This window comes from Lucilia sericata, unplaced genomic scaffold (assembly GCF_015586225.1).
Source record: "Lucilia sericata isolate MDLA Ls3-8-SP2 unplaced genomic scaffold, ASM1558622v1 Contig000201F_arrow, whole genome shotgun sequence".
NCBI lineage: Eukaryota > Metazoa > Arthropoda > Insecta > Diptera > Calliphoridae > Lucilia > Lucilia sericata.
In genome coordinates, this window is record NW_023994229.1 from 449,806 (window position 1) to 521,894 (window position 72,089).

The 72,089-nt window shown below is 30.7% G+C and overlaps 3 protein-coding genes across 6 annotated transcripts; all 3 read left to right on the plus strand.

Moving 5' to 3' along the window:
- The first annotated feature begins 1,375 nt into the window (after positions 1 to 1,375).
- Positions 1,376 to 20,024, plus strand: LOC119601942 (protein SCAI). Of its 4 annotated transcripts, XM_037953224.1 has the most exons (11): positions 1,376 to 2,647; positions 2,732 to 2,757; positions 11,878 to 12,019; positions 12,086 to 12,268; positions 13,430 to 13,660; positions 13,738 to 13,860; positions 16,306 to 16,449; positions 16,517 to 16,830; positions 16,898 to 17,152; positions 17,224 to 17,421; positions 19,176 to 20,024. In XM_037953224.1, the coding sequence occupies exons 3-11, from the start codon at positions 11,922 to 11,924 to the stop codon at positions 19,418 to 19,420; spliced, it is 1,791 nt and encodes a 596-aa protein (XP_037809152.1). In that variant the 5' UTR covers positions 1,376 to 2,647; positions 2,732 to 2,757; positions 11,878 to 11,921; the 3' UTR covers positions 19,421 to 20,024. The 4 variants fall into 4 exon arrangements, with proteins under 4 accessions (XP_037809152.1, XP_037809150.1, XP_037809153.1 ...); XM_037953222.1 differs by lacking the exon at positions 2,732 to 2,757; XM_037953225.1 differs by lacking the exon at positions 2,732 to 2,757 and having other exon boundaries at positions 16,321 to 16,449.
- A 6,046-nt stretch (positions 20,025 to 26,070) lies between these two features.
- Positions 26,071 to 27,515, plus strand: LOC119601945 (transmembrane emp24 domain-containing protein B). The gene is made up of 5 exons (XM_037953232.1): positions 26,071 to 26,284; positions 26,387 to 26,464; positions 26,534 to 26,797; positions 27,214 to 27,381; positions 27,448 to 27,515. The coding sequence occupies exons 1-5, from the start codon at positions 26,141 to 26,143 to the stop codon at positions 27,502 to 27,504; spliced, it is 711 nt and encodes a 236-aa protein (XP_037809160.1). The 5' UTR covers positions 26,071 to 26,140; the 3' UTR covers positions 27,505 to 27,515.
- A 4,695-nt stretch (positions 27,516 to 32,210) lies between these two features.
- Positions 32,211 to 55,341, plus strand: LOC119601946 (DNA-binding protein D-ETS-3-like; the record flags this gene model as incomplete). The annotated part of the gene is made up of 4 exons (XM_037953233.1): positions 32,211 to 33,439; positions 40,492 to 40,768; positions 40,832 to 41,157; positions 55,218 to 55,341. Coding segments are annotated over exons 2-4 (683 nt in total), but the record flags the coding sequence as incomplete, so codon positions are not given.
- Positions 55,342 to 72,089: the final 16,748 nt, after the last annotated feature.

Below are 72,089 nucleotides of genomic sequence, written 5' to 3' on the forward strand. Positions count from 1 at the left end.
GAAAACTCATAAACAAACATAAAACGAATACATTTTGAAATTAATTCTTACCGAGAAAAATTTCAAGATTAAGAATATTGAAAGGGAAATAGAAACCGCAACTATTAGACTAATAGGCGCTAGCATATTAACCTCTAATGATATAGATGTAAATATGGGAATATAATTGAAATTTTGTTGAAATATTTGAAAGATTTGATTTAAAGCCACATAAAAACCAAAATATTAAATATAACCGTCTATATTCATAAACTTATACATCGATTCATTAAAAAGTAGGTCCATATAAAAAAATAAATATATTCAATGTATTAAGTAACAACGCTAAAGTCTTGTCAACTATGCCAAACTTATAAAAACGACTTTTTTTTAAATAAAATAATTGTTGTGTTTATTTTTTTCTAAAAAAAAACTTTAATAATTTAATATTAAAAAATATAAAAATAGAGTAATAAAAATAAAACTTACCAAATCTTTTCAAATGAAATTATAAAATGCTGAAATATTTGTAGATCTAATAGGTGTAGAAAATCTGAAAATGAAAAGAAAATTTACAATTTTATTTTACAGTTAAGACTGAAGGGTTTTTAAGATAAAAAGTCTTTTAATAATTGATATTTAAAGTTATTAGCATATAAAATATTAGTAAAAAAATTTAAATATGAATTATTTTTCTTTTAAAAATAGAAAAAAAAAACAACAACAACATCAATTGTGATATAAAAAGCACATTATAATATTATATAGAGATAAGCAGGGGGGTCTGAACAAAATAAAAGTAGAGTATTTTGTAACTTAAAATAATAACATTTTAGACAAATATGGACCCTAAATAAACATTTTACAAAAGCTTAATACTTTATAACTTAAATAGTAATAAAAATCTTAAAGAAAATTTATTTAAATGAATTGGCAAATTTTGAAAAACGTAACGTATCATTAGTAAAACATTTGGTAGTTTAGTGTAGAAATACTTATGTATGTAATATTTAATTATATTTCTAATATTAAATAATAATAATTAAACCAAATATTTTGAAGCTGTGCAGATTAAAAATTTAGACAAAAACATTAAAATAAATATTTAAAATAATAAAATACATAAATGTGTTCATTAGTTGAAAATAATACTTAAAAAAGTGTTTTAATTATAGAGAGGGAGAGAGAGAGAAGTAGAACTTTTGAAAAATTAACGTTATTTGCTGTCAGTGACACAAGCAAATAACCAACTGTCATTGCTGAAAAGAGAGTAAGAGAGTTGCCATATTTTATTTTTAACACGCCATCTGTGTTATTATTTGGGCAAATGTCAAATGGAAGTAAAAAAATCAATAAACCACCCTTCGTTAGAAAATGTTAAGGGAAAACTCAATATATTTGACTGCACGTAGACGTAAGAACGTAAAAATTCATTAAAAAAATTAAATATCACTTAGAAAAATTAGTGTAGAATACTTGAAAATCCCCTCAAAGTGTTATTTAAGTGCCATTTTATATTTTTATTAAAAAAATCTTATGAAAATCCATGCTACAAGCAGATAAAATCGAAAATTTAAAACCGGCAAAATAATTTCCAATAAGCATATGCCAATTTCTGCTTCAGTTTCTACCATTCAACCTCAGTGAGTTTGTTAAAACAAAAAGAAAAAGGCGAAGAAAAAAAAAGGAAGGAAAAAGTTAAAGAAGGAAAAAATAATACACATACGACCGATGAATATACAATATTGTATATATGCTGCATGTTATTCTTTAGTTAGTTGCCACATAAAGGGGAAGTTTATAATGAAATGAAAAAAATACTATTTATTTAATTATTTAAAAAAAAATAAATATTAATAATAAATTAAAGTCGTGTTTGCTGGAGTAAAGTGCAGAGCAGTGCGTTAGAAAAAAAGTGTAAAGTGTAGCCCCCCTAAATATGCTATATTCCTTCAGTTTTTTGTGATTAAATTCGATTTTTTCACTCACATTTTATGTTTTATTCTATCCCAACAACGAGTAAAAAAATACAAAAAATTATTAAGAAAACGCATTGGTTTCGTGTATTAAAAAAAGTTTTTAAATTTAAATTAAAATAAATATATCAACAAAATAGTAGTGCAGAAAGAATTTTTACAACAATTACAGAAAAAAAAAACTAAAAAGAATTTGTGATTTTTATATATGAAATAAAAAATGAAATGAAAAACAACAACTCAATAAAACTGCCCGTTTTTTCTTCAATATACACTCACACATAGACACACATACACACAAAAGCCACGCACACACACACACACATACATACAAACTATATTGTCAATCACATCTACACAAAGAACAAAGAAAGGAGTCGGAGTAAACGAACCAGCTAACCAGCAAACAGTCATATAGTCAGTCAAATTGCCTAAAGTTGACTCCTTACTATAACATCTCATATGGAATGGAGTTTTTCCAACAATGTGTTTTCAAAACTATAACAAATTTAAATTAACTTAAGCAGCTAATTACAACAATAATAATTACAACAACAACTGCAACAAGCAACATCACAGCACAACACAACAAGAAAATCAACATCAACACCCCCCACAAGATCATTTGCAAAGTTTCGTTAAAAAAGAAACTTTAAGAAACATTAAACCATGAGTTACTGCTGTACACACAGGTAATTATTTCCTTTTAAAAAAGCTTACAAAATATTTTACAATTTTTTTTCCTTTCTTTATTTTTATGAAAAACTTTTATGTAGTAGTTACAATTTATGTATAAATGTTTGTAAGTAAACTCCTACACATTTTTTGTTGTTGTTATTATAGTGTTAATGCATGTCTCCTGCTCCTGTTTCTGCTCTTCGACAATACAGTTTTTTATTTCATTTTATTTTTTTAGTTATTTTACGTTAGAGTGCGCATTACTGGTTGCATAAATGTACATATAAATAATAGTACAATCAACACTAGTATTTGTGGATCAGTTTTCCCCACCCCAAAGAAACCAACAAATCGTTACAGCAGTATAACGACATAAGAAAGACAGCAAGCAGCAACAAAAACAAAGCAAAAGCAATATATAGTCAATAATTCGGTTCTGTTTTATGTTCTTTATCATTTACTACTATCATTTTTATAGCAAATACATACATACATACAAACTTAATATATATTCGTAACACACGGTCACACAAACATGTGTATTTTCATATACATACACAAAATAATATTAATATGCTGTTTGCCTGGTATTATTTATCAATATTTGATTCCCAGTACATTTTAAATTATATGAATGTGCTGCTGTTTGTTGCTAATATTATGAATTATATAGCATATGATTTTTTCTTTTAAATTATCAAAAAAAGATACATATTAACAATTTCCCTTATTGTCATATCTAAATAAAAGTCCCATATATGTAAATTGTGTGAGAACCTATAAAAGGAGACTTTTTGTTATTTTTTCCTTATTCAAAGGGTACATTGTGAAAACCTATCAACATGGACATTTTTGGTACTTTTCTCTTTAAAAAGCTCTTATTGAATTTCTATAACATTGAGCCTACACAGAGGGAAAAATAAATATACACGCCTGATACTAAATTAACACCAAATTTTCCAATAACATCTGTTGTCAAGTATATACCTACATACAACAACAACATGTAATGTTGACCACACACCATTATCAACATTGCAACAATTCGTTGTCGCAATCTAAATTTTATGCACATCCGTTGTCTAAAAGTTAACGAACGTGGTAAGCTCAAAATCCGTTGTCAGTAGTGAGATTGCCTTTTTGTTAACTTTTAGACAATGGATGTGAAAAAAATTTAGACTGCGACAACGAATTGTTGCAATGTTGACAACGTTGCGTGGTCAACATTAGATGTTCTTGTAGGTACTTGACAACGGATATTATTGAAAAATTTGATGTCAATTTGGTACCAGGCGTGTATATTTTTTCCCCCTTTGTGTAGACACATACCTTTTGAATTTTCTATAATATTTAACCTAGAAACATAAAATTATGCCTGTAAAGTCCAGAGTAAATGAGAATTTATAGAATGGGACTTTTAAGTACTTTTTCGTTCTTCAAAAGTAATTGGAATTTTCTATAATATTGCATCTAGAAACATGAAATTAGGCATGTAGAGCCCGTAGTAAATGAGAACCTTATAAAAGGGGACTTTTTGCAACAGATACTTTTTGGTTTTTATGCAATATTGAACTTAGAAACATACATATAATCAGATGGCGAACCGTTCGAATCAAGAACTTCTCTGGGTACCGAAACAATATAGCGGACTAAAAAAATCGGCTCCCTGGCACATATTGGTGTTTGATGGTCATCCTTGACCACTTGCTTGATATAAAGACTGACCGAAGGTCAAAGAACTTCATGGGCTTTGAAGGATAACGAGCACATTAGCTAGTAGATTGAAAATATCGCTCATTACGACTTGCATAATTCATATAACGATTACTGTAGAAGTTGGTCACAATGAGGGCTAAGAAGAGACCATTTTATTATCTGTGTGTTGCCCTGTCGTCTGTTAGAACTGTGGCCATGAGCAGTCCGATACCATAGAGCATAATGGTCTATTTAGAACTAACATTGATAAGAAATAATTTGTTCGTTATTCCGGATGGTTTGATCTGGCTCTAAATATGGCTTTATCAGACTTGATTAGCTTTTGAGTAATACAACGGAGTCGATATAAAAATAAAGCTTATTGAAATTTAACAGAAGCAATACGATAGAATATATTTTTGTATATAAGTCCAATCCGATTCTGTATTTTGATGTCCGATTTATCATATTAAACGTCTATAAAAAAGAAAAAGAAATAATAACACAAACAAAATTTAAACAAAGTCTATACCCGGAAACCAAAGTAAACTTTCTCTGAATCCGAATCAGACATCAGGTATTCCAGATATCGTGTCATAAAGCCTTTTTGGCCATATTCAAGACGCTATAACAGCGCAAAAATACCTTAGTTTAAATAATGTGTTCAAAATATACTATTTGCTTCGAGATATAGTATAGCGTCTTAAATATGGTATAAAACGGGTTTTTCAAACTTAATGACAGGATATCTGGAAAACCTGATGTTGTGGATAGAGTAGGTCAGCGCTGTTCAATCCTTTTGAAAAGTTTACTTTAGTCTCTGGGTTAAAAAATGTGTTGGTTAGAATAAGAAATGTGAGCTCCTTAACCAATGCCTCAGGTAGGAATCAACCCCCCACCTCCGGTCAGACTAGAACACTAACCTACCAGAGGTCTGCCTGTGTAATTTTCCAGAATGATTTTTTATAGGAGCTATATGACCTTATATGTGACTGTAAAGAATGAAGGTACATCGCGACCTTATGAGGTCATATATAAAAGTGAATATTATAAATGGCAAATATTACCAACTTTTTCGTGTTCTTATCACCGTAATATATACATACATATAAAGTATAAAAATAATAACATTTTATCAAAAAGTTTTCTTTTTATGTAGAAATTTTGCTATCATAAAATATAGAAAAATAACGATCACGCAATAATATGATCCACATTCACGTATCTGCATTGCATAGAAGTGTGTTTTGACAAACATACATACATATGTATATCTTTGATATATTCCAATCTCGTTTACCAAATTATAGTGACTTAACAGCTGTAAGTACTGAAATCAAATGTCACGCAATCTTGTTTTATATACTTGTAATATAACCTATTAATTAATTAATTACCTATAAATTTTACTTTGATAATTTTAACTAGAAAATACTTACAATTATATAAAACCTACTTTGAAAATGAACCGAAATAGTACTTATTTTTGAATGTTTAGGAATCTCAACAAATAGCTAAATAGGCCAAATGAATGATGATAAAATAAAAACATCAATGCTTTTTTAATATTGTATGCAAATTGAATTCTAATACCCAACATATACAATAAGAAAAAAACAAATCATATGAAATTGGTTTTTTTCTTTTATCCCTTTTGTTTTACGAGCCTATAGTTTTGAAATTATTCGTAACTAATATTTCTTCTATTAGACGCGTTGTTCGAGTTGTACCAATTTGTTTTGTACGAATTAATGTATGGACGTGTGTATTTTCAAAGATTCTTAACATGTGTGTTGGTAGCAAAATTTTGACCCAATTTCAACAAGACTCCCAACTGTCTGACATTTAAGATGCCACTGAATAACACCCCAACAACAACAACAAGAAAAGCTCATCCAAAGTTAACTACTTGTCATACGGCGGTAGTGTAGATGAAAAGAAAAAAAAAAAGAAAACATAAAAACCAGAACAGAACAGGAAACAAGAAAAATATACAAACTATACACACGACTACGAATAAGATGGATGAATGTGTCTGCCAACATAGATACAAACACACACATATTCACATATACACACACGTGAATTTGGAATTTCGCATGGAACTATTTCATCTTTTTTTTTTTCAAGAGCCAAGAAAGAGCTCATTTAGAAATCAACATCATAAGTACGAGTGGATGGATACAACCCAGATGTAAAGGAGTCTAAAAGTCTAGCTGCCACACAAACTGCTATTATATTTACACTTATACATAGGAGGAGGATCAGTTCTATTCTTTACCCAGTGATCGTGTCAGGCTGCTGGTAATTAAAAGATAACATGCATTTATATGCCGACTCCTTAATTTGTTGATAAATTTAAATCTCTCAAATGAGCTTTACGTTCTAAAATGCTTAACGAAACATAAATATTTGAACGTGTTACAACAGGAATGACAAACCAATTACTAAATCCATCCGCTACATGGTTTGAAAAAAAAGAAGAAAATTAAAACAACAAAAACATTATTTCATTCATCTAAAAATCTAAAAATAGGAAATTGCCTTAAGCTCTACTGGAAATATGCATAAAACGCTTGGAAATATGTATATACATATACAAACATACATTATTGTTCGAAACCTAAGCAACTTTTTCTTATAGAGTAAGCAAAGCTATATATAAATATCAAAATTTTAAACTTATTCGCAGAAACTAACACTGGATAAATGTTTTCGGCCTTATCACTCCCCTGGATACCCTATCATAATTGATAGATGACTGGACTTTGAGTGAAACAGAACTCAGCTGGTCAAATATCACCACTTTCAGAATATGGAGACTGCTCTGGCTCACTCTAGCAAATGATAGGACTAAGACTCTCTTGTCTTTAAGTAGGTACTCGATTAGGCTTCTCTCGGGTATAATTACTGGGCTCTGTATAATTGCGCATATGTCGGAACGTATGGACCACCCACGCTACTGTAGAAGTTGTTTGGAAGAATAAGAAGAGGGATAGGTACAACACCTTCTATGTGACTGTCCAGCCTTATAAGAGCATAGACTAGTCTATCTTGATAGAATTATTTTCCATGATCTGGGCTGTCTCAGAGATGCGTCACTAGTTGTTGTTGTTGTATCAGCTTAAACTATACAATTTTTAATCCGGGGGTTCGGTATTTAGATCCAAGCCAAGAAACTGTTCTACCTCAATAGGGTTAGTCCATAAATGCATTGGGCTAAGTGAAGTAGGGTAGGCTGGACAGTTGAATATGTGGTGGGTATCATGGGGACCCTGTCCACATGCTGGACATATTTTGGGGACGTCACGGTCTATGCGGGACCAGTAGGCATTGAGCCTGTTGCTCCATTCCGATCTCAATTGTGCCAGAGCAACTCTTGTTTTCCGCGGCAGTTTCTTCTCTATTTCTGCTATGGGCGGTGGGTGACCTCCAAAACCGACATTCATGCAATAACCTGAAACCGCGGTATTGATGGCGTCTCTATGAATGTCGTTCGAAGCTGCTGTATACGAACTCCTATCCAAAGGATCCTTCACATATCTTCGTATGCTCTCCTCGAAGGTCATTCACACATGCCACGGGGAAGCATCCAACTGTGTGAGGTTGAAGTTGGGTGACATCCCAGGAGTTTAGTCAGCATGACATTATGTTCCTTGACTGGGAGGACCTTCGTTTCCTCTGTAGGTGGTGCTCCGAGGTTATTTGCATGCAGCCCGTTACAGTCCGTAGGGCAGCATTTTGGCAGCTTTGAATATTTTTCCACTGGGTATCAGTCAGCAGCATATGTATGGAGCAGCATAATTGACCACTGACCGGCAAATTGTTTTATAGGTAGCCAACAAGGTTTATTTGTCCATTCCCCAAGTGCCGCGTCACTAGTAAATATGATCGATTTTATTAGGAACACCAGCTGGTTCTCATGGGGACTGGCGAGAAAAAATTGTGCTCTTTTGAAAAAAATGGCTTAGGATTCGCACAATACTGTTCTATTACTTATCTATGTACATTGTATGTTTATTCTATGTATTAAATTGTATGAATATGTATGCGTAAATATGTATGCTACACCGAGTTTGTCCTTAAATGTTTGTAAAGTTAAAAGTAAAAATAAAGTAAAATAAGCGGCTAGTTTATTTTCTATTCATTTTTTTTTGTTTTTTTTTTTTTTTTTTGTTTTATGCAAATACTACAAACAGTTTTATTATTGCGTGATGCTAAATTCGGATCTGATGTTAATAACAATGATGGGTTTTATTGTGACCCAGTTTCTCTATAGAATGAAAATCAATGTGTCCACCACTGTGAACTTTACACGTGCACATACAAACTCTACAAACACACATACACACACAAACAAACATACTTATATACAAAATACTATAAATACTAGACCTATCGTTTTATAGTTTGATATAAAAACCAACAATTATTTTATACAAAGGCGCCAACAGTTTTTCACTTTAACGAGTCCATGTGATTTATGTTATTAAAATATATTCTTCATCAATTTGCCATTAAAAGTAAAAGAGAAAAAACTTTTATCTTTGTCATGTTGAATGGATAAATACTGTGAGTAGTGGGAAAACTTTGAAGTTAACCAATTTCGGGTCATTAAAATTGTTTGTTAAGAAAATAGCAATTAATTTGTATTTTTATATTGTAACTAAGATCGAGTTTTTTTTGGGTTAATTTTAGGACCTAGCACAAAGGTGTTACTTGTCTCCTTTTAGGTCAATATTATGTTCAATATATGTATGTATATATCATTCTTTATATATAAAGTTTTCGATTTTTAAGAATTGGACTTCTTCAGTTATTATACCCCTTATCTCCGTAAATATGGTATTAATAAGTTTGTATATGTATATAGTCTGAATCTTTATAGAAAGTGAAGTAGATTTGCCGATGTCCGTCTGACCATATATTTGTGGAAATCACTTTTCTGAAGGCCCCAGATGTATTCAGTATCAAATTGGTTCGAAATTGTCGTATAAGAGATCAAAATTAAAACAAAAACATATTTCCCTATATTTTTGGATATGTAACAGGTTTGATCGTATAGTTGGGCATGATATACGATCACTATATAATACCCTACACATTTTAAAAAAGTGCTTTAATTGATTAGAACATCATCAGGTAGTTGAGGATCCAATATTTTTGTTTGTTTTAAACAAAATTTACAAAGCATAATATTCTCCACACTTTAGTAGTGCAGGAGTATGAATAATGAATGAATAAACCGAAAACCATGAGTTTTCAAGTTTTAGGTGAAGATATCCGGAAGATGAAAGAAGATATGCCTTTATTTTAAAGTTGACAGAATGGACTTTCAGATGGCATACATTTACATTTTATAAATAAAGTTGTCATGGCACTGTTATAACGTCTCAAAAAAGGGTAAAAAGGACACGATATCGCAAATATGCTTGATGGAGAAAATCTGAGGATTCGCATTCAGCGCAGCTCAATCCTTTAGAAAGGTTTAACTAGATTCCAGGCTTTCGACTTTTTTAAAATTTTGTCGACCTGTGTTATTAGAAGTTATTAACCAATTATACCAAGAATGATACGTCTATCTGTCATGGGCATCATTTTAGCAACTTGTAACAAATCGTACGAAAAATTTAAACTTATCAACAGATTTCTTTAGGAGAATATTTGACATCTTTTCCTACAGCACTATGACTTTCCACACTTTAATATGTTTTCATATTCTCAATAGTATAAGTATATAGTAAAGCTACTGCCAAACTAAACTCTGAAATAAATATTTACTTTAGTATTTTCATCTTATTTCTTTTTGATTACAATTTGAATGCCAAAAAAATATATGTATATGAATAATTCTTATAGAATTCATTTATTGAAATATTGTGTGTAATATCGATTACTTAAGGCTAAAGTTTATAAGAGCAACTAATTATTGGATAAGAATTGAACAAAGTAAAATGAAAAAAAAACTATATAAATATAAAATGCATAAAGATACTCTATAAGAGTGATTAGATTGTTATTAAAGATCTTAAATAGAAATACAAACAAACTAATAGGCAAACGTAAATGACAACAGACATACATATGAATGTACATATCTACATATTTAAGTACACAAAGACTTACGCTTAGTCAAATGGCCTGACTGTCAATCAATTTATTTTCTTAATCATATTTATATGTAAATCGAATACACCATTTCCTAATGTATTTAAGAATTCTTAAATGTAACTGAATTTGAAAAATGTTTAATTTTAAGACTTGTTATAGTAACAAGATAAGTCCAAGATTTCGAAAACGGCCAATATATAAATTGGGATTAAATTTTTCAGATACAAATATAAACTTATGAGTACAAATTGAAAATTCTAATTATTTTCAAAATTATATTGAAAACTAAAATGGAGAGGTATTGTCATATAAAGTCTGGTTAAAAAGTTCATAATTATGTTTACTCTGCTATTTTCTAGATTTTTATACTAAAAATTTACTTTAATCTAAAAGTAATCGATTAATTAAGAAACCTAATATTTCCATAAAGATACACAATTATATAGTTGTAGATGCTGTAACTGAATGTCTGTAAATACTGGCACATCATACAAAGAAACAATGTTGGAATAAAAAACAATCTGATATTGTTTCATATGATGTCATCTTTATCATCATCATCATCATCATTCTCTTCCACAACTCATACTAGTAGTACGTAGTACGTATACGTACGAGTGAGTACTTTTAAACAAAACAAAAAAAAATTATTGAATTTCATCTCAATGGGGATGAATGAATGAATCGTTGGTTGGTTGAAAATCAGTTTTAGTCTAGGCTGGTTGATTTAGTTTGTAGGTTTTTATATTTGTTTCTTTTTTTTTTGTGGCACCACCGATAGTGACTATTGAGGGACTTAATATTACAAAAAACCAGTGAGTAAGTGTAAAAGTGTGTGTGTGTGTGTAGAGTATATTTCAATAGTTTAAGTACTCAATCGTTTGTTGGCAATAATAAGTGCACTAATATTCTCGTTTATATCAATATCAAGTGTTTTTAGAGGCCTCTTTGGTAGTCATATGGTAACATGTGGAAATAAGCTTATGATTGTTTGAAAACAATTACAATCACAAAATACAACAAAAAAAAAAAACAGAAAAGAAAACCCCCAAAAGAAATAATAAAATCAAACTATAATCGGTCAATATTGTTTGCCAGATGCATTTAAAGTGGATAAATGAGTAAACATTCATATGTAGATAAATCTTTTTATTCAGTTGTTAGTGTTCTAGTACTGAGCGTAGGGCATAAAGAAAAAATCAATTCAATTTTAATAAAATTCAATCAAAATGTCCATTTCATTGTTAACAAAAGCTGTCTGTTTTTATTTTATTTTATATACATATATTTTTTTTAATTAAATTACTTTGGCCAATGTTTTATTAATACTATTTAGTAGGTTTTTATTATTCTTTGTGTTCGTTAACAATTTAAATAAATCTGCATTTATAAAATATTTATGCTACAACTACATGGATTGTTTGCTTTTTCATTGCAGTTCTTTAACGACAGCAACATAACACAACTGAATTAAAGAACGGTATGGTGAAAATGGAATCCACAGAAGAACAGGATAGAAAGTTGGTCTTGGAGTTTATACATTTGCTGGAAAAATCCAAACAACTATTTAATGGTTTAAGGTAAAAACTTTTTCTAATTTTGCTAATTTCTTTCTCCAATTTCTGAATATTATTTTTATTTTACAGAGATTTACCCCAGTATGGCCATCGTCAATGGCAGGCCTATTTTGGTCGCACCTTTGATGTCTACACAAAATTATGGAAATTTCAGCAACAACATCGCATGGTCTTAGATTCGAAATATGGCTTAAAGCGATGGCAAATAGGAGAAATTGCAAGCAAAATTGGACAGCTTTATTATCATTACTAGTAAGTGTGTGACTATAAATTGTGTTCTATATAAAAATTACGAAAGTTTAACCCTGACCCTGAAAAAAGATTTTTAATATTGCAACAACTGAATTTTGACTCAATCCAACATTTCAACGGAAAAAAGTCAGAATCCGAATATATATGGGTCATAAAGAATTATATATCTGAACTCCTTAGGACAATATTTGCTAGGACCAAACCCTGTATGACCAAAAAGTTCAACTTTGACCGCCTCTAAGTATGTCAGTTCTGGACCGATAGCGCTGAAATGTGTCTGGCCTACTATCCAATAATACTAACCTTGGTGCATATTTCGTCAAAATCGATTCTTTGAGTTGGGTCACTTGATATGAAATTGCCCATATACATAAGTTTTCGAATAGTTTCAGAGAACTAAATTGTTTACGCTGCCGGTTAAGCAATACTTATATCGTACAAAAAGTAAGCCTTGTATCGGAGTTATTATCAGTATTTGTCCGATCATCAGATAATCCTATAATTTGATTTCAAAACATTATAAGACCATTCTTGTAAAATTGTATTTCGATACCGACGTGAGACCTACATATGCCTAATTGTAGACCGATCATGAGACAACGATTTTTGTGTCTACGAAATGCATTTTTGTAAAAGTTTATCTGTAAACTTTAAGGGAATAAAGATCGTTGCTTTCCAGACGGGCATAGCTTAATCGACAATATAGTAGTGTAGCGTATACAAAATACTTCTGTTTTCGGATAGAATTGGTCCGGGAATTGAGTTCAGGACACACATGAGTAAGAGAATGCCTTGTTTATAGTTTTAGACAGAGACAAGTTATATATGTCTTTGACGTTTATAAAATTTTGAAACAACTTTTGTATAAGTAGATCTTAGAAAGTGGCGGTCTCATATACTGACTAGATTAGAGATGGTATCGAAATGCCGGTAAGGCTTACACTTGATTCTTGAAAGTATTCTTCTGAAAGCTCTTAGTTTTATATTTCCATATTTATCTAAAGACTAGAAAAAAAACTGTTGTTATGACAAAATCGACTAATAGTACCCAACAAAAGAGCTCTCTATAGATTTCGAGAAAACAAGAATTCTTAACAATATGTAATTTAGATTAGAAAGTATAAAAATTATAATTAAATTTGTCTTCTTCTCAAATTACAGTTTAAGAACCAGTGAAACGAATTACCTGAATGAAGCGTATCAATTTTATGCCGCTATTAGAGGTAGAGCGTATTATTCTCGAGCGATTAAAGAAGATCGACCCGATTTAATGGTGAAAAAGCTGCGTTATTATGCACGTTTTATAGTGGTTTGTTTGTTATTGAAGAAAATGAAATTGGTGCGCGAATTGGTAACCGAACTGGAGAAACAAATACAGGAATATACCACCACGTAAACATTTATTATTAAGAAAAATATATAACAAACATATAATAATATAAAACATTAACTAATTCTCTTATTTGCAGTTATGAACCTGAAGATCATTTAGAATGGTCCTTAGTTTTGGAAGAAATCAAAGGTTTTATTAAAGCTGAGGCTGCTGTAGCTGTTCTTCATGCGGATTCCAATCCCATCGTACTCTCACACAGGTATAATTTATTGAGACCATTATCTCTTTGCTACCAACAACTTTGCCCGTGCTTTCTTTGGGAAGGAAAAATTTAAAATATATAATCAAAACAACAATAATTCGATTTAAATTGATTTTTATGGTTTGTTTTAAATTTAACTTTTTATGTTTTGTTATGATTTCATTAAACTTTTCCAAATTGAAGAATGAGCAAAATTTTAAAAATTTTTCAATATGATTTGGGAGGTATACTAGTTTTGCTTAAGTTTCCTTAATTATTTGTTTTTTAATTATACTAATATAAGTTTATTTAACTATATATTTAATTTTTGTTATATTTATAACAAAATTTTAAGTTTAAAAATGTTTTGTTTTTATTTTTGTTGTTAATGGCAGTAAATAATATTGTGCTTATCACAGAAGACTTGAAACAATTTCACCCATTCACAAATAAACATTTGCCGTTACCAAACATTTTTATCGAACATTTTGAAACTAAAGAAATACATACACACACACACACACCCACCCACACTTAAACATATTCATACTCTCAAAATATTGATCATAACCATACATGGGGAAACATACATTAATATTCAGTCATTATTAGGGAGGCACTTAATTAGAAAAGAACTTTTTTTATTTTAACATTTGAGTTAAAATCTGATTTTTGGTGAACATTTTTATTATTCAGTGAAATTATTTTTTTTGTGGAAATTCTATTTTTTCACTAAAAGTCGAGTTTTATATCACTAAAAGTCAGATTTTTCACTTAAAATCCGATATTACACTAAAAGTCAGGTCTATCATTAAAATGAAGGGTTTTCCCTAAAAATCAAATAATTCACTAAAATCTGATATTTAACTAAAATTCCGATAATTCACTAAATTGTGATATCCACTAAAAGTTGAGTTTTATATCACTAAATGTCAGATTTTTCACTTAAAATCAGATATTTCACTAAAAACAGATATTTCACTAAAAGTCAGATCTTTCATTAAAATTAAGGGTTTTCACTAAAAATCAAATAATTCACTAAAAATCTGATATATCACTAAAATTCCGATAATTCACTAAATTCTGATATTCACCAAAAGATGAGTTTTATATCACTAAAAGTCAGATTTTTCACTTAAAATCAGATATTTCACTAAAAGCCAGATCTTTCATTAAAATTAGGGGTTTCCACTAAATAACAGATAATTCACTAAATTTTTACTAAAATTCCGATATTTCACTAAATTCTGATATTCACTAAAAGTTGAGTTTTATATCACTAAAAGACAGATTTTTCACTTAAAATCAGATATTTCACTAAAAGTCAGATTTTTCACCTAACATCAGGTATTTCACTAAAATCCGATATTTCACTAAAAGTCAGATCTTCCATTAAAATTAGGGGTTTTCACTAAATATCAGATAATTCACTAAAAAACTGATATTTTACTAAAATTCCGATATTTCACTAAATTCTGATATTCACTAAAAATTAGATTTTTTATTAAAAATCCGAGTTTTTACTAAAAATCCGATTCTTCACTATAAATAAGATTTTTAATGAAAATCTGAGTTTTCACTTAAAATCCATAATTTCACCAAAAATTTAATTTTAATAAGTTTTTCACAAAAAAATCGTATTATTTACAAAAAGTTCAATTCAAAGTAAGTGCCACCCCAAAAATCATACATACAAGAAACATAAAGAGAAGGTACGAAATATTATACTCAATATCAATATAATTTTTGCTACAATAAAGCATAACAGAACATCTTTCAAATAATTCTATCAAATCAAAACATCTGCCAGCTACTTCGAAATTTTAATGTCGGAACTGTCTCGACGTTGAACTATAAAGTAAACAAATTCAATGTCTTAAATGAGCAAAAAATGGGGCAGAGTAAAACATTGCCAATCAAATATTTAAAAATATATATATTGATACAACTCATGAGAGATTATGTTTTTTAAAAAATATATACATCTTAATGGTTCAATAATTACTAAATTGTTTAAAACTATTATGGCAAATTTTTTCAACATATACAACTTCTTTGAAATTTCACCAAATTAATCTAACGTGATCAATTTTTACCAGATCTTTTCTAAAAAACTCTAGTTCTTACCTTTTCACAAACACTGAATATTCTCATAATCACAACTACATTTAACATAATCAAATCGATACTAAAAGAAATCAAAATTCTTGCACGTTCAATATTTCATTTATGTTAAACTAAATAAAAAAAAGAATGAAAAAAGGTGTGTGTTTTGGATGTGAAATGCAAGGATTTTGCAAAAAAAAAAAAGAAGGAATTCACCAAATATCCATCCATCCATGTCCACCTAAAATCACAAATATCATTAGCATCTCTCACATTAATTAAATCAATTCTTCTGTGAAAGCACGGGCCTTTGCAAGAGCTTTTTTAAATAGTAAAACTTCACCCATTGATGATTAGTGGTTCCGGTTCTAGGTTGTCGCCGTTAACGACACCGCCATGTGAAAGATCGCCCCATATGACGTTAAGTCTGCAAGAAATACTTATAGTGGGCTCAGCATGTGAACAGGCCAAATTTTCCGAGTTAACAATGGACATGTTTAGGTAAGTAACTCCATAGAATAAACTTAAGCTTAACTTGTCACTTCAATATTTTCTTTACCATTTGCAGAATGTTACAGACCTTAGAGCGGGAACCAACTGAAACTACACATCCTATGAGTGCTTCACATGGCCTGCACGGGCACGATGCCAGTCCGGCGGCCAGTCGTATACCACCATATGGTGTTCCAGGTTCCAAGGGTTATTTAGAAAATAGCCGCCATTATCGAGACAATCCTCATAAATATTTATTGTATAAGCCTTCGATAAGTCAACTTCTGGTATTCTTAGCTAGTGGTTTTAAAGAATTGCCTCCTGGAGGCGCTTTACTTTTATACATGTCAGCAGATGGTTGTTTTTCAACCACTAAACATCCAGAAGACTGTTAGTTTTACTTAAACACAATTATCTTTGTAAAAACTTTTATCCGTTAACTTTTTTATATTTCAAGATGGTTATGAATTGGGTGGTTTGGCCACCAGCGTTAAACGTGACGGTGTGGATGGTGGCGGTTTGGCATGTCGAGGGAAATCTTATAAAGAAACGCACTGTTTATATCCCGGCGACTTGTATCCCTTCACCCGTAGACCGATGTTCATTATAATCGATTCTGATAATTCATTTGTTTTTCAACATATACCACGTTATTTTGGCCAACCTTTAGTTGTTCTCATGTCACCTCAAGATGTACCACCAGCATTTCAAGGTTGGTTTGTTAATATACTTAAGAACTTTTTAGGTTTTAGATAACATGTTTATTTTTATCTTAATTTTCAGCTGAAGTCCAGCATCATGGTTCATTATTTACTCTATTCCTGCATTCTCCTCTTACCGCATTGTGTTATATTTGCAATGTTGGCGATGTGCCCATACATCACTGGGAACGTTGTCAATCGTATGTGGATCATTTTATAACCGAAGCTTCGCGTTTAGTAACAAGATGTCGCATCGATGAAATTGACCAAGGCTATATAGGTAAAGTGATCCAATAAAACAATAAGTTATTGTCTTGAGGTGCCTGTAAGACTAACATCGTTTTTCAACATTTTGAAAGTATTACATTTCAATATTTCAATATTTATTTAGAGACTTTAAAGTCAAATTCATTACGACAAAATTGCCCAATCGAAATCTCTGTAGTTTTCAGGATCGGAGACTAATTGGGTTCATTATGATTTCTTTATATAGAGTAAAGAAAAAGTGTAAATATGCAATATCCATCGTGGTATTTATCCTCCAGAAATATAAATCTCTACAGTCGTATACTCTTCGTCATTCTTACATCCTAAAAGAATGGGCCGAATAACCGCCTACGCGATTAAGTAAAATTTATCATAAGCTTCTACTTCTAACGACCAAAGGCCTCTGACACTTGAAACTTCTGTTACTGTTCTATGATTGATTTGTATTGCTCCAAAACATCTTATATATAACTCTTTAGTAATCACAGATCTTCCTCTTGATCGGATTAACTCTCAAAACCAGATTTGGAAGTTCTTTTCGATTCGAATTTTAAGGCAATCATGTTATCCTTAGCCTCGAGGATGCTTCATTAAGAAAGACTTGTCTTGTTTATCTCTACAATGTAGACACCAGTTTTAGTATCCGTTCAATCGGTCATTAAACTGTATGTTATTATTCCAAAAGTGGGATCGTCTCACCCATTCTTGTAACTCCATTCTTGTTGTTTTTCTTATGAAAATTCAGTTAACAGTCAGCCCTCAGGGTTAACAGTCAGCCCTCAGGGTTGGCCGTGTTCAGGATCTCCTAGACCCTTCTACATAACTAATTTGAATAAGAAATCGTTTTAAATAAATTAACCCATGTCAATGGGTGATGTGATAGAGCAACTTATGCTGTATTCCTGTACCCGTTGAGTATCTTTTACTCTTCGCGTAGTAGGGCACCAGTATAGGTTGAGGAATTTTCAGGTTGACACTTGGTAGTTGCCTGTCATTCCGTAGATCGTTCATTTTGATCTGAGAATGGAACTGATGTAATTTGGTGAACGATCGGGAAAGACTCCTTTGCCCGACAGGAAACTAGTTAGTACTGATTTAGTCGACCTTTTAATTCAGGGAAGTTCTCGGTGCTGTTGCCATCTTAAGAGTATGCATATTGTTTCATGCTACGCGACTTATGGTTGAGACCTGCCATTCAACTTGTCGGGGCAATTATTGGGTTCGAATTGACTTTAGAAATTCCTACATCCTTTATCACATTATTGACTGGGTATTTCGGACTAGTGTGGTTGCGCGGGCTTTAAAAGGTTAAGGAATGCACTGGAATGGGTCATTAGTTGATACGGAATGCATTTTAAATAATGCAATCTTTCATGACATCAAAACGGTGGTCACCTTCCGGTGTACCGGAAGATTGATTTCATCTAATGTTGGGGCTACTATGACAAGAGATTAGATAGCTCGAACCGGTACAAATTGACACCTGAATTCTTCATAGAAGGATTCAGAGGCGCATGGTAGACCGTCACTAGTCTACCCAGTAGGTGAAAAAGACCACCGTGAAATAGGGCCGTCAAGGTCGGTGTTCACGTTAAGCACTTAGACATCTTGTCCCATGAATTCTTGCCCTTAGAAGTATTATGAAATCATCTGTATAGTATATTGGTTCTTTTCCCGGTTCCTTAGCAAACTATTAATCGTTGTTATTCTGATTAAAGACAAAGCTTTCCAAATAACTACAACATTTTTATCACTCTCCTCTTACAGATTCATCGTATGTCCAATTCTTTGGTGATGATTTTTTACGTACTCTAATCTTACGTTTTGTATTCTGTGATGTTGTACTACGATTACATCGTGGTTTTCGTGGCAGACATATGAGACCACGTTGTGAACCACCATTGCCATCCACAGATCTGCTGGAACATCCCACACTTTCACACATAATATTTCAATTGGCAACAGCGCTTGATGTGCGCGGTCATTTCTCCGATGGACCCGAATGCGACTGATGATTTACTGCAAATAGTGTAAAACACACAAACCAACAGCTTCTTGTTCTGATGCTAAGTCTTAGAATTTTTATACAAATTCAATATTATGATAATGATGAAAACTCTTGGAAACAAAACCACAATAAAAACAACAACAACAATAATAATACTCCCGCTGCAATAATAAGAGTATGGAACCTTCTTTGAATACTCTTTAATTTCAAAACTATAATTCTGATTTCTTATGTTATTATTTATTATTAAAAAAAAATTAACTTTTAACTTTTTTTATATTTTGCTAATAACACAACAACAAACATGACTTTTTTCAAAACAAAACCCTCCTCAAAAATATTAAAAATAATAAAAATGAAAGAGAAATTAAGAGAAATATACATAAAATTATACTAAATTAAATCTACTTATACATAACAAAAGGAATAAAAATTAAATTATTAATAACACATTAATACAACCATACAATACATATATACAACAACAAACATTAACATAGTATATGCAACAATAACAACAACAACAAGAACAACAACAAAAGAATATATAGTTGAATTATAAAAAAATGCTGAGCTTCTATTAAATGATGATGCAAAAATACATAAATACGAAAATAAAAACTTTAAAAAATAAATTTTAAAAAAGTTTAAAGTTACAAAACTATAGAGCGATACAAATAAAAAAAAATAACAAAAATAAATTCTGAATTTTTTATTAAAAAACTTCTTAATTTTACAGTTTTATTTTTAAAGCGGCCATACAAATCTTTTCACAAAATTATATATACATTTAATTAAAATTTAAAAAATAATTAATTTTCTACTCTAAAAAAAAATAAAGAATTAAAAAACATACTTAACAAAAATATAAAATAAAACATATTTATTACATAAATAAAAAATTAATATATATTTAAAAAAATATATACAATATATATTTTTAAATAACAACACGGAAGTGACTGATTAAAAATAATTAATTAAATAATATTAAAAAAAAAAAAAAAAACAAAACAAAATATTAAAATGGCCGGTTACTGCAAAATTCCGTTGTTGTCCTACCAAAATATACTCATTTTATAGTGTATACATACATATATTTTTGCCTAAAAATAATTAATAATAAATTATTATTAAAATTATTATAAAGATAAACAAATAAATATTTAAATAATTAAATAATAATAATAATAATAATTTTATACGAAGATACTTAGTCTAGACACCAAACATTTATGCAAACAAACACACTTTTGTAATGATCTTAAGAGATTATATGTTTGTGTGTAGGTTTGTATAAGTTAGAAGAAAAAACAACAACAACAAATACTTTAATAAATATAATTATAAAAATAAAAAAAAACAAAAAATTCATTAAATTAATTATATAAATATTTCATTATTTTTTTCTACTTTATTTCTTTCTTTCTTTGTTTAATTGATTTTATATAATTTATAAAGTAAAAATAAAAGATTTTAGGAATGTTTTAAAAAAGGATTGTTAGCAGGAATGACTTAAGTATATATAGAAGAAATGTACCCGGACAAGGACTTATTTCAACATTTTTATTATTTCCTCAAATTGTAGGAGTTAATAAATGAAAGTAGACAGTGGAGGCGTTTTTAAAGTTACCCATAAAAATCAAATATGGAATTATATTATCTTATATAGGGTCTGCCATTAAGAGCGATGCATAATGTTTTTTCAATCAAAAAATTTTTAGAGTAGTTGTGGAATTAATTTATATTTTAAATTAAAATGCAATCGTTTTGATTATTTACATAGGGGGTTCCAAAATTGGAGCACACAAATCGAACGAATTTTGGGTTTGCTGTTGACCTACAGCTCTTCTTCTACAGCTAGACCAAACAAAATAAGTCTAAAGGGTTTAAATCGCACATTCATCCATTGTTGGATGGTTTCGTTTACATTGTTTTGCGATAGAAAGTAAACTTTGAATAATTTGCAATCGTTCTGAAAGCGTGATAAAATGGCAAAGACCGACATTCAAAACTGTTGAAAAATGTTCCCCCCAGATCAAGAAATGTCAAAAACAAAATGACTCGTTCAGTCGAGTATTCAAATTTGATTAAAGAATGCGGAGAAAGTAGAAACAAGGGCTGGAATCTCCAATTTTTCACGTTCTATTATTTCAATTAATTCTTGCTAAGAAATGGAGATTACAGTATTTTTGCCTATGCCTTTCAAATGTCAAAGGCATTTATCAAATTACTTTGGTCATCAAAATTTCCCAAAGTTCCGGTTTAGTATTCTGATTCGTTAGGCTGCTTTTCAATTTTTATTTTTTGATGCTTGAATTTGAAAAAAATTGAAGCACCTAGATAACTGACTGATCGAGACCCGAATTTAAAGATTTTTTGGGGCAGCATACATGATCGAATAAGCTCTCTCTCTACCATTTTGATATCGATATTATGCTTAAATTTACTAAATTTCTAATACCATCTTCTTAAAAAGCTAAATTGTCAAACAGTTTTCCCGATTACGTAAGCGGAATGGTCAAGTACTTATTCATTTAAAATTGATTTTACACTTTTTAAAAAGGTTAAATTTTATTCTATTTAACTACTTTGTAAAATCACTGTCAAAAACTAGTTCAGTTCTAGCTCAGTTCTAGTTCTGTTCTAGTTCAGTTCTAGTTCAGTTCTAGTTTAGGTTCTAGATCAGTTCTAGTTCAGTTCTAGTTCAGTTCTAGTTCAGTTCTAGTTCAGTTCTAGGTTCAGTTCTAGTTCAGTTCTAGTTTCAGTTCTAGTTCAGTTCTAGTTCGTTCTAGTTCAGTTCTAGTTCAGTTCTAGTTCAGTTCTAGTTCAGTTCTAGTTCAGTTCTAGTTCAGTTCTAGTTCAGTTCTAGTTCAGTTCTAGTTCAGTTCTAGTTCAGTTCTAGTTCAGTTCTAGTTCAGTTCTAGTTCAGTTCTAGTTCAGTTCTAGTTCAGTTCTAGTTTCAGTTCTAGTTCAGTTCTAGTTCAGTTCTAGTTCAGTTCTAGTTCAGTTCTAGTTCAGTTCTAGTTCAGTTCTAGTTCAGTTCTAGTTCAGTTCTAGTTCAGTTCTAGTTCAGTTCTAGTTCAGTTCTAGTTCAGTTCTAGTTCAGTGCTAGTTCAGTTCTAGTTCAGTTCTAGTTCAGTTCTAGTTCAGTTCTAGTTCAGTTCTAGTTCAGTTCTAGTTCAGTTCTAGTTCAGTTCTAGTTCAGTTCGAGTTTCAGTTCTAGTTCAGTTTAGTTCAGTTCTAGTTCAGTTCTAGTTCAGTTCTAGTTCAGTTCTAGTTCAGTTCTAGTTCAGTTCTAGTTCAGTTCTAGTTCAGTTCTAGTTCAGTTCTAGTTCAGTTCTAGTTCAGTTCTAGTTCAGTTCTAGTTCAGTTCTAGTTCAGTTCTAGTTCAGTTCTAGTTCAGTTCTAGTTCAGTTCTAGTTCAGTTCTAGTTCAGTTCTAGTTCAGTTCTAGTTCAGTTCTAGTTCAGTTCTAGTTCAGTTCTAGTTCAGTTCTAGTTCAGTTCTAGTTCAGTTCTAGTTCAGTTCTAGTTCAGTTCTAGTTCAGTTCTAGTTCAGTTCTAGTTCAGTTCTAGTTCAGTTCTAGTTCAGTTCTAGTTCAGTTCTAGTTCAGTTCTAGTTCAGTTCTAGTTCAGTTCTAGTTCAGTTCTACTTCAGTTCTAGTTCAGTTCTAGTTCAGTTCTAGTTCAGTTCTAGTTCAGTTCTAGTTCAGTTCTAGTTCAGTTCTAGTTCAGTTCTAGTTCAGTTCTAGTTCAGTTCTAGTTCAGTTCTAGTTCAGTTCTAGTTCAGTTCTAGTTCAGTTCTAGTTCAGTTCTAGTTCAGTTCTAGTTCAGTTCTAGTTCAGTTCTAGTTCAGTTCTAGTTCAGTTCTAGTTCAGTTCTAGTTCAGTTCTAGTTCAGTTCTAGTTCAGTTCTAGTTCAGTTCTAGTTCAGTTCTAGTTCAGTTCTAGTTCAGTTCTAGTTCAGCTCTAGTTCAGCTATAGTTCAGTTTACCACAAATAGTTGAATTATTTTTAATTTACTTGCTTGTAACCCCATTAATTTTTCTATAGCCACGATATAAACCTTGTTAATTAATTTTCTTATTACATGTAAAGGGTTTTTGTCAACAAAAACTAAATCAAATTAAACTTTAATAATTTAATTAAATAAAATTTTAATACTTTAAAAGAAATTATTTTTGTAAAATAAATTATTTAAATAAATGAAATGTTGACATATGACCAAAATGAAATAGAAGTCGTGACGGACCACAGACCGAGTCAAAAGAGTGTCATACAGAATTATAGGCGCAATATTGAAAGTTAAAAAATAAAAAGGAAAGGTAAAAGAAAAAGAAAAATAATATTAATAAATATTAACAAATTACTGTATGTATATTATTAGCATTTGTACTCAAATAAAATAATAATAAAAATAAAAAAACAAAATATACATAAATTATATATAAACAAAAATTATATTTACATATAAAAATAAAAACAAATTGAACAAAAAATTTAAACAAAAGTTAAAGCTAAAATAAAATAAAAGAAAAAATAAAACCATACGTAAGCCAAGCATTATTTTACTATTTGTCCTTTTTACGATTTCTATTACTTAACAAACAAAAATCTAAAAGAAAACAAAAAAGTATAGCAAAAAAAGGCATAAAACAAAAATTTGGTTTATATTTTCTCTCCCCTACCCAGTTTATTAAATAAAATTTAGAATTTTTACTATTTTTCAATTTAAAGTTTAAAATAAAAAAATAAAAAAAAAAATGAATAAAAAAAATTATTCAAGGCTCACTTTATAAAATACTCATGTTATAAATTTTTTTTATTACAACTAGAAAAAAATTCATAATCATTTCATTAATAAATAATTTTAAATAATTTAATTTTGCTTTTTTAAAATATTGGCATTTCTAACGACTTTTTCTTTAAAAATAAAATAATAAAATACAATATTAAAAAATTATACCAAAAAAATTAACAACTATTTTCATTGTATAAATAAAGAATAATAAATAATAATACAAATATCAATCACCAACCAAATGCAACCAAACCAACAACAACAAATAATAATTAAATAAATAAACAAAATTGTAGTATTATCAACAAATTGTCAATCGCATCTTTATACATACAACAACAAAACATGCATAACAAATAAAAAATAAATATTCATTTTACACACAAGGATACAAACTCACACTATCACTTACACATACACACTCATACATTCATATACATACATACACACTTATAGGCAAAACAAAAAATAAACAAAACTAAACAACTTCATTCATGAATTTCAATCATTGATCGATAATCGTCTTGAACAAATTCATGATCATGACAGTGAAGAATATTTAGCAAAAATATTTAGCAAAGAAAAAAACCAGAAGAAACAACATAATAAAGATTCATTGAGCATAAAAGAATAATAAAAGCAAAAAACCAACATAATATAAATAAACAAAAAAACATAGCAATGCATTTAAATTATACAAAATAATAATAATAAATAAACAAAAACAACAACTATATAATATTAAAATAAAACCAAAAAAAATAAAAAAAGAATAGAAAAGTAAAGAAAAGAGAAGGAGATTTATGATTGGTAAATAAAATAAAAAAGCACATGTTTGGAAACAAAAAAATAGTAGCATTTTAAATGGGTTTAATTTTGGGAACTTCTTTAACACCTAGTTCCCATTCTGTTTTTGTTCTAGTACAAGTTGTAGTTTAGTTCTAGTTCAGTTCTAGTTCAGTTCTAGTTCAGTTCTGGTTCAGTTCTAGTTCAGTTCTAGTTCAGTTCTAGTTCAGTTCTAGTTCAGTTCTAGTTCAGTTCTAGTTCAGTTCTAGTTCAGTTCTAGTTCAGTTCTAGTTCAGTTCTAGTTCAGTTCCAGTTCAGTTCTAGTTCAGTTCTAGTTCAGTTCTAGTTCAGTTCTAGTTCAGTTCTAGTTCAGTTCTAGTTCAGTTCTAGTTCAGTTCTAGTTCAGTTCTAGTTCAGTTCTAGTTCAGTTCTAGTTCAGTTCTAGTTCAGTTCTAGTTCAGTTCTAGTTCAGTTCTAGTTCAGTTCTAGTTCAGTTCTAGTTCAGTTCTAGTTCAGTTCTAGTTCAGTTCTAGTTCAGTTCTAGTTCAGTTCTAGTTCAGTTCTAGTTCAGTTCTAGTTCAGTTCTAGTTCAGTTCTAGTTCAGTTCTAGTTCAGTTCTAGTTCAGTTCTAGTTCAGTTCTAGTTCAGTTCTAGTTCAGTTCTAGTTCAGTTCTAGTTCAGTTCTAGTTCAGTTCTAGTTCAGTTCTAGTTCAGTTCTAGTTCAGTTTTACATCAGTTCTAGTTCAGTTTACCACCAGTAGTTGAATTATTTTTAATTTACTAGCTTGTAACCCCACATATTTTTCTATAGCCACGATATAAACCTTTTTATTTAATTTTTCCCTAAAATATGCAACACTTGTTTCCATAGTCTTATTACTTGTAAAGGGTTCTTGTCAACAATAAAAACAATTGATGCCATATACCTGCTAACAGCGCCCTCTACCAAGTAGTAGTAATTTTACAAATAGCATTCGCTCAGTGTTGATACTTTTAAAACTACTTCGTGCATTCACCTTAAATTATTAACACTCATGCTACACTCATGTAATTTTTGTTGTTGTTATTCTGATTTGACAGTGAAAGTCAAATTTGTGTTTGTGTTGTTTATTAATCAAAACAAGACGAAAGGCAAAAATGCATATTTCTACGTGGCAAACAAATTCCCTTTGCGCAATTATTTTAATAATATTTTTAAAAATTGTAGCAACACAAATTGTTTCACAAGAAGTGCCCAAACCATGGTATGAAAATCTACCGGCTGTGGCCATGGACTACAAGGTAAATATTGCAACAAATGGAACATAAAGCCGAATATGTCAAATTGTTCATGCATGTTTTTTTCTATGTTTTATTCATTCATTGCATCCTGTCGTGCAACAGGTCCACATAGATGCCGGAAAAGAAGATTGCTACCATCAATATGTACAGCCTGGAGCAACATTTTATGTTTCATTCAGCGTAAGTTGTATAGAATTGGAGAAATATTTGTGTGCAATTCTTTAATTTCATTCAATATGTTTGTAAAAGGTTGTTCGTGGTGGTGATGGTATGGCTGGTTTTGCCGTTCGTAATCCAGCCGGTCAAATTGTAAAGCCCTATCAATGGCAAGCTACAGCTGACTACACCGATCAAGTATCTCCTGGCGGTTACTACTCTGTGTGTATTGATAATCAATTTTCACGTTTTGCTGGCAAACTTGTGAACATTTACATTACGGTGGTCAAATATGATGCCTGGGATAAGTACGCCAAGGAAATTGAAGAATTGCAGCTTAATATGGAAAACTTTACGGTGAGTATTAGATGATGATTAAAGCAGTTTTATAAAATTAAGAAAAATTTATGTTTTGGCATACAAGTAGGTACTAATAGGACTAGTCTATTAATTAGTTTGAGCTATCTACTATTTACTAAGTAGTATATGGACTAGTCTATGGGTTAGTATGTTGACCAGTTTAATGTTTAGTCTATGTACTAGGTTATTTGGAGACTAGTCTGTGGGCCAGTAAGTTGGTCCCTTAATTAGCCTATTGTGCTGTTTATTAACTTGTCTGTGAACTAGTCTATTAATTAGTCTAATATAATGCCGATCATCAGTTTGAAAGAACATAACTTTGGAATATTTATTTTCTAATATTATAAAATGTTAAAAACAATTCCTTTTTGTCAAAAATGTTACTATTTACTAATAATTATCTATATTTTTAGACAACCATTGGCACCGTAGAACGCAACATCAACGATATGTTGGCCTATCAATATCACAGTAGAAATCGTGAGGCACGTGATTATGCCCTAGTAATTGATAATAATTCTTACATACAGACATTTTCGATTTGTCAAATTGTTGTTATTATTATTACCTGTTCTGTGCAAGTAAGTTATAAGTTTTCATACAATTTCGCAAATATGTATTAACATTTAAAAACCAACTCTTTCCAGGTGTTCTTTGTTCGTAAATTGTTTAGTGTAAAGGAAGGTTCCCGTAGCCGTATTTAATGATAAAATCACAAAAAAATTCTCTACAGAAAAAAAAGAAATGAAAGAAAAGACTTTGCCATCATGAACATTAGAAAAAAATCTATCATTCATTATTTTTTTACTGCACTTTTCAGCATCCAAGTACTTCTTCTAATACTATTTGATCAAAAATAACTCTTCTTGGGAATTTCGGGCCTAAAATCTTAAACAAAAATTTTGCAACTATTTGAAGTGACTTAACCATTTTTATTAACTATGCGCATTTAATTTTAATTCTATGCATTTGCAATATTTATTTAAAATTTTGAATGTTTATTGCAACTTTAATCAGTATGTTGCCAGTGTGCTGCTTATGTTTTTATCTATTGATGTTATGTAGTCGTTGGTATGTTTATATTTGCACTCCATGTTCATTGTTCCATTAATTTTTAAATATTGATATTGAGATCTACTACATACTTATTGTATATTTTCTATTTTGCATCTAACGCAAAACAGGGAAGAAATGTATTTTTATAAAAAAACAATAAAAATAAAAAAGAAACATACTTTAAGAATAATCATTCAAGTTTTACTTTAAATCAGAAAATTAAAATGTTTTTTAATAAGTTGGTAAGTTGTGTTACATGGTAAAATGTCAGTCAAATACTCTATTGCAATTAAAATAAATTCAAAGATAACAATTTGTCATCAAATAAATTCTTTGGGCTTTTAAAATAATCCATATAGAAAACAATATTATTTTTCATAAGTGTGCTAATGTTTGATAAGATAGAAGTGTTTAAAATGTGAAGAAAAATAGATAATATTAGACATGATTTGTATTATTAAAAAATAGGGATTTACCACGTCACTTAAAGACTATCGAGTTTTGATTGTTTTATAATATTTTTGTTGTTTTAATATTCATTATTTTTCATTCAATTAAAGCTTGTGATGTTTGTACATTAGGGGTATAACCAAATTTTGGTCCTATCACTAAACGATAGCTAATACCTATGTATAAAAACTTTATCGAATTAAACAGTATTCTGGGCGGGCATTTGTATGGGGGCTGTGTGAAATCGTTGATCAAAACATCAAATTTCCATATGTGGTGGGTGTCATAAGGACCCTAACCTGGGGACGTCACGGTCTATACGATCTTAATTGTGCCAGAACTACTCTTGTTTTCCTCGGCAGGTTTTCTTCCGTGTCTGCTATGGGCGATGAGAGACCCCCCAAGTCACAGGATACCGACATTCATGCGGTATTTATGGCATTTCGCGACAGCCGGTTCTACGTACCGGAATGACCCGAATTATTCGCCCAAGGGCTGTCAACCCTAGCAACTCTCCCAATTGATTCTACCTTATTAAAGTTGTATCATCATAAAACTTTATAGAGTTAAACAGTCCACAATTGACCCTACCTCCTAATACAAGGCTATAACCCAGCAAAATATTTACTTATTTACCTACGGTAAGTAGGCAAGTAATATTGCAGCAAAGTGTAAGTACTTACTTTCTGGGTGAATAACTACTTATTTTTGTTCGAAGATGACTAACAAATAACTGATTACAAATGTGCTTACCCAAATTTTCCGGATTTAAAAACGGCTTTACTGTAATTTTCTATGTTTATTAGGATATTCTCTTACTCAATGCTCCATTCATAAGTTATTCTATCATTCTATCTTTTAAAAACTTCTAATATCGACTAGGGTTAGAACTGCTAAATAATTAATTATTAAACATACGCTATAAACAATTTGTTATGTTTTGATAACGACCACTCATTACCAAGTAATGTATGAAATAACTTGTAAGTAATACAATACTCATTACCAACATTTGAACACATTTTACTGGGAAATAACTTTTATAGAAACCAAAATCTCTCTACCAACGGATGACGGTATAATTGACACAATCCCACATATGTATGTATAAAGTACCTTTTAGAAAAATACTTTGACGTTCATAATAAATATGTTCAACATGGACCATATCTCTCTTACAAATGTATTGACCCTAACGCCCATGAAAACCCTCTTACAAAAACAGTTTATTAACAATATTTCGTTCTAAAAGTTTAGTATTATTATAATAAAAGAGGAACCACTCAATAATGACATTTCACATGTTTAGAGCTGAGGTGTTTTTGAGTTGATTAACAGTTGTGGGTGATCGAGGGCGGAATGGGGCCAGTGGGTAGCCCCTCAAAGTTAATCACCTTGGGTATTACATTAAAAAAAATCGCCAAAAATCCATTTAGCTGAAATTTAAAATATATATAACTACTCCTACAAAAAATATACAAAAACAAGTAAAAAAGCATATTCGGGCGTGGCCGACCATATGATACCCTACACCAGTTATAAATATTAGATGTGATTTATTTTTCAAAATAACCCTGTTTCCGATATATTTAATCAATTTATGGACTAAAAACTAATTTTCTGACAGAGGGTTTATATGGGAGATAGGGGCAAACATGGACCTATCCCGATACAATTTGTGATTAAATTTATATTTATATAATATTTATTTGTGCTGAAAATCATCGCGATATTGGTGTTTATATGTAAATTTTGGACATTCAAGTCGTTTTATAAAGGGGACATTATATGGGAGCTAGGGTCAATGAAATTTGGCAAGGTCATCAAGGATTGTATAAAACTTATTTGTGCCACTTTTTATCGAGATACAGGTATATTTAACATAATTATGAGCTCAAATGCCCTTTTCGGGGGTTTATGTTGTATGGGGGCCAGGTGAAATAATGGCCCGATTTTAACCATTTTCAATAGGCTTCGTCCTTGGGCCGTGTACCAAATGCCATCAAATTATATTGAAAATTGCTACCTGTACCTTGCGCACAAGGTTTACAATGTAAACTTTACATGGACAGCCAGCCAGCCAGACGGACGGACAGACATAGCTTAATCGACTCAGAAAATGATTCTAAGACTTTAAGGTGGGTATGGAACGAATATTTTTGTGTGTTATAAACATCAGCACAAACCCGATATTCTCCCCACTAAAGTGGTGGGGTTATCTCTTTTGCTTTAAGAGATATTTAGGTTTAAATTTTTTTATTCTTAAATTTTCCCTATCTACTTTTTTTTAATATCCTCTAGTTTTCTGACAAAATTCTGAATAAAACAAAAACAATTCCTTTATAGTTACATTGTCCTTATAAAAAGTTAGACGCATCCAAAGTTGAAATATGTAAAAAGGGCCGTATTTTTTAATATTTTCCCCAAAAATTGTTCTATATTCTTTAATAGAAACAAATTTTCTTCGGCTCATTGCGATATATCCAATAGTTCCAAAGATACCAAATTATTTCCGAAAATAAAAGTTTCTAAACCACTGTGCCACAGATAATAAACTGGTTCTTTTTAGATGAAACAATTAAATAATTATCCAAATTAAAATAAAAAATTTTATCCGGCGGCAAGAGTTAATTTTATACATAATTTTATAAATATTATTCTTTTCCAAAATGTTTAATATAGAATATGTTCCAATAATTTTGACCGTGTAATTCGAAGTTAAAAAAACACTATATAAATCTATTTTATAATAATACAGATTTTATATTTATTTAAATGATTATTGCAAAATTAGCGCAAACAGAAGTTTAGAAATATAAAAAAATTTAACTTTAATCCGTGTAGTCGCAAAATATTGCTGTGAAAATAAAATATTTTTAATTCGTTCTTAAGTGGAAATTATTGAACTTGTAAGAGAATCTCTTTTAAAATATAGGTTTTAAATATTTTTTGCATATTTTTAAATTTTTAACTAAAAGTATCTAAAAAAGGATGTGTAATGACTTTAAAGGAATATAAACGAGTAAAGTGCGTGACTCCGCCCACCATCAAGAGATAAACATCCATGATGTGCGCAGTCGCTTATCAAACCGCCAAACACAAACCGCACAAACGGCTGTGCCAAAGTAGAAGGATGACATAAAAAGGACATTTATTCATTCATCTAGGATTATTGAAAATAACAACAACAACAACAACAACAATAGCACATTGATATAACAAATGGTATGGGGTAAGAGATGTTTCTGTTAAATGCAACCACGTTGGTGGTTGTTCAAGCCTTGATAATCTTTATTACACACGTTTACTTTCATACACACGTAGATAAATATTCAAGTGAATATGAAATATTTTAGGTTGGAAACTCGTTACATTATACATCATGATGATAGGTATATACAACACTTGCATTCCAAACAGTTTTCGATTATTGTGGGAGGAGTAATTCATTATTGAACCACAAGTTCACACATACCAACACATATACACCACATCCAAATGACGCCATCTTTTAAATGAAATGGATGGATGATCTACCGTTTGCACGAAGGAATCGTCTACTCCATCATCATCGTCATACACCATTTTAATACGTGCACAAAAGTAGAATGCGTATTTCATTTTGTAAAATGTTAGAGTAGGCAGAGATGCTGTTATATGTATATGTTGTACTTGTTATAGTTCTAAGACAACAAAAAACATAATAAACCCGTTTAAAACAATTACGACTAAAAGTGGTTGTAGCTGGTAGTTGTTGTAATTGTGTCCTCTTGCATTAACACACATTTTGTAAAACATACATTCTAAATTGTACTTTGCGGTTTTGAAACTCTCCGAGATAAATTTTCTACAAATACAAACAACAACTCGCAACGTAAGTGTTGTCGGAGAAAATACCGTGAAAAAAAGAACAACAGAAAGACAAATATTTTTACCGCCCGCCATCCATCCTCCCACAATTTGGATTTGTCAAACAGACATTCATTATAAAAACAACCAGACACACAAACCTACACTCGTATACTCGTATGTGTCGTCTTCAGTGGTTAAAATAAAATCAAATAAAAAAAGAACCAAAAAAAAAAAAAAAAACAGCAAATGAGTAGAACAACTAGTCAGGACAATCCAATGCCAGGACATGTTTAAATAAATTTTAAACCTTTAACGGTCTGGTCGACAAAAAACTTAAAGTCTTAAAGGTGCGCTCGCTCTCATACGGTTGGTTTGTAGACGTGCAAAAAGAACACGTACCACGTACGAACGGAACTCTTTATTGTCTGTCAGCAAGTGGTCATATCCCATCAGACAACAAACTGCTGGCTGCACCACATTTGTTACCGCAATACGAAAAAGTTGGCCACTAGAGCTTGTTGCTTCGCGCTTCCTTGCAGAAAACAAGAAGTTGAACAGTTGACATTATATACTTTTTATTCGGCTTCCTCTTACTATTACTATTGTTGTTGTTGTCTTATTACTTATTTGTGTGTAGTGCCAGGACACATACAAAAAATCAAACCAAAAATAAAGTGAACAAAAAAAAAAAAAAAAATATCAAGAAATAATAACAAAAATATAAAACGACAAAGAAGTCGACGACGGCTACTTCCTTTATAGAGGAATCGGAAATTTTTAAGCGGAAATTATTGAAATTTTGTTTCAGTTTCATTTTCATTTCAAACTAATACACTTGAGAAAAAAACTCTTACCACAAACACACATACATAGCTATCCACATGCACCTGTAAGTGAGTGAGTGACGCGTCTTAAAGAAAATAAATAGTGCATACGTTAAAGGGCAAACAAACCTTCCTTTCCGCTTGGGTTTTTGTTTTGTTGTCTCTTAGTGAGTGTGTGTTTTTTTATTAGTCCCGTTTAGTTATTTGAATTTGTGGTCGTTGACAAATTACATGAATATCCGTTTCCAGTGAAAGTGTGTGAAAAGTGCGCGCAATTAAAATGCGATAAGTCGTTTCCTTTTTTTGTATTTAAATTGTTGTCATTGTTGTTTTTCAATCAAATCCGTCGGTTTTATTTGTTGAAAATTAAATAAAATTACAAGCAAATAATATTGCAAAGTGAATAATAAATATAAACTATATAAACTCTTTTGGATAAATCTATAAACAATACTTGGTAAGTGGAGTTTTCAAATACCTAAAATAATTTAAACAGAATTTTATTAATTCTGTTAACCGTGAGTTTAACTCATCCTTTGTTTTTAGAATTTCCTCATTCATTTACCGAATCTAAAATTTTAATACTACACTAAAAGCTTTTTATGACACCAACAGAAAATCAGGGAAGTCCATAATAATAAGATCTTAAAAACTAAGTATATACATATGTATATGTACCCAGCAAAACTAGGGTAAGCAGTTACCTATTAACATACTTTTCAATGTCTATTACATATGGTCCTGATTACATAGAAGTCGTCTAATAACGTCTTATAAATACTATGTTTTATAAATACTTTCTAATTCATTAGTCATCTTCTCCGTGAAGCTCATACGATTTACAGTGAATAATTTTTCTAATTACTTGTAAGCGATTGTGGGAACTACCTTCAATAACATCAACTTGTTATAAATATTCAAAATTCAATATTTCAATCAATTGCTGACCCAATAAAGAATCGGATAAACATTAATTTCAATAGTGATATTCCCCGATCCATTAGAAGATCATTAAAACTTTGATCTGTTGTTTGTTAAAACATCCGACGGAAGAGAATTAAACATATTATCACATTGGAAGATGATGAGTTTTCCTAACAATTGAACAAAGCACTTTAAATATAACAGTTCCTAATAAGGTATGCTCGAATATATGGTGAACAACACAAGCGATTTTAACAGTCGTAAATCGAATCTAAATTATGCTTACAAATTCGACGATAAATCCGTAGGAAAACAAACAAGCTAAAAATTGTTCTTAGGAAAATATGTCTAGTCTCTAAAAATAAGACTGTAATAAATAAGTAAGTAAGCCTGCGTTGAGACCAATGATTTCTGTTCGAAAGTTTTATCTTCGCAACTAGTTCTGTGGAAGCATTATTGTGTTGACACTCGTTCTATTAAACGGTTCTAGAACTAGTTCATTCCTAAAAGATTTTTTTGTATGAATTTATCATCCTCAAAACTAATTCTAGGGAATAAATATACCTTCTCCTGAAACGTGTTCTTTTCTGAGCGATTTTTTGTTACAAATTAGTACCAATTTTGAGAAAGAGTTGATGAATTACATTAGGCAACACTATTCCTTCACAAATTGAAAGTATGCCAGTAGTGTATTCAAACTCCCGAAGCATTTTTCGCTGCGAGGTCAAACTTTTACGCTATCGCTAATTGAAAGTTCATAGTGGGTTAAAAGGAATTTTAATACCCACTAACAAAAAAGATGAGGGATATATTGATTTTGTCATTCCGTTTGTAACACATCGAAATATTGGTCATAGACCCATAAAAGTATATATATTATGCATCATTATTAAATTTTCTGGCGATCTAGCCACGATAGAGTCCGAACGGAAAGAGCCATAGGTCCACGTTTTCGCATAGCCCCCCGAAAAACAGCTTTAACAGTGAAACTCGACATAAACAAGTTTAATATGAGCCAAATTCTCTCTACCGAATTTTATGAGGATCGGTCCATAATTGACCCTACACCAAAAAATTACTTCAAAGCCCATTACTGGCTTAAAAATACGAGCTTAGCGCTGAAATTCGCCGTAAGTAAGTTTCTTACGAGCAAAAATCTCTCTATCGAATTTTATGAGGACCGGTCTATAATAAGGTTCCCTTCAGAATTACTACCTTAAAAATAAAAGTATAGCGATTAAATTGGACACAAGCAAGTTTCTTACGAGTTAAATTCTCTCTACTGAATTTTATGAGGATCGGTCCATAATTGAACCTACTCCTCATATAAGGCCCCTTCAGAAAATTATTTTAAGGCTTTTTTACTTGGATAAAAATCCGAGTATAACGATGAAATTCAATATAAACACTCTGTTAAGCGATGAAACTCGAAACTTATCTACCAAATTTTATGACAACCGGTCTATAATGGACTCTACCGCAATTCGCTTAAAAAGATGTGGCGATGAAATTCAGCATAAATACATATTGTAAAAATGTAGATCCATTGACAAAATTTTATGAGAATCAGTCCACAAGGCATAGCTTTCCTAAATAGTAAAATTTTGAAATTTAACCAAAATATAATAAATTACACCGTCCGAAACACAAAATTAGACACCAGAACCAGATATTACACCATCTGACAAGATGTGTGTCCCTTTTAAAGAACTTCAAAGTTTTAAAAAGTATATTTTTTTTTAAATACTTATATCAAACAATGCCAAATTTGATTTCAAGAGAAGTGGAAGGGTTGGGAAATATTTTGTATTATTTTCATTTTATACTGTCAGGATAAAAAGATATCAAAAATGTATTTTAACATGTTTATCCTTTAATATCAATTTAGGGTTTCAATATTATGCGTACAATATAAACTCAATCATACTGTTGAAAACTAGATTCGGGAAAAATACAGAAACGAGGTAATAATTAGGTTATCGTAATTTTTCTTGCAGACAAATTAAATTTAGGTATTTTAAATATAGACCTAATGAAGTGTTAATTATTATGTATAATATTACAGAACAAGTATGAAACTTTATTTTAGTACAAATTGATACTCCTACACAATTTGTAAAGAACTAAATTTAATATGAATATATATATATAATGAGATAAATAAACCCTGATTAGCAAGCAGACTCTAAAGAAAAAATCTCTTAAGATAGAAAAATTAATGGAATTCTTTTAGCCACTTAATGTCATTTTGACATTATAATAAACTGTCTGCACACGCCTGTTTTATTTATGGTAAGAGACATAAGATTTGCTTGTATTTTGATATCAATGTGAAAAGCACAAGAAAAAGGTATGAATAGAAGTACGACAGAGATTATCACACAAATTGAAAAATAAATAGAATATACACAAAATAATGAGCAACATTACTCCCTTATTTAACAAGTTAAGAAATTAATATCATAAATTGAAATAAATCACTACTACACATACTTATTATTTCAGTTTTAGAATTTGTTGTGAAATTTTTGCAAATACACCACTATGTATGTTAAATGAATTTCGATAATTTGTTTTTATAAGATTTTAATTCATAAGTATGAAATGCATCATTGATAATACGTCCAAGTACATATTCATTGTATGTATAAGTATTATAATATTACCCGGCATAACGTATACGCAATGAAGATTCTTTGTATGAGAGTGTGTCTGGTAAGAGACAATGTATCCATTTATTGTTGGCTCATTTTAAATGGTATTGCCGCGCGTACCGGAAGTCCTTGGCGGATGGCTTTGCGCGTGTTACATAACGAGATCCCAAAATGAGACGCATATTGTTTGATAAGATGAAAAAAAAAAAAAATTAAACGAAACATGAAAAGAGCAATGGGAATGGGTTTTTATGTTTGTTAATAAAATGATTTAATCCCAAGATTATTGTGTTTACTAATTATCGACATACGTTTTCTCGTTTATGGATATTCTCATATAGTTACACAACAACAAAACATATTTTTTTGTTACATTTTAAGTAGATTTAATGGTTTGTAATTTGGTTATTTATATGCATAAGGGGCGTTTATAAGGGGAGGAATAATTTCATAGATTTATATCAAGTTCAAAGTGTTATTTATACTACTAGAGGGCGTGGCATACGACAAGCGTAAAAATGCAAAACGATTTTTGGAACACCCACCCAAAAAGTGATATGCTTAAAAGAAAACTGTGATAATTAAAATAACTCTTTAGTATTATGTTTGGATACACCGAATATGGGGCAAATCAGGAAAATTTTTCTAAATAAAACCTTCAGATCCTTAAAACTAATAAAACAACTTTTCAATACTTAGTCATTGACATTTTAACTCATTATTTGAACACAAGGGATAAGAGAAGTGTTTACCACGCTCACTTACAAAGAGCCAACAAACCAGGGACTTCGAGTTTATTATATAACAGTTGAACTCACTATACTCTGCAAAACCGAAAATAAGTGTTAATATATCATATTAAATGTATGTCATTACTAGAATCGTTATAAATTATGCAGTTGGTATGTAATTATCATTGAAATGCAAGTTGTGTAGTAAGAACAAGCCATTACCAGATTTTGGCTGGGTAAGAGGAAAAACTTATAACATTTCTAGGCTTGAGAACTGATCAGCTCAAAACAAATAGTTCAATGATGATGATTTTTACTGTATCAGGTTCTCCCCCGCAGCATGTTTCCTGTATGAATGACCCTCATATTGGTGAATTGCAATCCCGGGGGTGAAGAGGTGCTTCCAGTACCTCTAGTTTACCGGGACTATAAACTGGTGATGTCAAATGTATCCTCGGTCTTTCCTTGGAATGATTTGACATGGGATCGAACCGGAGAACCACATAATCTGGTACTACGGGCGGCCGCAGGATTTGTCCTGACTGGTCAGATGGTTGAGATTTCTTCGGAATCCATGTAGTGGCTGTGGTTTAAAGATTGATACACGGTGAAATATAATTTTCGGGATAAGTTTCTGTTACAAACCACAGAGTAAGGTTGCGGATTAATAAAATGTTTGATTTGAGCTGATAATGCAGAGATTGGGTATGAGTTGGTGTTCGATGTACCATGAATTGAATTGGAGCGATTCTGCGTTGTATCAAAGGTTAGTCGGATAGAGTGATGGTTGGAGTGGCAGAGGAGATGGTGTGCTGAACTAATGTTTGGCAAAACAGAGATGGTGGCGCAGTTGTTAATACCTTAATCTTTAACTTATCTGTGATTTTCTTTCATGGTTGAGTGTTTTGGATTTTACTCAACTTATCACAGTAGATCTTTGTGGCCACTGAAATATATAAGGAATTCACTGGGGTGCGTCTTAGATGATGAGAATAGGGATCGAAGTATTCATCACAACATCAATCGGGTTTGATGTTGCGTTGTCTATTGACTCTAAACTAGTGATTGTATTTTCCTTGTTGGGGCTAGATTAAACTTGACTCAAGACACCTCCAAATACTAGAGCAAAGTGCACGTATACAGATTCCTGGATGTAATTTCTTAGTATTTTCAAAATAGTATTCATGAGAGATGTAATGTCTGGAATAACATCAGATAAAGAGAATAAAAGTGTTTCAGAGTTTCACTGTCTTTTTCAAATCCGTAATCCGCCATTTATCTTGTGTGATCACTCAATTAATGGGCATATTAGTATTTATTAAAAAAATCATTCCCAATTTCTTTAAATAAGAACAATAAACAAGCAAGCAATTAATCAAATCAAATAAATAAATAATAATCAAAACATTTCTTTCAAATTAACTACAACAACACGTGCAGTTTAAATGCTTTAATAAGAATATTCATTCATTTCGATTTAAATTAAATTCCATGAAAAAACATATCAAAAGTTATCGCATAAAAAAATGTTGTTTGAAATTTTTGAAAAATGTGTTTCAGCAGACTCTGCAAACAGACAAGAATATAAAATTTTCTGAATCTATGAATATGTATTCATGAACGACCGTATGAAATCAAAAGTATGATAAACGTGTAAAATTCTGTGTGTATACATATACATACAAATGTAAAATACCACTGTATCATGGCATAAATTTAGAAACATAAATCAAAATGTTGGACTTCCGACACAAGCGCTGGTGTAGGACGAGTTAAATTTGAATAAGATACGTATTTTCAAAATGAACAATAATAATGTTTTACTGGTTATTTTATGTTTGTTTTTGTGTTGTATTTGTTGTTCATACAGATAAACAAAATAAACAACAAAAGGATGACTAAAAGTTTACGCAAATATGTGTGTGTGTACCAATCTGAATATAACAAGAGTACAACGGACTGATATTACAACAGAGGTACATGTTAATAAACAATAATTTCGATATTTTTTTTCTTGCTAGAGTATGTTTGGCCCATTCATTATTATTCTATAAACAGAAAATCTGAAGACTTATGTACATACGAATCTATGGAGTTTATAGGATGTCGTAGTGGGTGTATGTGCGTAGCTGATAATATACGCTTAAATAGTGTTGTACTTTAAATACTTACAATTTGTATAATACTATGTATATGGATTTCAGCCACTTTCAACCACTTTAATTTAGGTAAAACATTGTAGGTTTTTTGGTTGTTAATTAAGTCCTACACCAGTATAATGGGGAGGGTATTAAGGGTTTTTGCTGATGTTTCCAATGTATGGAATTTTCGAGACTAATTTCGAAATAATTTAATTTAAGATTTATTTTGGACCGATTGTACTGAGATTAAGATTTTCGTTTGCTGGTATTTAAATTTTTTCTCTCGTTTTCATTCATATGTAGCGATTAAGTATTCCTACATCAGATTCTTAAAAAATCAGTTCCTCGGATCCCCTAATGAAAACTTATAATTTACTATAAACACAAGAATTACGTTTCCCCAACAAATTATATAACGATAACCTATATATGACCCTATACGCTATATTAAGCGTCTTTTAAAAATAGTTTGTTCGGATATCGGATTTAATGTAAAATACAACATAAGAGCTATACTATGTATGATGAATGATCAAAAAGTATTCTTTTCTTGTTGTTTATTGAGGAATTTGTTACTACTTTTTGACCGAAGTTGTAGTTAGCAGTCTACAAAATACTACGCAATATTTCCAGTGCAACAGACACACAATTACTTTACCACACCAGTACATTATCTACCAGGTTGGTAAGCCAACCTTGTTATTTGGCTCGTAAATTATTTGAAAAATTTATGAAAATAATTTATATGTAATTATGTTGATTTGCATAAAATTTTGCAAGGTATTACAACTAAATGTTTGAACAAAAGCAAAATATTCCGAAATGTAATTAAAATATTTGCAATGGTAATAATTACAGTAATTTTTATAATACACTGTAAGGAATACAGTATGTAGGGATTTTGATTTATATGTTTATGTTAAATAAAAACTCTCCCACAGCTAATAACTCTTTGTGAAAACCAGGAGATATACATATCTACATGCATACATATATATTGTAGTAAAGATATGCCAAAATACACATTTTACCCCCAATTATTTTTTTTCTCTATTTCAGATTACTTTATTTAACCGTATAGTAACTCGATATATCAATTCAAAATGTATGAAAATTCATGTTCATATCAAACGGCCTTGGACCTGAAAAGGGTGTCACCACCCACTTTGGCACAAGTTAAAACAGAAGATTGTATAACTCTAGGACAATGTTCACCCGATTGGACCTCATATCGTTTTCATCAGTCCACCTTTGAGCAGTTAAAACAAAGTGTAGAAAAAGCCAAAGCGGCATTACAAGATCGTAGTACATTTTTTGGAGCTTCCAGTGCATTTAGGTAAAATTCATAATAATCAGACAAATTGCCGAAAATAATACTATGTAAATTAACTATTTCTAGTGATATTTATTCAACGCAACGTTTAAGTGACACTTTGGATACTCTGCCCTCTGTACAAAGTAGCAATACTGCCAATTGTATTGGCATTCAGGTGCATAATAGCGGTTCTGCTGCCATGGCACCCAGCTCTCAAAGTTTAGTTTTAAATGGCAATTGTATATCATCAGTATCGTCGTCTTCGAGTGCCCAACGTTATCGTTTGGATACTTTACAACCTGCAAATTGTTCTCCAGTACCTCAACATGGTGTTATAACTTCAAGTGCTGCACCGTCATCGTTAACGACAACGTTAATGGATGTTTCACATAATGATAGTAAAGGGAGGGGTAAGTAAGCCTTATGTGTTCTTTTTCTAAAAGTGGAAATTCATATAAAAAATACTAAAATTGTCAATTTGTAAAGAAAATTAATGCGTCCCTATAACTAATGTAGGCATTTAAGGAATGTATCTCTTATTTTAAAAGTCTAAGCGAAGCCTTTCTATATTGATTTTGTTATTCCGTTTGCAACATATTGAGACAAAAGTTTGCATATTCTGGATCCTTGTAAGATTCCAGAAGAAAAAAAACTATTGGAAGCTCGATATACCTAAACCTTGACGTTGTATTCTGAAATATTCTCTCTTGATAAAGTTAGATCGAAAATGTAATCTATTTTACGAAGCTCCCAAAATATAGTATAAAAAGTCAAAAATATATTCATCATGCAGAAATCTCAAAGTCCTCATATAAGAGGAACTAAATTGACCCTTCAACCACTAAGTAATCAAATATTGAAAAAATGTTATTCTTGAGTCAAAAATATTTTTTTGAAAGATATCCCACTCGCATCCCATTATGGGTCTATAAAGCCCTTAAAGGAAATTGTATAAGCTTTCTTTTCAGCAAAAAAAAAAAAAACATTTTGAAAAAAAAATGAAAAAAAAATTGAAAGAATGAAGAAAAAGCTACCTGAACTCCTATGAAAAATTTTTGCTAGGACCAATAGGTGAAAAGTTACACTTATTTGAGTAAAAATTAGGGTCTATGACCTTTAAATATAACCCAAACTTTGGACCGTTATTGCGTGTCACATTCAACTAGTTCCTTATAATTCGATCTATAATTAACCCACATCCACTTAAAAGCTCTTTTTACGAAAATGTTCCTATATTTATGATATTTATTGACTTCAAAATTATTTTCTAAGACGACTTTATGTGAACAAGTGGGGGCTAGATGAAATTATGGACCAATTTCATTTACGTGTACCAAAGTTCATAGAATTTTCTATAGAATTGCGTCTTCTCCTTTGATTGCAAAGTTTACATGGATGGACATAGCTTAATAGTTTAAAATGATTCTAAACCGATTGGTACCTATACATTAAGACGGTTGTAGGTCCTACACTGTAAAACCAATATTTTTGTGCGTTTCAAACATCATCACAAACGTATAATTCCCCACTGTTATGGTGTAGGGTACAATTATAAGTTAAAAAATATTGATACATACATTTGTATGTACATATCTAAATCTTATAATCTAAAAACTTATCCACGAAATTGTACTCGTATATAATCCGCAATCTACCTTTATTTAAATTTAATAACATTTCTTAATTATTTTGTTATATTTTAGTTGATTTTTATGACATTAACTTTTTATAACAATATTTCATATCTTTGCATTCAATTGAAAACACACTTCTTTGATTTTATTTGCTTTTACTATTTTGCTTTTCTATGCAAAAAACAAAAACAAATATTTAGACAAAAACAATAACAAACATTCTCTTGCAATTACTCAAACAAGAGAAACGTAAACAACGCAAAAGAAAAACACACAAACTGACAAACACACGCTTTAATTAGAACTAAAATTTTCATTAACTTTAAATGAATTTTACACTTTATTTTTTAACTTTCTTTTAAAATAAACTTATTAATTAGTTTCCTAACACTATTAGGAACATGTTTAAGTAACTTTAATATTAATTAAAGAATTATTTCCAATTATTTTTAATAAATTAAAAGCACTAAACTCGAATTGAACTTAACACGCACGAATTTTTCATTGAACTAAAAAATAGCGGGACAAATGAAATGACAAGTAATGCAAGTGTAGAGAAATGAGAAAGAACTCTCCAAAAAGTGCAATTGGAGAAGGTAAACAAATAAGAAACGAAGTTTAAAGAAAACGATTAATTGGTTAATAGTAAGAAAGTTCCAGGATGCAATTATAGACTTTTTAAGGAACATATTAACATATTATCTCCGATAATTTTAAGATTTATATGTATAGGCTATTCGGGTAAAACTAAGGAGAATTATATGAATTAGTTATAAACCGTTTTGCTCCATAGCTATAATAACATAATCCTATAGGAAGTCAACAATGTTTAAATTTATCAAAGATTTAGAAAACAAATTTTGCATAGAAATTAAATTAGTTATACCTATTTTATGTAAATTATAACTGAATTAAATAATTTATTCGGAATAAGAGCCTTAATATTAATATGAAAAAACGCCTACACTTTGTTTTTACATCGTCAAATTGAATAATTAATCTGATTTGCAAAAAAAATCTAATCCACTTGTATTTAATAAATTTTCAACCACAAACATATTAAGTGAACTTGACAAAAAACCAGCCTGAGAAATTTATGGCATGCAATACTTTTAAAATACATAGTAAATTTGAATAAGTCAAGAATAGCCGTAAATAGATCTTTTGAAAAAAAAAGAACTAAAACGAGAACAATTTTAATAAATTTGCTTCAGTCATGCAAGCTTTATAATAACACAAGGACTTAAAATGTTGCTTCCATTTGTTTAACGGTGATGTTTCAATAAAACCTTCTAAAGATTTATACCAGATAAAAAAACTTGAAGTAAAAAACTAAATAAAATAAAAGAAAAATAAAACTAACAAAAAACGGTTTTTTTTTGTTGGAAAAACTAAAATTTAAACATTTAAGTGAATATGTGGGAAGTTTGTAACCCAGCAAACAAACGAAAATTTAACAAATCGACGATATTTACCATATAGTCTAATCTAGTTTAGCCCGGTTTCGTCCATAAGCTAGTCTGTTTTATAGTCTCTCTAGTCTAGTATATAAACAAGAATATAGTCTATAGTCTAGTCTATAGTCTAGTCTATAGTCTAGTCTATAGTCTAGTCTATAGTCTAGTCTATAGTCTAGTCTATAGTCTAGTCTATAGTCTAGTCTATAGTCTAGTCTAGTCTAGTCTATAGTCTAGTCTATAGTCTAGTCTATAGTCTAGTCTATAGTCTAGTCTATAGTCTAGTCTAGTCTAGTCTATAGTCTAGTCTATAGTCTAGTCTATAGTCTAGTCTATAGTCTAGTCTATAGTCTAGTCTATAGTCTAGTCTATAGTCTAGTCTATAGTCTAGTCTATAGTCTAGTCTATAGTCTAGTCTATAGTCTAGTCTATAGTCTAGTCTATAGTCTAGTCTATAGTCTAGTCTATAGTCTAGTCTATAGTCTAGTCTATAGTCTAGTCTATAGTCTAGTCTATAGTCTAGTCTATAGTCTAGTCTATAGTCTAGTCTATAGTCTAGTCTATAGTCTAGTCTATAGTCTAGTCTATAGTCTAGTCTATAGTCTAGTCTATAGTCTAGTCTATAGTCTAGTCTATAGTCTAGTCTATAGTCTAGTCTATAGTCTAGTCTATAGTCTAGTCTATAGTCTAGTCTATAGTCTAGTCTATAGTCTAGTCTATAGTCTAGTCTATAGTCTAGTCTATAGTCTAGTCTATAGTCTAGTCTATAGTCTAGTCTATAGTCTAGTCTATAGTCTAGTCTATAGTCTAGTCTATAGTCTAGTCTATAGTCTAGTCTATAGTCTAGTCTATAGTCTAGTCTATAGTCTAGTCTATAGTCTAGTCTATAGTCTAGTCTATAGTCTAGTCTATAGTCTAGTCTATAGTCTAGTCTATAGTCTAGTCTATAGTCTAGTCTATAGTCTAGTCTATAGTCTAGTCTATAGTCTAGTCTATAGTCTAGTCTATAGTCTAGTCTATAGTCTAGTCTATAGTCTAGTCTATAGTCTAGTCTATAGTCTAGTCTATAGTCTAGTCTATAGTCTAGTCTATAGTCTAGTCTATAGTCTAGTCTATAGTCTAGTCTATAGTCTAGTCTATAGTCTAGTCTATAGTCTAGTCTATAGTCTAGTCTATAGTCTAGTCTATAGTCTAGTCTATAGTCTAGTCTATAGTTTAGTCTACAGTCTATAGTGTATTCTACAGTCTATAGTCTAGTCTACAGTCTATAGTGTATTCTACAGTCTATAGTGTAGTCTACAGTCTATAGTGTAGTCTACAGTCTATAGTGTAGTCTACAGTCTAGTCTATATCCATAGTCTAATATACAGTCTAGTCTGTACCTTAGTCTATAGTTTGTTCTATAGTCTATTCTTTAGTCGAGTCTATAGCTTAGTCATTAGTTTGGTCTATTGTCTAGTATATAGCCTAGTCCGTAGTCTAACCTATTGTCTCTTTTAAAGTCTAGTATATAGTCTAGTCTATAGGCTATTCAATAGTCTGGTGTATAGTCTAGTCCATAGTGTAGTCTATAGCCTAATCTGTAGACTAGTCTGTAGTCTAATCTATAGTCTACTCTAAACTCTAGACTATAGTCTTGTCTAGCATATGGTAAAAAAAACTTCAGTTCATTGCCAAATTTTTTGTCATCAGATTTTGTTTGCTGGGTTATTGAAAGACCACCAATCATTTTCATACATGCATATGTACATACATATGTTTAGCAGTCACCGTCTAACATCTGTCGTGATAACAACTGTGTTAACCGGTATTTTCTCATACGATCGTTTTTTCATTTACTTTTATTAAAAAATCTAAAGCCCAATAACCATCAATTTTTTAAATTTATACGATGGACGTCGACGATTCACCTGTTCCCCTCGTGGGGAACAGGTTTGGCATTCTTAATGAATCGCCCAAACACAAAAATAAAAGAAAAAAAACCAAACACAACACCAGAAGAAGCATATCCAGCTTTAAATCAGAAAAGCCTATTTAACAACGACCCAAAATTCATAATAATCAAATCAAAGAAGAAAACACTCCCCTCACAAAATTTAGTGTATTTGCAATAGACAAAGCTATTCAAGGCATAAGCAACGAATATCAAAGCATAAATCTATTACAAGATGGAAGTATTCTTATTTTAACCAAAAATTCAAAAATAGCAAATAAATTCATTGAGACTACAAATTTTGGTGGATTATGCAAAGTCGAAATTTCCCTACACCCCCACTTTAAACACATGTAAAGGTACAATTTATGATCGAAATTTAATAAATACAAGTGAAGAAGAAATTTTGAAATACTTACAAGGTCAAGGTGTAACTGCAATATATAAATTCACAAGAGAAGTAGATGGCAAAAGAATTCCTACTGGCTCAATATTATTATCTTTTGATTTATATAAAGTACCATCAAAAATATCTATTGCATGGTATAACTTAAATGTTAGAGAATATTTCCCAAACCCAATGAGATGCAAAAAATGTCAACTCCTGGGCCACACTCAAAAAAGATGTGAAAAAGAAGCATCTTGCGAAACATGCAATCTTCCTCTACACACACCAGATAAATGTACCCGGACACAATGTGCAAACTGCCAAGGTGAACACGCGGCTTCATCAAAAATTTGTCCAAATATAATCAAATAAAAGAAACACTAAAAATAAAAACTCAAAACAAATGCAGTATGAAAGAAGCTAAAAAAATGTATATTAAACGGTACTCAAATTCAACAACAACAACATACTCGAATATAGTAACAAATAATAACACAGAAAAATTTACAACTGAACAAAAAGAAGTATTAATAAATAAAAATTCCATAACTACAAACAACGTAGCACAAAATAATAAACCTTTCTCAAGCTCGACTTTAGTCTCAAATCAACACAAAGAAAAAATCACAAAAACTCAAAACTGCAATCAGAACATTGAAAAACAACAGAAAACAATTTCACATATTACTCAACTCTCCGAACAAACTAAACAAAAGATAGCCGAAATTTGCAATACTCCTGCAAAACATTCTCTTACTTCGAAACAAAATCTCTTAATTAAACCCTCAACTTCAAAAGAAGCTCAAGCTTCTATTATTACAAATCCACAGAATATCGAAAAGAAACAAGTAAACAAAAATCAATTAATTACCCAAACAAAGCAAACAGATGATCATAAAATCAGTGATCAACAAAAAAACAAAAAATAAGTCTGAACAATGGCAAATATAAATAAAGTCAATATTATTTAATTTAATTTTTCAAGTCCTATGTATATAAAAACAATACAGTGGAACATCAATGGTTACAAAAATAATTACACTGATCTCGAACTATTAATTAAGAATCATAACCCTCACATTATATGCCTTCAGGAAACCCATATTAAAAAATCAGATTGCCCAATACTCCCCAAAACAATATAAAGGTTATTTTCAAAATTTCTATGACTCAGCTCGTCAAGGTTGCGGAATTTTAATCCATAAAACTTTGCCACACATCCCAATAACAAATAATTCATCTATCTCGTGTGTTACTATTTCGTTATCTTTAAAGAGAAAAATTCGAGTTTCATCTTTTTATCTACCTCCAAACTCAAATGTAACTAGGAGAGATTTCGAACATTTAATCGCAGGTAATGAAGAATTTATAATGACCGGGGACAGTAATGCTTGGAATACCCTATGGGGTTCAAGCAGTACCAATTCCGCTGGGAAAATAATTGAAGAGGTCATTACAAATAACTCAAATATTTCAATTTTAAACGACGGCTCACCCACACATCTATCAACTCACAGTACTTTTACTTGTATAGATATAACATTATGTTCCACTTCTTTACTACCCCATACCTCTTGGAAAATCATCGATAACCTACACAATAGTGACCATTTTCCAATTTTAACAACTCTTAACATAAACTACTATAATCAAAATCTATCATCACAATACAAACCCATACAGTTTAATCTAAATTTAGCTAATTGGTATACATATCAAAAACATGTTGAGAATCTAATTACTGAATTAAACTCCACAAATAACCCTAATAAAGAAGCTGCCACCATTCAAAAGATAATTCGGACAGCATCTAACTTATCAATCCCACAAACTAAAAAAATAAAAAAGTCACTAAATATGTACCTTGGTGGAACAATGAACTTAATGAACTTCAAAAGGAAAAACAAGACGCATGGAAACAATTTAAACGATTTATGACAACTGAAAACCTTATATTATATAAAAGGAAAAATGCTAAATTCAATAAAGAAAAAAGATAGCAAAAAGGGCTTCCTTAGAGGCATTTACTAAAAACATCAACCCAAAACAACAACATGCGAAATTTGGAGAGGTATTCGGAAATTAACAGGTACATATGAACCAAAAACAATAAAAGTTTTGGAATACAACAACCAAACCGTCGAAGATCCAACTGATATGGCCAATTGTTATGGAAACTATTTCTCCAACATTTCTAACATCAATAATTATCCAAATGAATATAAATTATCTCTATCCAACTCACTGGAACTAAACATTAATTATAACCCTAATAAACATGCACTATTACTGGAACATCCAATAAGTTTCAACGAGTTATCCTGCTGTTTAAATTCCACAACTGGATCTACCCCAGGTTTCGATCAAATTAACTACAATATTTTAAAAAAATGCCCAAACAAAATGCATCAAAAAATTTTAAACCTGTACAATAACATCTATGACACAGGTATAATCCCTCAAACATATAAAACTGCTATTATGGTTCCCATTAAAAAACCGGATAAACCAACAAATGATGTCACCAATTACCGTCCCATTTCACTACTACCATGTATAGCCAAACTTTTGGAAAAAATAATATCTAAACGGTTACTCTGGTTTTTACAAATCGAGATGAAAATTTCACCCAATCAAGTTGGTTTTAAACCTGGTTACAGTACAATTGATTCATTATTATACATAGACCACATAATTTCGAAAAACCTGTCAACAAGAAACCATTTATCTATTCTGTCAATAGACTTTGAAAAAGCCTTTGACAGAATTGGTATACACCTCGTTTTAAACAAACTATATGAATGGAAAGTTGGTCCAAAAATGTTTAACTACATCAAATCATTTCTTACAAAAAGAAAATTTAGAGTTAAGATAAATAACATACTATCAACCACTTATCCCATACATAGTGGTATTCCCCAAGGCTCGCCGTTATCGACAACTCTATTCTTAATTGCTTTTGAAAATCTAAACCAATTATTAAACAGCCAAAGAGTTCAATATTGTATCTACGCGGACGATCTTTATTTATTAAGCAATAAAAAGAATCCATATGATATAAAACAACAATTTCAAATGATTTTGGATAACATAGATACATGGTCCAACTCCTCAGGTTCAAAAATATCGATAAGCAAATGTAAACATATTCACATTTGTAAAAAACACTCCTGTAGAGAAATAAATATTACATTTAATTCTACTCAAATTGAAAATGTAAAAAAATTGAAAATTCTAGGGTTAATATTTGATAACAAATATACTTTTAAAAATCATTGCGAAGTTCTTGTCAACGATTTACAATCGAGACTAAATATAATAAAATATCTTTCATCGCAAAAAAGTCATGTTCACACTAATACTCTAATCCACGCCACAAAGTTGATAATAGGTTCTAAAATAGAATACGGATTAACAATTTATGGGAAATGCGCAAAAACACACCTAAGAAAAATAGAGTCCATTTACCATTCTGCAATAAGATACAGCCTAAGAGCTTTTAGAACAACCCCAATAAAAATCCTATTAAAAGAAGCAGGCATGCTAGAAATATTGGAACGAAGAGAAATTCTAAAATGTAATCAGTTAACAAAAGTCTTACATGTTGATAACCAAAGTATTCTTCAATACGAGCTAATTCTTTTTAAAAAAAGAAAAAGATTTCTAAATAAAACGTCCACACTATCTGAACTCTGGAACATTTCAAAAAATTTTAAACAATACAACCCAGTAAAAATCCATAAACCAACATGGTTATTTAATTTTGATATTTTTCTGGATCAATTATCCAAATTTAGCAAAAACCAAACCAACAATGACATATTTATTAAATTATTTAAAGAAACGACACAAAACCTTTTGAATACAAATTGGGATATAATCTATACAGATGGTTCAAAATCACTAAATGGTACATCATACGCCGTTGTAAAATCTGATGGATCAGTAATAAAATACGGCCTTCTCACAGAACCAGCAACAATTTTCGATGCCGAAGCTCAAGCAATGTATGAAGGAATTAATTTTATTATGAAAATTAGAGGTAAATACATTCTCGCTACTGACAGCTATTCTGTTTTCCAAGCTGTCCAAAATACCAGCAACAAAAACCAACTAATATTACTAATTCAACAATCAATTTTAAAAATAATGAATAGAATTAAAATTATTTGGATACCTGGTCATATCGGAATATCAGGCAACGAACAAGCAGACATTGCAGCTAAAATCGCAGCAAAATCTCCAGTACTTTTTTCAGGACCACTAACCACCAAACCTCTGATAAACAGTGAAAAAAACAAAATATATAAAAATATTTCAATCTCCTGGAATGAATACCAACACCAATATAAGTTAATTAATCCTGCAGGGGAACAGAATACACTTCCAACCTCCACCGATGTATATTCCAACAAAGTATTCACTAGACTTAGACTTGGGCACACGAACCTCACCCATTCTTACTTATTAGAGGGATTGCCTCAACCAACTTGTAACTTTTGTAATACCCAACCGTTAACCATAACACATTTATTATCTGAATGCACAAAACTCCAGTCTACCCGTGATCTTATTTTTAATGGAACCAATCCCTTAGAAGGACTTAAAAACTCCACAAAAAAAATATTTCTAATTGTATAGAATTTTTTCGAACTATAAACTTATTAAAAAAAATTTAATTTGTATTTTATATGTACATATTTTAAACTCTGTAACTCAATTCTTTAAATCATACAACTAAAGCCGAAAGCCAAAGCAGCTAGTGCTTTATACTTTATTTTAATTATAATTTTCAATTGTAATTAAAATTTTTTTAAATAAATAAATAAAATAAACATATGTTTAGCAAAACTTTTCCAACTGTGGAAATTATAAAAAACATTAAAATAGATTTTTATATCCTAGAATATTGTTTTGTATATATTTGTTTGTGCTTTTGTTGTTATTACCCGCTTTAATACACCCAGCTTATTCGTTAAGACAATATTTTGTTGTTGGAGTAATAGAAAGAAGTCTGTAGGAAAATGGCAGTCAGTCAGAAGCAGTCTTCTTTCTATATTTTGTTGCGGCGGATGTCTATATTGATAAATTCATGTTGACGTTACAGTTGACCCCAGAAAGTTCGCGGTTTGCCGCCTTAACATTTTCCTTCTTTTTTTTTGTATTTTAATAATAAAACTTGTGTTTTTTTTTTGGGTTCACATGGAACACATTTTTTTATTTTGGCAACTGTTTTGGATTTATAACAAAATGTTTATATTTTATTGTATTAAAAAATAGCTAAATATTTATGTATGTATAAACATGTATGTATGATTATATGAATGGTAGAGAATTTTTTTGGCAAATGATTTAACAGAAAAAAATTGTTTGGTATTTTGTAACATTTATTTTATGTGGAAAAAGTTGATTTTTTTTTCTCATTGCGAGGTGGGAGTATTTGTGTCGTTTTTGTTGTTTTGGCGCGAAAATAGGACTTAATTTAATTTTTTCGAAAAAATATTAATGTATTTGTTTGTGTCATGTTTTATGGTTCCATGGACAACATATGTTAAGTTAAGCAAGAATGTTTTTTTTCTGTTGACCAGAAAATCGTTGTTTAACCGGAAGGTAAAGATTTGTTTTTCCGCTATACCGAGTAGCTAATGTGTATGTTTGTGACTATTAATATTAAATAGAGGGAGAAAGGAGATATTTTTTTGATTTTATTTTGAATTTAATTAAGAGAAAACTGTTTTGTTTAAATTTTATTTAGCTATGTTTGAAAATTTTTTAAAATTGAATAAATATTTTTCTTGAATTTTTCGAAAATTCAAATAAATCTTTGAAAAAAACTATAACTGTTAGACTAATCTCTAAATCATGCAGATTCATAAAAATATAATTTTTGTTTCATTTAGGGAAAACTTTTTTTCGAAGATTTTCTAAGCATTACCATGAATGAACTCTAATGGTATTCAAAAACCACAGTTTCTATTAAGTAGTTAGCAATCTAATTTTTTACCAATTAGGACTTATCCTTGAGCAATGTTATAAAGGCGGTTCCTCTAATTCAATCCAAGTTGTTAAAAAGTCTATGGTGACTAATGCAATTTAATAATAAGGCCCTATCCGACAATATAAGACCCCATTAAACCCCTATATCTTTACCTCTTTTAAATCATACTCAAACCATACTTGGTCCGCTTTTTGGAGTTATCCTTGAGCAATGTTATAAAGACGGTTCCTCTAATTCAATCCAAGTTGTTAAAAAGTTTATGATGACTAATGTAATTTGATAATAAGGCCCTATCCGACAATATAAGACCCCATTAAACACCTCTATATATTTACCTGTTTTGACTCATACTCAAACCATACTTGGTCTGCTTTTTGAACAGATTATTTATGTTATGCTCTTACCTTAAACTGAGCGTTTAAGAAACAAGTTGACCCGAACGAATATAAAAATGTAAGTATTATAATACATATGGGCAATTTCGTGTCAAGTGACCCAACTCCAAAAATCGATTTGGATGAAATTTGCACCAAGGTTAGTACTATTAGATAGTAGGATCGCATACCAGACACAGAGTATGTCGGTAACTTTGAAACGCTGATCCCATATGGAATGTCTTGGTCAAGCGGAACATTAGAGCAAATACCCGTAGGAATCCGTTGCTATACGGTTGGCTCTAAATTATTAGGGGATAATTTGAAGACCCATGTTCTATATTGAAGACCCAGAAACAGAAATATATCACCGTTTACCTAATCACAACATAAGCTTTCAAGCAGAATCTAAGACCCTATTGGATTGTAAGAAAGCTTTAACTGAATACTCTCCCAGAGGTAAGGTTTACATTATATGTTTATCAGGTCACTCGGGAGTAGTCGGCAATAAAGGGACGAATGTATTAGCTATAAATGTAGTTAACCTGATGAACGCAAAACCATTTAATTCAACGAAGGCTGAATTAAAAAGATGGATGAGAGAATCCCATAAGGCCTCTTGGAATAATTAAACGGTGGGTTGAACCACAAAGACCCTATGAGGTGACCCTAATGAGAGCAGGACCAGAAATCTCTTGAAAATGAGCAAGTACGACAAAATTAGGCGTGCGGATTCAGATAAATGTAGAGCATGTGGAGAGAACATTGTAATTCTGGAGTACTTTCTTTGCCACTATCAGGAATTCTCCGAAGCAATCTTGGGAGTGATATTATTCCGTATATAACACTAGTTGGAAAATTTTTAGGAATTACGTGCAGGAAACTGAGTTTCTGAACATTGAAAGATAATTCATTCAGTGAACACTATGTTTTTTTTTTACCAACAAACATGTTTCTTCCATGAAAAGGAGCGCACAACAGTCCCGATAGTAGCCTAGGTGTATTTCTTCGGGTTTGATGTAGTATATACCTTGCTAGCAACCAAAACTAACCGAAATATTTGATGAACAAACTTACCACTTCAAAATATAATTAACAATTTCGCAAATATTCAATAAATGCAAAATTTTACATGAAGCAAAAGGCAGGCTCCCCCAAATCTCCAGGGAACAGTCTTACGCCATTATTAAAATTCCTAAAAAAATAAAAATGGCAAAAATCTTTTTGATAAACGTCAACACAACCCAAGCGATTAAAAAAATGAAAAAGAACATTTTTTTAGTGTCTCCCAAGAACTTTTTCTGATATCAGTTACAGCATCTTTTAGGGGTAAGTGTATCCATTCTAAAGTTTATGTTTGTGTATAAATGTTCTCAATCAACCAACCATGCAGTAGTAGAAAGAAGCTCCCATCAGCAGCAGCAGCAATGCTTTTGTGTAAAACATTTTTATTGTATTTTATATAAATTTTTTCTGCGTATTCTACGACCAGAAATGAATCCTTTTGTTATTTTACTTTCTATATGGATGGTATCATTTGAAAAAGAATTCTTTCATGCGTAACTCATTATTTTTCTTTTCTTTTCAACTTTTTTTTTTTAATTTTCTTCTTCTTTTTGTTCACTTTGAGCAAAAGAGTAAAAGAAGAAAGAAAGAATGAAAGAAAAAAAAATGGAAAATAATTGCAGAAAAATATATTTACAAAGGCCTTAAAGATTACAAGCGTGTAAAAATATACTAAAATTATGATACATTTAACAAAGAGGTATGGGAGCGTTGATCAAAGAATGGGGGTTGTGAAAAAGAAAAATACCTCAAGGGGATGCTTAAAAGAAGTTCTACTCTTTAGTATTATCTACTTTGTAATGGGCTGATTTTAAGCAAATTTTTAAATTTTAAAATGTTAAAATATTTGGTCCTTCAGTCTTCTATAAAATAATGCAGATATGGTCCTTGGTTTATATTTTTTTTGCAAAAAAACATAATTTACATCTAATCTCGTTTCTTCTTTTGCTAATAAAAGTACATTTGTTATGACGCCTGCCTGCCATCACACATAAAAACCATAAAAATTTGAAGACTGGTAATAAGTTTGTTTTCAATATCATCATCGACATTACCAGCCATTATTGCTGATAACCCAACCAAGCAAACAAACACATATAAAAACAACATTATGGCAATTATGTTGTTTTTGTTGTCCTTTGTTAACCGAGGAATCGATATGTTATGATTGTCAAACGCTCCACCCCTTGAATCAACCTCAACAACCCTCCTACAATTATAAATGGTTCTATGGTGCGTTACAAGGTTCCGGTCGCATGTTCTCATTGAATGCTGACTCTGGTCTCGTTGCATTATGCGAAATAAAAACAATCTCTTACTCTACTTCATAGATTATTTGGGTTTATGTGACAATTATTACTTTTCTTTTTGCAAATAGAAAAAACTCAATTCAAGTATGAGTATTGTCATAATTTCTTTTTATGGGAACCACTTGAAAATATTCCAAGTGAAGCGAATTTTAAAGTGTGTTTTGTTTTACAAAAAAAACTTTATTGTTTTCTGGTGAATTTTTGTCATCATGGTCATTTATGTTACAATTATATAAAGATGTCATGTAGAAATAAATTGTTTCTTTTAAGCAAATTGTATTCTTTTGTTTAAATATCTTTATCATTTACAGATAAATCCTCTGTTGTGTGTTCTTCCACCTCCGTATCCACAAATTCTCATAACAATTCCAGCAATGACAACCGCAGCTTGAGTAAATGTTTATCGGGTAAGTTTTATTTTTTTATTTTTTTTTTGTATTTTATACCATTTGTTTGTTGTACAGTGTGTTAGCGAAAAGGTCCTTTTTTGAGCTTTTTTTCTGCCATATCATAGACATGCACCACGTTTTTATTTTTAATGTTAAAATTAATCACCAGAGTGCGCCGTTTGTTGCTTATTAAGGGGATGAAGTGGATTTTAGTTTTCAATTTCTTATGATTTATGAGCTTTTTCTTCTTTTGTTAAGGGTATATTTTGGAAAATAAATTAATTTTGGAAGGTATTTTGTTTTGTTTAACGAACTTTAGAAGTTTTTTTAATTTGAAAAGCTCAATAGCCGAGAAACATTTTGTTATTATGTCTTAATACATTGAAATATTGCTCACATCTATATATTCTGAAATCTTACAAGTTCTATAACAACTACTTTTCAATGACTACTAGTTACTGTCTGCATTACTTTAAAGTACTCTAACAATGACTTACATATAACCATAAAGGAAATTATTATTTTTATGTTTCGCCATACATACATAGACTAGAAATCCGCAACAAAATAATGAACACGAGACCCAGGTCCATATTTTGTAACGACAAATTTTTTGTGCGTATAACAAATCAACTTTTTAACTCCCTATTTGTAATGGCTTATTTAATTCATTGCTTGTAATCGAGCGTATTAAGACTTGTCTCCAATGTTTCAATAGCTTTCTAACTTATTACTTTTCAATGTATAAAGTTTGGAAATCGATTCGAAGCTATAAGAAGATAACGGTTACCATATTTATTTACGGTATTTGAGTTTATTGCGGTAATGGCGTCTTACGTTACCAGTACCGTTACGTAACGTACCGTTATATATGTACATTTATGGATTTATTTAAGATATTGGGTAAAATAAAAATTTTGTCAATGAATCCGGCTTAAATTAAAAATTCGTTTATGTCTGGTTTCGTATCTCCGTTACCGGTATTTTAGGGGTATCGGTTGTAAAGGTGAATACGTATTTTCCAAATGACTAGACATGCTAGTCTAATGTTGTTGCTATTATGGACTCAGTACGTTTTAACAATTTTCTACATGGAAAATCGGAGACTGAACAAAGGTATGTTATTGGTAAAGATATGAGGCTATGGTTGAAAAGTACTAAGTCGTAGTGGGGGATTGGTTAGTGTTGAGTTAAAAATGCACACATTTTATTGGTAATTGTTGGTCTGACATTAGTAAAATTTTTGTGAAAAATATATATTTAAAATTTTTTTAAATGGGTTTCAAAAATTACATTTATCATATTCACAATCGGTGTCGTATCGTTATAGCGTTTTATGTTATAAAAAATGTTCAAATAAATTTTTTTAAACAAAAACAAATCAATAATACAACAAGTAAGAAACAAAACACCAAAAAAAAAAAAACAAGTAAAAAAGTATATTCAGGGGTGGCCGACCATATGATACCCTACACCAGTTATTATTTTTAATAATAAAGCATTTATGTGGAATTTCTCCTTAATTTCGATATATTTTTGATAAAAAAATGATTTTCTGATGGAGGCTATACATGGGGGCTAGGGTCAAATATGAACCGATCCTAACAAAATTTGGTGGAGGGATTTTTGTTGACATAAGTAAATTATGCCGAATTTCATTGAAATACACTTGTTTATAAGGGAATTATCGACGTTCAAGCATTTTCTGAGGGGGACTCTGCAAGGTGGCTAGGGTTAAAAAAGGGCCACTCATTACGAAATTTTGCGGTATCATTTATACTTGTATAAAACGTAGTTGTTTCTATTTTGTAGGGATATTAGTATATTTGGCATAATTATGAGGATCCGGTTATATGCACAAAAAAAAAAAAAACAATGTTCAACGCTTTTTCAATAAGTGTATGTTGTTGTTGTTATATTGGGTTTGTGCTGATGTTTGTAACATACAAAAATATTCGTCCACCTTAAAGTATACCAATCGGCTTAGAATCGTTTTCTGAGTCGATTTAGCCTTGATGACCTTGCCAAATTTCATAAAGATCGGGCCTCATTTGACCCTAGCTCCCATGCAAAGTCACCTTTCCAAAAATTACTTCAATATCCAAAATTAACTTATAAACACAAATATCGCGATGAAATTCGTCACAAATAAATATTACATAAATATAAATATATTCACAAAACTTTTTCGGGCATGATCCATATTTGCCCCTTCCTCCATATGAAGGCTTTTACAGAAAATTAGTTTTTCATCCATAAATTGCTTAAATGTATCGGAACAATGAATTATTATGAAAAAATAAATCACATTTAATATTCATAACTGGTGTAGTGTATCATATGGTCGGTCACGCTTTACTTTTTTCTTACTTGTTTTTTTTTTCAAAGCATGCACTAACATTCAGATAATTGATTTCGACAGTCAGACGGAAAGATGGATTGATAGACAGACAAACAGACGGATGGACAAACAGATTTCGCTACCTATCCAGAATATAGGGTAGGAAAATTGTATTGTTGAAATTACAAAAGGAGTGAAAACTTATATATACCCTTCTCACGAAGGAGATAAAAAATTACGACATAGTACGATACAATCGTACATCACCGATTGTGAATTTTACGATTATTTTGAGTCGATAATTATATGTAATTTTTAGGTTATAAAGACAAATGTTTTAAAATTTGTTTGTATTTGGTTGGTTTTTTTGAAACGGAATTTTTTAGATTCTTTTGTGATTTATATGACCCTTATAAAACTCGGTTTGCCGGCCACAAATCCTTCAACAAAAATGTTTATTATTTTTACGAACTTGTTCACTGAAAATAATTCATGCTTAATTTTACAAAACTACTTTTTTCGTAATATTTACGAAAAATTCGTATATAATACGAATTCGTATATATACGAAATATTATTTAATCAAACCCTTTTCTAATTTTACGAAAATACGAAAATCATTTGTATTATCTTTTTTAATAATATTAAGTACATTATTATTAAATAAACCTACAACATTTTATTTTATAAAATTTAAGAAAAAGTATAGTATTATATACGAATTATTTTTATAACAAATTTGTTAAAATTACATAGCTTATTATAAAAGGAACAACAATTTTTGCATAAATAAATATTTCGTAAATTTCACTATATTTATTCTAAATTTACATTTTACAATTTATGTAATTTAATTTTTCTAAAATTATTTTGCATTATAGAAAATATTTTGTATAATTTCGTATATAATAAGAAACAATTTCGTGGTGTTAAACAACGAAACATTCTAATAAAGGACGACATTTTTCGTATATATATTTGGCATGGATTATTTTCAGTGTATTTATGGAATTTCATCAAATCAGACCCATTTCGAAAAACTAGTTCTATATAAGATTAAATGAATTTCAAATAAGTAATGCAGACGATATGTATGTAGTTGTCATTGCAATGTAAGTTGTTGAATAATTCCAAGTCATTACCAGATTTTTGCTGCATTTCTCTAAAGACCCAATATAAATTTGAATTAAAAAACATATATAAAAGAACAACCATTAAATATAGATGAAAATAACGCAAAAAAAACATTTTATTAAATTTTACAAATTCTTTCCCATACTCCTCATCTAGCGTTCATAAATCTCGCCTAATAACTTAAGTCAAACTAATCGATTTTAATGGAAAAAAATAATAAATATTTTTGCACAATGATTTCATATGCTAAATGACAAGAATCCCAGTCAGCTCTAATAACAGCGGGATGTATGGGTGGGAAAGTTTGTAAACAAATGTCAAGCTTAGGACACTCCGACACACACTTCAGACGAAACATTAACAGACAATCACAACAAATGAAATGAACAAATAAACAAAAGACACATAAATACTGGGATAAAAGGATGAATGAATGAATGAGTGTATAAAGTAGCTACAATGTAACTACATTTTGATAATCATTTGACTCTTAAGTACTCTTCAGCGTTAATCCTATTAAAGCGTGTAGCATATGACGGCCAAAAAAGAAGCAACAATTCAAATAATAATAGAGATGGGTAGTACACACTACAAAGTCAACCCTCCCTCTAGCAATAGAAACAATCACAACAAACAACTTTAAAATTATAGACAAACAAAAAAGAATTTTAGCTTGTGATATTTGGTACTTTATACAAGTACTTTATTAATGTCTGGGAACAACTTGATGATGTACTCAGTTACTAGCTTTTTCAGACACAATGAAGCCAATCATCAGATCATAAAAAGATCAACTCAAGTGTGCGTGAGAATTTTATGGCAAAACAATAGATTTCAGCTAAAAGCGCACGAGCAATAAATTTTCAATTGATTTATCTGCGCCGAAAGAAAATGTACCACAAACTGGGGTGGAATACACAGGCACAAGTCATGAATTTGTAAAAGGGTGTGTTGAAATTGTTTCAAATTTAATCATTATGAATTTATTGTTATTTTAACTTTTTAAAAGAATAAATATTTATCTACTGGATATGATCTTGTTTAAGTAATTGCTCCACAAGCGGAATTAATTGCATGAAACAATAACAAATACTTAATAATAGAAATGTTAGAATTGTTTTATTTAAATAAAGAGATTAAAATGTAAATATTGTTGTCTTAGATCTTGAACAAATCAGGATTAATACATTTAAACCATGTCCTTGCAATAAATTATGCGTAGTATGTATAAGGATTTAATCATTATTGTCATCATCATTGACAACAATGATTTATGATTGCAAAAGTGTGTGTCTATGAGAAAAAAATATATCGAACCAAATAAATTTACACACCAGTCAGTTCTACAGCAGCCATTCCCTCCCAGCCAGCGAATTTGGTGGCAGGAGTAACAATAACGATAATAATGAAATTTATTATTTTTATTAGAAGGGATGATAATGACTACAACAATAATAACGATGATGATGACGTTTGACTTATGTTGTTGCTGCTGCTGTTGTTGTTGCCATTACAACTACTGCTTGTCATTATTATTGAAATTATTATGAAGAAAATACAAAAAGTTAAGTGAACTGCGAAAAGGGCCATGAATAAAAATATTTACACTAAAAATTTTCACATACATTGATTTTGTTATGTACATTAGAGTGCGTGCGTCTGTATGTTTGTGCGACCTCAAGTCACTACATTAAAATAGTCATTCGGTCATTCGTATAGACAAATAAATAAACATACGTTTTCTGACAACTTTTCCTTTATACACATAGAAGACATATAATGGTGTGTGGACAAAAAACTACGGACTAACAAAAAGTTTATTAAAAAATTGTCTAGTCTATAGTCTAGTCTATAGTCTAGTCTAGTCTAGTCTAGTCTATAGTCTAGTCTATAGTCTAGTCTATAGTCTAGTCTATAGTCTAGTCTATAGTCTAGTCTATAGTCTAGTCTATAGTCTAGTCTATAGTCTAGTCTATAGTCTAGTCTATAGTCTAGTCTATAGTCTAGTCTATAGTCTAGTCTATAGTCTAGTCTATAGTCTAGTCTATAGTCTAGTCTATAGTCTAGTCTATAGTCTAGTCTATAGTCTAGTCTATAGTCTAGTCTATAGTCTAGTCTATAGTCTAGTCTATAGTCTAGTCTATAGTCTAGTCTATAGTCTAGTCTATAGTCTAGTCTATAGTCTAGTCTATAGTCTAGTCTATAGTCTAGTCTATAGTCTAGTCTATAGTCTAGTCTATAGTCTAGTCTATAGTCTAGTCTATAGTCTAGTCTATAGTCTAGTCTATAGTCTAGTCTATAGTCTAGTCTATAGTCTAGTCTATAGTCTAGTATATAGTCTAGTATATAGTCTAGGCTAGTATTATATCTAGTCTATAGTCTAGTCTATAGTCTAGTCTATAGTCTAGTCTATAGTCTAGTCTATAGTCTAGGCTATAGTTAGTCTATAGTCTGTCATGTCTAGTCTATAGGTCAGTCTATAGTCTAGTCTATAGTCCTAGTCTATAGTCTAGTCTATAGTCTAGTCTATAGTCCCTAGTCTACAGTCCTAGTCTATCTAGTCTAGTCTATAGTTAGTATATCGTCTAGTCTATGTCTAGTCTATAGTCCTAGTCTACGATAGTCTAGTCTATAAGTCTAGTCTAGTAGTCTCTAGTAGTCTATAGTCTAGTCTATAGTCTAGTCTATAGTTCTAGTCTATAGTCTAGTCTATAGTCCTAGTCTATAGTCTAGTCTATAGTCCTAGTCTATAGTCTAGTCTATAGTCTAGTCTATAGTCTAGTCTTATAGTCTAGTCTATAGTCTAGTCTATAGTCTATCTATAGTCTAGCTATAGTCTAGTCTATAGTCCTGGCTATAGTCTAGTCTATCGTCTAGTCTATAGTCTGAGTCCTATAGTCGTCTACGTCTCTATAGTCTAGTCATAGTCTAGTCTAGTCTATAGTCTAGTCTATAGTCTAGTCTATAGTCTAGTCTATAGTCTAGTCTATAGTCTAGTCTATAGTCTAGTCTATAGTCTAGTCTAGTCTAGTCTAGTCTAGTCTATAGTCTAGTCTATAGTCTAGTCTATAGTCTAGTCTATAGTCTAGTCTATAGTCTAGTCTATAGTCTAGTCTATAGTCTAGTCTATAGTCTAGTCTATAGTCTAGTCTAGTCTATAGTCTAGTCTATAGTCTAGTCTATAGTCTAGTCTATAGTCTAGTCTAGTCTAGTCTAGTCTAGTCTAGTCTATAGTCTAGTCTATAGTCTAGTCTATAGTCTAGTCTATAGTCTAGTCTATAGTCTAGTCTATAGTCTAGTCTATAGTCTAGTCTATAGTCTAGTCTATAGTCTAGTCTATAGTCTAGTCTATAGTCTAGTCTATAGTCTAGTCTATAGTCTATTCTATAATCTAGTCTAGTCTATATTCTAGTCTTTAGATATTTGTTTAAGTATATTTTTTAGAAAGGCTTTTACTTTGTCCACATTTTGTTGTCCTCTTATTTCGGCACATTTTTTATGGTCGCATTTTACAACATTAGCATGGGTGTGTATGTGTTTAGCCTAGTCACCCTTGTAAACTTGGTTTAACTTTTTATGACCAAAAATGTGAGAAAATTTTATTTACAAATAAGTGTATTTATTTATGTTTATTTACGTGTATGCAGAAATAAATGGTACATGTATACTTGTGTATGTATATATGAATGTATGTGTAAGTTCTAACTTTTGGACAATGTCATGGTTGTTGACACAGAAGAATGTATTATTTATTTAAGAATTAGGGATAATAATTACATATGTTCGTAATAATATAGAAAAATGTGAATGATCTAAATAAATTTAAAAACTAAATTTAAAAACTTTAAAAAGTGAGTACATTAAATAGGAAAATTATAAGCCTTTGATAAATGTTTATAAATAATGCTATATTGAAATGCATACTCAACGTATAAGTAATATTTTTTATTTGATAATACTTATGCAATATATTACAAGAAAACTTTCGAACATCTTCCATGGTGGAATTGTTCGGACAAACATCGAAATCAAAATCTCTTAAATATTTTTAAATTAATAAATTTAATTTAATATTCGAGCTTAAAGACCATAACGAAAAGCGTTAGTCCACAAAATATGCCACTCATTGAATGTTTGCCAACAAGAGAAGAGAACAAAAAATCATAAATTTTCATTCATTTGAGTTTGGGTTTGTGCCCGTCTCTCATCATCTTTTTCATCGTCTGGGTGAAAATTAACACTTGTGTTCATTTGTGCTTGTTGCATGAATAATGTTGCCGGCCAGAGTGTGTCTATTAGTTAGATGTTCATCTTTTGAAACGGGTGTATGATTTTGTAACAAATTTTAAATGTTTTTTTTTTCTCATCTTATCAACTTTATTTACAAAAAAGAGATATGTATTTGATGTTACAACAGTGAATGAATAATGAAATTTTAAATGAAATTAAACTGTATGAAACATACGGCACTGAGAATTATAATCAGAAAAAATATTCATATATTTATTTAAATTTTATAAAAGCAATGCTTTTCTAACCAGCACCCATCCACCCACTCCATGTAAAGCTGTTAAAACCTGCTGTGATGAGTAATTGTAAAAAGTTTGTCGAATGTGTTGATGTATTTCGTTGGATTGGGTAATTCCAATATGATGACAGATGACGGCGCAGATGATGATGATGAGTTAAATGAATTTATTAAATTTTCATAATTGTATACATTTCGTTCGAAAAAATTTGAAGCAAATCAATGATATGTACGCATTACGTAATATGTAAGTACGTACTCAAACAATTATCTATTTCATTTGAAATTTTTATATATAATATATTATTAAGGACTATAGACTAGACTATAGACTAGCCTATAGACTAGCCTATAAACTAGCACTATAGACTAGACTATAGACTAGACTATAGACTAGACTATAGACTAGACTATAGACTAGACTATAGACTAGACTATAGACTAGACTATAGACTAGACTATAGACTAGACTATAGACTAGACTATAGACTAGACTATAGACTAGACTATAGACTAGACTATAGACTAGACTATAGACTAGACTATAGACTAGACTATAGACTAGACTATAGACTAGACTATAGACTAGACTATAGACTAGACTATAGACTAGACTATAGACTAGACTATAGACTAGACTATAGACTAGACTATAGACTAGACTATAGACTAGACTATAGACTAGACTATAGACTAGACTATAGACTAGACTATAGACTAGACTATAGACTAGACAATAGACTAGACTATAGACTAGCCTATAGACTAGAATATAAACTAGACTATAGACTAGACTATAGACTAGACTATGGACTAGACTTTAGACTAGACTATAGACTAGACTGTAGACTAGACTATTCACTAGACTATAGACTAGACTAGACTATAGAATAGACATTAGATTAGACTATAGACTAGACTGTAGACTAGACTATTCACTAGACTATAGACTAGACTAGACTAGACTATAGAATAGACATTAGATTAGACTATAGACTAAACTATAGACTAAACTATAGACGAAACTATAGACTAGACTAGACTATAGACTAGACTATAGACTAGACTATAGACTAGACTATAGACTAGACTATAGACTAGACTATAGACTAGACTATAGACTAGACTATAGATTAGACTATAGACTAGACTATAGACTAGACTATAGACTAGACTATAGACTAGACTATAGACTAGACTATAGACTAGACTATAGACTAGACTATAGACTAGACTATAGACTAGACTATAGACTAGACTATAGACTAGACTATAGACTAGACTATAGACTAGACTATAGACTAGACTATAGACTAGACTATAGACTAGACTATACTAGACTAGACTAGACTATAGACTAGACTATAGACTAGACTATAGACTAGACTATAGACTAGACTATAGACTAGACTATAGACTATAGACTAGACTATAGACTAGACTATAGACTAGACTATAGACTAGACTATAGACTAGACTATAGACTAGACTATAGACTAGACTATAGACTAGACTATAGACTAGACTATAGACTAGACTATAGACTAGACTATAGACTAGACTATAGACTAGACTATAGACTAGACTATAGACTAGACTATAGACTAGACTATAGACTAGACTATAGACTAGACTATAGACTAGACTATAGACTAGACTATAGACTAGACTATAGACTAGACTATAGACTAGACTATAGACTAGACTATAGACTAGACTATAGACTAGACTATAGACTAGACTATAGACTAGACTATAGACTAGACTATAGACTAGACTATAGACTAGACTATAGACTAGACTATAGACTAGACTATAGACTAGACTATAGACTAGACTATAGACTAGACTATAGACCTAGACTATAGACTAGACTATAGACTAGACTACTAGACTAGACTATAGACTAGACTATAGACTAGACTATAGACTAGACTATAGACTAGACTATAGACTAGACTATAGACTATAACTATAGACTAGACTATAGACTAGACTATAGACTAACTATAGACTAGACTATAGACTAGACTATAGACTAGACTATAGACTAGACTATAGACTATAGACTGACTATAGACTAGACTATATACTAGACATAGACTGATAGACTAGACTATAGACTAGACTATAGACTAGACTATAGACTAGACTATAGACTAGACTGACTAGACTATAGACTAGACTATAGACTAGACTATAGACTAGACTATAGACTAGACTATAGACTAGACTATAGACTAGACTATAGACTAGACTATAGACTAGACTATAGACTAGACTATAGACTAGACTATAGACTAGACTATAGACTAGACTATAGACTAACTATAGACTAGACTATAGACTAGACTATAGACTAGACTATAGACTAGACTAGACTATAGACTAGACTAGACTATAGACTAGACTAGACTATAGACTAGACTATAGACTAGACTATAGACTAGACTATAGACTAGACTATAGACTAGACTATAGACTAGACTATAGACTATACTATAGACTAGACTATAGACTAGACTATAGACTAGACTATAGACTAGACTATAGACTAGACTATAGACTAGACTATAGACTAGACTATAGACTAGACTATAGACTAGACTATAGACTAGACTATAGACTAGACTATAGACTAGACTATGACTAGACTATAGACTAGACTATAGACTAGACTATAGACTAGACTAGAACTAAGACTATAGACTAGACTATAGACTAGACTATAGACTAGACTATAGACTAGACTATAGACTAGACTATAGACTAGACTATAGACTAGACTATAGACTAGACTATAGACTAGACTATAGACTAGACTATAGACTAGACTATAGACTAGACTATAGACTAGACTATAGACTAGACTATAGACTAGACTATAGACTAGACTATAGACTAGACTATAGACTAGACTATGACGAGACTATAGACTAGACTATAGACTAGACTATAGACTAGACCTATAGACTAGACTATAGACTAGACTATAGACTAGACTATAGACTAGACTAATAGACTAGACTAAGACTAGACTATAGGACTAGACTATAGACTAGACTATAGACTAGACTATAGACTAGACTATAGACTAGACTATAGACTAGACTAGACGATAGACTATAGACTAGACCTTATAGAGCTAGACTATAGACTAGACTATAGGACTAAACTATAGACTAAACTATAGACGAAACTATAGACTAGACGAAACTATAGACTAGACTAGACTATAGACTAGACTATAGACTAGACTATAGACTAGACTATAGACTAGACTATAGACTAGACTATAGACTAGACTATAGACTAGACTATAGACTAGACTAGACTATAGACTAGACTAGACTATAGACTAGACTAGACTATAGACTAGACTAGACTAGACTATAGACTAGACTATAGACTAGACTATAGACTAGACTAGACTAGACTATAGACTAGACTATAGACTAGACTATAGACTAGACTATAGACTAGACTATAGACTAGACTATAGACTAGACTATAGACTAGACTATAGACTAGACTATAGACTAGACTATAGACTAGACTATAGACTAGACTATAGACTAGACTATAGACTAGACTATAGACTAGACTATAGACTAGACTATAGACTAGACTATAGACTAGACTATAGACTAGACTATAGACTAGACTATAGACTAGACTATAGACTAGACTATAGACTAGACTATAGACTAGACTATAGACTAGACTATAGACTAGACTATAGACTAGACTATAGACTAGACTATAGACTAGACTATAGACTAGACTATAGACTAGACTATAGACTAGACTATAGACTAGACTATAGACTAGACTATAGACTAGACTATAGACTAGACTATAGACTAGACTATAGACTAGACTATAGACTAGACTATAGACTAGACTATAGACTAGACTATAGACTAGACTATAGACTAGACTATAGACTAGACTATAGACTAGACTATAGACTAGACTATAGACTAGACTATAGACTAGACTATAGACTAGACTATAGACTAGACTATAGACTAGACTATAGACTAGACTATAGACAGACTACTAGACTATAGACTAGACTATAGACTAGACTATAGACTAGACTATAGACTAGACTATAGACTAGACTATAGACTAGACTATAGACTAGACTATAGACTAGACTATAGACTAGACTAGACTAAACTATAGACTAGACTATAGACTAGCTAGACTAGATATAGACTAGACTATAGACTAGACTATAGACTAGACTATAGACTAGACTATAACTAGACTATAGACTAGACTATAGACTATAGACTAGACTATAGACTAGACTATATACTAGCTAGATAGCTAGACTATAGACTAGACTATAGACTAGAATGACTACTATCTAGACTATAGACTAGACTATAGACTAAGACTATAGACTAGACTATAGACTAGACTATAGACTAACTCTAGATTAAGACTAGACTATGAAATTGACTAGACTATAGACTAGACTATAGCTCTATAGACTAGATATAACCTCTTAAATCTACAGCTAATAACGATAACTATAACCTATAGACTAGACTATGAAATTGATTAAAATATATAAGAATTGATTAAAATACAATAACAGAGATTATTATGATTTAGTTTCCACACATCTTCATAAACTTATTTAATTCTCCAATTTTCTGCTTCTTGTATAATTGATGTGCCAATTTCCAAAACACTATATCGACAACAAAAAAATCAAAAATAAAAAATTATATAGAAAGACCAAAAAAGGAAATCCTAAATTAAGCCATGTTTATTGATATAGAACCTTTTTGTTTAGAATTTATTTAATAAAAGTGTTAAAGTACTCGAATACATTTAAAAATACATACATGCACGTACATATATTCACATGTATTCGTGTAAAGTAAAATATTACATGGAAAAAGTCATAAATAAGAACATTTTGGCACGGTGACCTTAAGCGGAAACGGAATCTAGCCGGAGGTAACAGTGTCGAATCGTCTCCGGCTGAGGAGCCGCAAATGTAAGTTTAAATACACACATACAAACATACATAGCAAAGTAACGACACAACAAACTAAAATCCTAACTAAAATTGTTGTAAATTGTTAACTTTATTGTATTGAAAGCTTTTTTTTCTGCTGACCATTGAATGTTTTTCGTTATTTTTTTCTATTTTTGCTCACACGAGTTCAAATAAATGTTTTTAGACTTAGAGTCGTAGTACAATTAAGTTGTCAATAGAATTTATGTGTCTGCCAATAAGAGGAAAAATATTAATTGCTTTGAATGAATATCATCGACATTTAGCAATAATTCATTTATCTAATGGATTCTTTTAACTGTAAGTGTGTGTGTGTCAATGTTGCAAATCATCTTAAGAGTGTCTTTCTCGGTAACTTTCATTTGAATCATTATTGTTTTGGGCCATGCAACATATTGTGTCTGTCATGCGGAGATTTACCATAGAAAAAATCTATAAGAGTAATAAAGTCATAAACATGAACTAAGAGTTTATCTCAAGGGATCATCGTGGGAAGATGTTGACTTTTTCGCCGACATTTCAAGAGGGGTGGCTAATAAACGCATTGTCAGACAGATAGTTACAAATGTAACCACAGTTATTTATAGTTTTCTGCAGCCAGCAAACGCACCAGAAAACCAGGAACTCAATATCAAGCAAAACAAAACACGTGAACTCAACTGGTTGGTACTTTGATATGGATGAATGCACGGATTGGATTGTAGCACGCGTACTCATAACCTGAATTGCAGTAGCAGAGTGTGTGTATGTAGCAAGTAGCTAGCGTTAATTGTTTGTTTATTGTCAGTGTCATTTAAGTGTTGGGGTGGGTTTGACTTTGAGGTCTAAACATAAACATACACACTTCAATCAATACGGTAGTAGTGACAATAGTTGCATGAGAATTATCACTGCAGACAAAAAATTTTGATTCAATTAAAAATTATGAAAAATAAAAAAAGAGGTTTGCTTTGAATAAAAAACAAACACTACCGTGTTTTGTTGACATTATTCCCTTGATTGCTGTTAACCGCTGGTAATTGGAGAAGTCAAGAGTTTACCCTCTATTTTGGATTTTTTCAAGGTTCACATACATAATAAACTTACGTTTGCTGTCATTTGCTATCGTATCAATTGCACAATTACAAGTTGCATTGTTTGTTGTTTTCGTCCTTTTTTGTGTGAGTTTTTTTTTCAAACTAGACAATCTCAATATGTTAAAGGTCCTTTTTTGTGATATTAACATTTTAATAATTTGTTTTATTGTTTACAGTGGTGGGAGCGTTAAAAAATTGTGGGAATTTTTTTTACTTGAAGAGTAAATTTTTTGACATTTTTGGATAATTTGATTTTAGTATTTGATTAAGGTTGTAGTACTTTTTTAATTTTGGTTTGTACTTTTATGTTATTTCTGTTATATAAATAAAAATTATACGAAAAACTGAAAAGTTTGAAAAGATGCAGAATCTATGATCCTGGAAGTGATAGATTTAATACTTTCGTGCTTTGCTCAGACTATGTTGGACTTAGGAGAATAATTCTTATAGCATAGGTCTTTTTGTGCTAATCAGGCTTTCGGGATATTAAGCTCAATATGGTTATCGACCATTCAAAAATAAAATTATTCGACATCTGTGTCAAATTCGTAATACGCTAGTGAGACATGGACTATATTGGGTTTTACTCGTTTTACAAGTGTGCGGTAACCAGTTCTTGAACAAGATTATGCTCATTTGCAAATTCGGATGGATTGACAATATGCTTCGCAAGTCCCTTGATAACAAAAACTTTCATCGAACCCCATTGCATACATGGAGAAGGCAACTTGAGAGTAAAACATCACAAATCGGTTAGAGGTATATTATGACAAAAGTATTTATCTAAAAGATCCGAATTGAGCCAGTTTTTCATAGAACCCTACATGATCAAGACGACCGATTATTCGATTACAAAACTTATGTTAGTCTTATAGGAGGATGTATACAACTTCAAATCTAAAGAAATACACCTAGGCCACTATCGGGACTGTTGTGCGTTCCTTATCATGGAAAATGTTTGTTGGTAATAAAAACATTATATAGTATTCAATGAATTCATTGTCGTCCGATGTTTAGAAACTCAGTTTTCTGGACGTAATTTCTAAGAACTTTCCAATCAGGGATCTTGAATCCTGGATAATATCACTTCCAAGATATTTATATCTAATTTCGGCGAAATCTTGAATATGGCAAAGAAAATGCACCAGAAATTCACTGTCCTCTCTATAGTAATCCGCACGTCCAATTTTATATAGCAGTGATAGTAATCCTGTGTGTCCCACTCAAATGTACAATAATTCTAACCTCAGAATGGCTCATTTTGAATAGGATTCTCTTCCTGCTCTTCTTTGGGTCTTTGTTGTACTACCAACCTCGTTGCGTCAAATGGTCTTGTGTTCGTTGTGATAACTACCTCAAGGTCCCCTCTCTTTAAGGCTATTACAATCGCTCTTTTGTTGCCGACTACTCCCGAGTGGCCTAGTTCTCATATAATATAAACCTTACCTCTGGGAAAGTATTCGGTCTCAGTTTTAACTTTATTACCTTATATCGCCCTAATTGCCTTCTGGCTGTCGGTGAATATGTTAAGCCCTGTTGGCGCTATATTTGTTCTATATTTATTCTAAGCTAGTGTTGTGATTAGGTAAATTGCGGTAAATTTCCGTCTAGCCCACTCTGTCCCCCAATTTAGTGTGCTAATAATCGATAGTTATGATCAGGGCAGGTCCGCCATTCTTCTAATTCAATAATTATTTTTTATGTAATTTTCCTTAAAGTAAAGTTCACATAAGTACTAATGAGTTTTAACATTATTCTTTATTCTTAATTACAAACGAAACATTTGAAATCTGTATAATATTTGAGAAGTAATCAAACAACGATTTGTTTTCACAAGGCACGACCAAAAGAATAAAAAATCTAAAACTAAACCGAAAAAAAAGAACAGCAACAACAATAATAACAATAATAATGCCAAAAGGCTAATAACGTTGTTCACTTATTTTTTACTGACGTATATTTTTATATTATTGTTGGTACATTATTTGTTCAAATACTCGCTTGTCGTGTTAAAAACTTAAAAAGCTAAAGAAGTTAGCTATGGGTCGGTCGTTATGATTTAATATTAGTTCGAAAAGTTCGCCCTGATTTGACACCAACCATGTTGTTGCTGTTGTTGTTGTAGAACAATAATAACAATACAAACAACAGCAGCAGCAACAACAACAACATCAGTAAGAAGTTTTATATTCCTTTATAAACATAGAAAGACAAATACACGTGTCCCTTAATGACGTATGAATGACGTAACATGCGAATGGCACGTGTCCTTATAGTGAGTTATTTTGTTTTTCTTCCGTTTGCCTTTTCGTATGATTTCATAATATATACTAGTAAAAGATCTTAACTGAGATTTGTATCAAGTTTTAATTTAGTAGATACCACTGTAGCTTTCTCTAAACTATCAAGTTATAATAAGTAAGATCTTAGAGTATAAAGAAATTCTAAGATAATTTCGCAACTTTTTGATTTATTTTTTTACAGATTTTATATAAGAGTTTGATATAACTTCATACATACTTAGGTATATACATATAAAGTTATATCAAATTATATATCGTCATTGCTCCGATCAGTTTGGCGAAAATGTTCTATTTTTAAAGCACGCAAGAATACCTGTGTAGCTATTGTAAAATATATAATTATAGATCTGAAATGTCAAATCATTCTGGAA

Excerpts from the sequence above, each read along its gene's own strand:
- LOC119601942 (XM_037953224.1), top strand. The coding sequence starts at position 11,922 with ATGGTGAAAATGGAATCCACAGAAGAACAGGATAGAAAGTTGGTCTTG. Across the intron at positions 13,861-16,305 it reads CCCATCGTACTCTCACACAG|TGGTTCCGGTTCTAGGTTGT; the intron begins GTATAATTTATT and ends ATTGATGATTAG. Across the intron at positions 16,450-16,516 it reads TTAACAATGGACATGTTTAG|AATGTTACAGACCTTAGAGC; the intron begins GTAAGTAACTCC and ends TACCATTTGCAG.
- LOC119601945 (XM_037953232.1), top strand. The coding sequence starts at position 26,141 with ATGCATATTTCTACGTGGCAAACAAATTCCCTTTGCGCAATTATTTTA. Across the intron at positions 26,285-26,386 it reads CTGTGGCCATGGACTACAAG|GTCCACATAGATGCCGGAAA; the intron begins GTAAATATTGCA and ends GTCGTGCAACAG. Across the intron at positions 27,382-27,447 it reads TTATTACCTGTTCTGTGCAA|GTGTTCTTTGTTCGTAAATT; the intron begins GTAAGTTATAAG and ends AACTCTTTCCAG.